At 43.7% G+C, this 72,089-nt stretch overlaps 1 pseudogene; it reads right to left on the bottom strand.

Annotated features, from left to right (window-relative positions):
* Positions 1 to 28,129: 28,129 nt before the first annotated feature.
* LOC147722631 (arf-GAP with coiled-coil, ANK repeat and PH domain-containing protein 2 pseudogene) lies at positions 28,130 to 30,724 on the bottom strand (annotated as a pseudogene).
* Between the last annotated feature and the right edge of the window lie 41,365 nt (positions 30,725 to 72,089).

Below are 72,089 nucleotides of genomic sequence, written 5' to 3'. Positions count from 1 at the left end.
TCAGTTCTGTGGGTTCGTCGGGCAGTGTGCTCAAGCGGAGAGGCTGGATTTGTGGACAATGGTGATTCCTCCTCCCAGTTGGGTGGGGTGGTTCTTTCTGGAGATCTTGTATCCTTGTGGGATGGCGATGGCGATGTCTGGTCCTGAGGTGGTGTTGGTCCAGGTTTCGGTGAAGAACTAAACGTCTGGGATGGTGCAGTCGAGGAGGTCCCAGATTTCGGTGGCATGTTCGTGGAGGGATCGGATGTTGAGGAGTATGCATTGCAGGGTCTTTGGTACCCCAGATACCTCCCATGGGCTGCAGCATGTATTATGCCACATATGAGAGGCCATTCAAAATGACACAACAGGCCTGCTAGAGAAGACTGTGCGATGGTACTTGCAACACTTACTGAAATATAGGTTCACTATATCTATCTAAATCACTACACTTAAAAAGCTATCAGTCATCCCTATGGCAGGCCTTATAAAGCCTGAAGGTAGGGTGCTGGGTTTTGCATGAGAGGGTGCCCCTGCATGAGCAGAGTCCCTCTACAGCCTTCGGAGATCATTCTCCAGGGTTGTCTGTGATGCAGCCAGACATATACGTTTAAGTGCATTCTAACCTTGAGGTAAATGCTACCTTTAAAATGGTTGCTTAGAAACATGTTGTGTTTGGTGTAAAACAGCTTGGAATCATACCTCCACAACAGTAACTGGTGTGGGAGGTATGATTCCACCCTTCCTGAATCATTACTGTGGGTCACCGGTCTACCAGGTATCAGCTTTCACGACCTGGGCAGCACAAAATGGATGCTGCCAGCCACAAACAAAATTCTACTCTCCTGCTGCTGAGCCAAGCTCGAGCAAAGCTCGAGCAAAGGTAGGCATGACAACAGGCATCCAGTCACAGGAAGGTGTGATCACCTCCCAGACAGGATTTAGTGTATTGGGGCCGGGTGCGTGCACTCTGAGACTGTCAGAAAGTGTGCATTGGGGACACATTTGGTGCCCCAGTGCATAGTCCAGCTCAAACCAGTTCTGGGAGCCATTGGATCCTGCTCTGGCGCTAAACTCGACAAAGGACATGGGTGTAGCCAACCCTCTGTCGTGCCCCTCCCCTAGGAGGATCCACAGAATCCGTTCAACCCATTCCCATGGGTATAAAGTGGGTTACCTGTCTACAGGACTTTAGATTTTACCTGGATGACATTCTGCTAAGAAGAAATTAAGTACTTCAACTGCGTGACCTACAATTGCTCGACTGAAGAATCTTCTTTGGAGTAAAGGAGTTACTCCCCTGCAGCAGCATGCACCTAAACGCATCTGACCGGTTTGCTTCTCCAGTGCTCCTGCAGACTCCGAAGATGTCAGCAACACAGGAGGTGGGTTCCCAAAGGTCCCTGAGGTAGATATGATCTCTCAGCAATTCTAAGACCAGTATCCCTCGTGGGGGTAGTACAACCCGAACCCCTGTGCACAGCGTACATTTGCAAGTGCATATGCTTTTTGGAGATACCCGAGCTTGTGCATTGGACTCCGTGTAGTCTTGAACCCAAGCAGTTTTGGCACCAAAGACATCCAACCTCTACTCACCAAGTGCTCTGTGACTGGTGCTTTATAAAGTTGCTTGAGGTCTCCTCGCAACCCCTGGTCCGTTGGCCTGTGGCTCCTAGCAAGGGTCACCTGATTTGTTCTTGAGCTTACCTGATTTCTCTAGACATGCCATGATTCTCCTTTGCTTGGAGAGTCCCCTGGACCTTGCTGGTCCACACCGTAACCTGTTTCCTCTGACCTTCTGGTTTGCATTTGCCAAGGCTAGTTGATGCTCCAGCTGGACTTCGACCCCTCAGCACTGAACATCCTTTTTGGGACAGCTTACCTCCAGATGCTGGTCATCCTCGACATCTACTGGTCCCCATGGCTGCAGAATCAAGCATCCCTTCTTCGCACCTGAAACACCCGACATTGGAGATCATTTGACTACCGAGCCCCTGGTCACTTGCCGTGGCCCAGTCCCTGTCCCCTCTGCTTTCAGGTTCCTCTCACCTCAAATCTAGGCTTGGATTCCACTGGACACTCTTCGGCTTCCTTGCAACAGTTCTTCTTTGCAGCTATCCATTGGAAACAACAAAGTTTTCCGACACCACTAGACCCTTATGCACCTAGATCTCCTGTGATAGGTAACAGGGGTACTTTGGTACTTTGGTACTCACTGGTGGGTTGGCCTTAGAACTTCCTATGTTCCAAGGGGTTTGCTTGAAGTCCACGTAGATGTGTCCTTAAATTCTAAGGGGCAGATTTATGTTGGGAATGCGCCACGTTTGTGTCACGCAACTGCGGCGTAAACGTGGCGCATCCCTACGACCCATTTACAGCGTGACGCATCTAGGCAGATGCGTCACATTGTAAAGCCCTGTGCCACTTTGGGGCGTTCCGGCGCAGGGTGGGCGTTCCGGTGCAGGTGCGCCTCGCAAAAGTGGCTGAGTGAAATCTATAAGATTGCACTCAGTCACTTTCAGGCCAATGCTGCTTCAAAACCCTGCGCCTGCTTGAAGCAGGCGTAGGTCTTGACGCAGCATTGTAAAGATGGGGCACCCCCGAGCCTTGCTGGAGCTGCTTCACGCTTGCGACGCAACTCCAGCAATGCGCAACCTTTACGGCACAGATGCGTCACGCATCTGTGCCGTTTTTGCCCCATGGTGTGCCGCATTGTAAATGCGGCACACCATGGGTGGCGGAGTAGCGGCGCAAAATAACTGGCGCATCCCTGGGGATGCACCAGTTATCATAAATCTACCCCAGACTTTCCAACTGTGACTTTCCTATAGAGTTGTACGGAGCATGCAGTCGTTTTTCCTCACTGCACCCGTCCTCTGTGGGCTCCCTGTGTCACTCCTCTGGGTGGTGCCTTGGGGTCCAAGTTATTCTACGTGCTCTAGGCACTGTGTCTATTGAAGTCGTGATTGTTATACCATTTTTTTTGTATATGGTTCGGTCACCCCCCTGGAGCCCGATGTGTATTTTGCTACTGACGAATGTTCTATCGTTACAGTATTGTGTGCTTTCTAATCTCGTGTAGAGATTAGTAGAGATAGTTATCTTAATGAATACATATTTTTATATAACTACGGTGTTGTTCTACTTTCATTTAGTCATTCAGGAGGTGATATTCTGGTAAAACAATCTGCTTTACATTCCTTCAAAATTAAGCCGGAAGGCGGCTCTCCACATCTACCACAAGGATAGCTTTCTAAAGGTTATCTTTGACCTCATACACCATAAGGGTCATGTGGCCTGCTACAAGGTGCCTACTTTAACTAGTGGACAGCATATACCAACCCACCTTCTCACATTGGTGTGCAGCGGTTGGGATTCAAGCCTGCATTGTTTTACCAGATAAGTCTCATTGATTGATTAACGGAAAACCAATAAGTATTAGGTATGTATAATAATAATATTAGAATAAGTAAGTTCTACTGAACTTGGAGTTAGGTAAGTAAAGGGTCTAGCACACCCTTTCTCCAACTCAAGAGAGCTTAGTCTCCACTAGGTTAGGTAGATGCCTATGCTAATTGGGTTTCAAGTGTTTCCACTTGGCCTCTACGCACTGTAGCCCAACCATCAACTGGTTGATAAAATGAATTCAACATATATGTTCTATTCATCACGACATAACTTTGACTTTTAATTATAAATGCAAAAAAAATCCATTATTTCCATACATCAGTTATATATGCATCATAATTCGAAAATGATTTGAAGAACTGCCCAATGCATTTCAGGCCATCGGCCCTTCGTCCGGGGCTTGATCTGTAAACAGAAATTAATAAAACATACACTCAGTTCCATGGAACCCATGTTACAATGATATATATAAAGGGGTCCCAGTTGAAACAGTATTAGAGATACACAATCATAATTCGCATGATACAAGTATATTTGAAAGAAACTTTCCGGACAAATTACTCTGAGAGATGTTATTTAATACACATCCTCAATTGCAGATCAGTTGTCAATACATTTAACAAAAACAGTAATAGACTTATTCATATGGCTCAAGAAAGGAGGGGCGTGGGAAAGGAAGGACAGGTGAGGGAAGGGACTGTGATCAGGATAGTGCAGAATTTAGGTAAATTTCAAAGCAAATTACAAGTGGTCTTTTTTACATTTAGAATTCAGTACCACACTGACATATATACATTGTCATTGCGACATTTCATACATTTTGTATTCATATCCCAATTACACAATAACACAGTCAAATAATGATCTGTTGTTGACGGGTAGGAACGAAGAAAGTGCGTGTCGACGTTTCGAACCCAGAGGCGTAGGCTGAATTCTGCCCTACTACGGGGTCTTCATCAGGACAAATGGGGGTGGGATGGCAGGGTAGTGAAGGAGGGCACCTAAAAGTACCACACCGGGTCGCGTGGCACCGTCTACAGTATATGTTGGGCCAAGAGGCTCCAGTTCAAATTTCAAATTTGCAAACAATCCTTGGTGTGGTGTACTTCAAGAGTATTTTACGGCCGCACAACGTGGCGCTGACATCCAATGCCAATTCCAGGCTTTAATCACAGGAAATGTGGCTGCCGATTCCGGGCTTCACTCATGGGAAATACGGCAGGGTTACTCATCGGATTTCTCAAGTCGAGGCGTATGAAAAACAATGTACATACAAGCTTACTGGTATGTTGCTCTGTAGAGGTATACTTGCAGAGATGACCCGATCTAAAAAACAACGCACAGTAATACTAAGTTGCATGTCATTCTGTAAAAGAAATCTCGGTCATGTTCACTAGCAAGAACTTCCTAACCACTGACCTGAACGTGTCTTAATGTCAGACCTGCTACTTGAATCGATAATCCAGACTCTTGGCTCTAACTTCACCGTGTGCCTATACCACATAACACTAGTTTGTCTTCTAGAGAAGAGCCAAGTGGTTCTTTGCCAACTAGGTCCAATAGCCTTTATTTTTTAGAATTGATTGCCAGGTGTGTATCTAGGAAGTTGAGGACAGGGAGAAGCACCAACACACAATGCCTCATAGACATATTGCTTCTAGTTGAACTCCGAAAGACCCCAGGGTCTGATGAGCTAGGTAGAGTGGGTGGGGCAGGGAATGAGGATAGGCTAGGAGGGCTTACCTTCTTTGGCCTAGAATCAAACCCTGACCAGGAGAATCAGGATGATTCCAACCTGGCAAATCCAGATCAGGAAGAGCATGGAGAAAGCCCTGAGGGCCAGCTCTTTAATCCTCCTGGTAGAATTCAGAGTTTACCTTGGAGGCATAGGTCTCCTTCTGTAGAATTTAGACCCTTAGGTACTTCTGTAGGAACGTCCATATCAAATAAGAGAGATAACTCTTATGACAGACAGTGCCAATTCCTAGAGCTTGAGAATTCAAACTTAGGCTCAGAAGAGAGCAATTGTCATTGGATAAGGAAGCATTAGAGCTCTAGAGAGCTAGTAAAAGATTGGGACAAGAGTCCCATGGTGGCAGCAACAGTGTCCCTAGATTCAAGGAGTATACTCATGAGCATAGGCAGCCTCACTGAACAGCAAGAGACGGATTGCAGGAAGGTCCTCAATCAGTACAGACATATGTTTTCACTGACTTCAAGTCAGACTACCTGGTGTACACATGAGGTGGACACATGTGAGTGTCTGTCTGCTAAAAATAAGATTTATAGGCAACCTGATCATGTCAGGGACTGTATCAGGACTGAAGTCCAGAAGATGTTGGAATGGGAGTGATTAAGCCCTCAGATAGCCCTTGGGCTAGTCCAGTAGTCTTAGTGCCAAAACCTCACACCCAGGGTGGTAAGAGAGAGATGATGTTCTGTGTTGACTACAGGTGACTCAATGCAGTCACTAGGGCTGATGCTCATCCAATTCCAAGGGCAGACGAACTTATTGACACTTTGTCCTCAGACGAATTCTTAAGTACATTTGACCTGACAGCTGGTTACTGACAAATCAGATTAGCTGAGGAAGATAAACCAAAAACAGAATTATCAACCACCAGTGGGCACTACCAATTTGTGGTGATGGCTTTTGGATTGAAGAATGCACCTGTCACATTTCAAAGGCTGGTTTCTCACAGGTCTGGAAGCCTTTAGTGCTGATTAACTAGATGATATTGCTGTCTTTAGCTCCACCTGGGAGGATCACCCGGTCCACCTTAGAAATGTTCTGGAGGCCCTACAAAAGGCAGGCCTCACTATCAAGGCCACCAAGTGCCAGAATGGGCAGAGTAACGTTGTGTACCTGGGCCGCATTGTGGGTGGAGGCCAGGTTCAACCTTTGCAGAGCAAAAGTCAAACTATAATGGAATGAGTTGCTCCAACTACCAAGCCTCAGGTTTGAACTTTCTTGGACTTGACTGGGTACTACAGGAGGTTTGTCAAAGGATATGGTTCCATAATGACCCTTTGAATGAATTAACTTCCAAAAGAATGCCTGGGAAAGTTCAGGGGACAGTTAGCTGTCAAAAGGCCTTTGATGACCTGAAGCAGGCCATGTGCACTGCTTTCATTCTGCAAAGTCCTGAATATTCCAAGCAATTCATTGTTCAAACTGATGCATCTGAGTTGGGGGTAGGGGCTGTGTTATCACAACTTAATGAAGAGGGTCAGGATCAGCCAGTAGCTTTTATAAGCAGAAGGCTGATCCCCAGAGAGAAATGTTGGTCAGCTATTAAAAGGGAAGCCATTGCTATGGTCTGGGTCATGAAAAAACTGAGGCCATCCTTGTTTGCCACTCACTTCATTGTTCAGATAGACCATAAGCGGCTATTATGGCTAAAACAGATAAAGGGTGAAACCTCCAACTTTTGAGGTGGTCCATTTCCCTACTGGGGATGGACTATACCGTGGAACATAGACCTGTGAGTAACCCTGCCAATGCAGATGGACTCTCCAAATATTTCCACTTAGAACATGAAGACTCAACTGGTCAAGGTTAGTTTAATATCCTTATGTTTGGGGAGGGGGGTTATGAAGGAAGGTTGGATCTGCTACTTATGATTAGCCCCACTTTTTGCTGATGTACCTCTGTTTTTGACTAGTCTGACTGGGATCCTGCTCTCCAGAACCACAGTCTATCTGCTTTCACCCTTAAATTGTTGCATATGTACTTAAGGTACACTCCAGATTGGATACTGATGTACCCTTATCAGTTCCTGTATATGGTACACCATGTACTCAGGGCATAGGTACCCATGGGCTGCAGCATGTATTATGCCACCCCTGTGAGGCCATTCAACATTACACGACAGGCCTGCTACAGTAGACTGTGTAAGATGGTGCTTGCGCCACTCACTGAGATATAGTCCAGCTCAAACCAGTTCTGGGAGCCACTGGCACCTGTCTGGCGCTAAACTTGACAAAGGACATGGGTGTAGCCACCCCTCTGTCGTGCCCCTCCCCTAGGAGAGTCCACAGAATCCGTTTAACCCATTCCCATGGGTATAAAGTGGGTTTCCTGTGTACAGGACTTTAGATTTTACCTTGATGAGTTTCTGCTAAGAAGAAATCAAGTACTTCAACTGCCTGACCTCCAATTGCTCGATTCTGCTCTCCTGCTGCTGAACCAAGCTCGAGCAGAGGAGGGCATGACAATAGGCATCCTGTCACAGGGAGGTGTGACCACCTTACAGACAGGATTTAGTTTAAAGGGGCTGGGGAGTACACTCTGACAGTGCCAAAAAGTCTGCACTGGGGGCACAATTGGTGCCCCTGTGCATAGTCCAGCTCAAACCAGTTCTGGGAGGCATTGGCTCATGCTCTGGTGCAAAACTGGACAAAGGACATAGGTGTAGCCACCCCTCTGTCCTGCCCCTCCCCTTCGTAGGACAGCTCACCTCCAGATCCTGGTCATCCTTGACATCTCCTCGTACCCGTGGCAGCAGAGTCAAGCATTCCTTCTTCGCACCTGAAACACCTGAAACACCCAACATCGGTAGGCATTCAACTACTGAGCCCCTGGTCATTTGCTGTGGCCCAGACTCTGTCCACTCTGCTTTCAGGTTCGTCTCGCCTGCAATCTAGGCATGGATTCCACCTGATACTCTTCACCTTCCTGGCAGAAGTACTTCTTTGCATCTCTCCGATGGAAACGACGATGGTTTCTGATACCACTTGACTCCTATGCACCCAGCTCCTCTGGGATAGGTAACAAGGGTTTAGGCCTTAGAACCTCCTATGTTCCAAATGGTATGCTTGAAGTCCGCATAGAAGTGTCCTTAAACTCTAACTTTCCAACTGCAACTTTCCCATAGAGTTGTTCGGAGCGCGCTGTTGTGTTTCCTCACTGAACACGTCCTCCGTGGGTTCCTTGTGTCACTCCTCTGGGTAGTTCTTTTGGGTCCCAGGGATTCTACGTGCTCTAGGCACAGTGTATAGTGAAGTTGTAATTGTTATACCATTTTTTTAGTATATGGTGCAGTCTCCCCGGAACCTGTTGTGTATTTTGCTACTTACGAATGTTCTATTGATACAGTATTTTTTTTTCTTTTTTCTTTCTTCTTTTTTTGTCCTCATAACCACCATGTAGACAAAGTGCCAAAAGGAAGTAACAGAGATTAGCTGTCTCAGTTTATCTGAAAAACTGGAAGGGAGACAAGTATAATGGGGCCATCCATCCCTCAGCTATCAACTGCGTTCCAAAGAAGCACAAAATCCACAATTTACCTATCTATGGCAAACCTTGGGGTAAGTGACAGCCAATTGGGGCTGGGCTTGGACCGGGTAGCAGCTGTTCCACTGGTGCAAACTTTAGAGGCACCATAGGAGATCAATCATTGGACCCGGGGGAAAAAAAAAAAAACTTTGGTTAAATCAGTGAAGCCATGATAATAAATGCCCAAAAGCCCTTTTGCTCTGATTACCAGATCTGGCCAGATCGGTACGTGAGGTCTGCAGGACTGAAGTTTGCCATTCTCTGAAAGTAGGAGGTGAAGAGTCCTTCCATTTCCTGCAGATCTCCCTTCTTGCAAGCAGCATTGCATAAAATACTAGGCTTTTGGCTGGACTCTGTACACCCTCTAAGACACCAAATATCACAAGGGACAAATCTATAGTGACTGGTCTTCCCAATGACGCATTGAGGGAGTTGCTAACCTCCTCCCAGAATGTGACTAGATGAGGGCATTCAAAAAACATATGTGAATCTGATGCAGAAACCAGCCCACATTTAGCACAAGACACTGAGTCTCCTCCTGAAAATGTGGACAGCCTAAGAGGGGAATAGTATGCCCTATGCAGGGTAAAGATGTGATTCCTGCGTAACCATGAGGGCTTGACGATGTTCCAAAGGAGTTCAAAAGAAGCCAACCAAAGATCTTGTAGATTGTGGTCCATCAGTACAGAGCCCCATAGCGTCTCCGGCAAAACGAAATTACCATCCGACTCATCCAGTATGATATTTTACCACTTGGATACTTCTTTTTTAACTGGGCCAAGGTTTCCTAAATTAGATACCAATGGACTGTGTCCTCCAAGTCTGGACTTACTCCTGTTGGCGGAAGAGGTTTTATAAGCTTGAGTCCAGCTAACAATCAGTAAATATTTAAATAGTGAGAGATTGGGGCCAACCTTAACCTGCAGATGCTCTCAGGAAAGTAGATCTCCCTCATAAAAGAGCTCTCCCCAAACTTCCAGGCCAGCCTCTCTCAAAGGAATAGCTAGACTGTCTTCAAGCCAAGTGGGATTTCCAGGCAACTCCCACAGCGGTGTTCATTCACAGAGATAATTTTGTTTTATTGATTTCATGACTGCGGACCATGTTCTTGCAAGACCTTGTAGAGTCTTCAGTTAGATTTTTTTTAAAAACTTAGGATTGCCAAATTTAAAAAGAAAGACTGAACGATTAACTCTTTCCCGATCCAACATAGCTGCAAACATTAAGCCTACCCCAGTGGGCACTTTCAGCAACATTCGGGAATGGGATAATTGGAAGGCCCATGCATAGATCTTTAGGTCTGGAGCCGCCAGGCCACCTTTGTCCCTTCGCCGTCTTAGTTTTTTCCATGCAATTCGTGGAAGATGGTTATTCCAGATAAAAGAGGAAATATTGGACTGAAACTTGGCTAATATAGTTTGATCAAAATATAAAGGAATGGTATTAAATACAAAAGAAATTTTGGGGAGGATCGACATTTTAATGAGGTTAGCCCTACCTAATAATGAGAGGGGCAGGTGCGACCATGATTGGAGAAGTATACGGCATTCTTTGACGACTGCTGATAAGTTGACTTGGATAAGTTTATTAATTTCCTTCACAATCGTCAATCCTAAATATCGCATTGACGTGCCTGCTTGAAATTCTGTTACAGAATCCTCATCATTCCATATCAGCATTTCAGTCTTGGCTGCATTGATCTCATAACCCGACACTTGTCCGAATGTATGAGCCAATCTCAAGATAGCCGGGAGTGCAGTGGTAACCTCTGATGTCAAAATAAGCACATCATTGGCATATAATGATACCTTTCTAATCCAACCTTGATACGAAAAAGGCTTGATGGTCGCCTCCTCCCTTTGATGTTGCGCAAAGGGCTCAATGTAAAAATCAAAAAGCAGGGGGGAAAGCGGGCATCCCTGCCGGGTCCCCCTAGAGATGGAAAAGGGGTTCGACAGGTCTCCATTAACAAGGAGGCACGTAGATGGATTATTATACAGCAGGCTTATCGCCCTACAGAACCCCTCGCCCACGCCGAATTTGGCCAAGGCCTCCGACAGGTACACCCAGTTGACTCTGTCGAAGGCCTTGGTTGCATCCAGCGTGAGGGCGGCCAACGGGAGATTGTTGGTTATTGCCATATCCATTGCGCCAATGAAGTCATAAGTGAGTTCATAAAGTTGTCTCCCTTTCAGGAAACCCTTCTGATCAGAATGAAGGACCAAGGGGGCAATTCAGGCCAATCTAGTTGATAGAACTGTGGTGAAGATTTTGTAATCCACATTTAGTATTGAGACCGGCCTATACGATCCACAGGCCTCCTTAGGTTTACCAGGTTTTAAAATGAGGGTAATAGAGGAATTATCCCACGATACCAGAGGTGGCAGTCCTTCTAGAAGGATTTGATTGGTAAGGATAGAGAGGAAGGGAACAATTTCTAACTCCAAGACTTTATATAACTCAGCTGGCAGCCCATCCGGTCCGGACGCCTTCCCCCTCTTACCCTTCCTGATGGCTGATCTCACCTCTTCCTCTGTAATAGTGCTGTCCAGATATTGAGACTGCTCAAAGGAAAAAGAGGGTAGAGCAATATTACTCAGCCAGCCTGCAATAGACTCGGGTGTAATAACCTTATCTTCTTGATATATATTTTGGAAGAATTCCCTAAAAGCCCTCCTGATTTCCTCATCCGATGTAAAGTTGTTATTTCCTACTTTTATAGCTGCTATAATGTTACGGACCTGATCTATTTTGGACTTCCATGCTAGTAATTTCCCAGAACCCTCGCTATATTCGAAGTGCGTTAACTTGCTGGCCTCCCATCTTTGTTGGACTCTCAGATTTAGAACCGGAGCCAGGCTACCTTTTAAGATCAACAATTGATCCTGAAGAGGATCTAAGGTGGACCCTGAAGCTGTACAATTAGTGTCAATGTCCTGTTGAATACGAGCCATTTCTGCTTCATTAGAAGAGATCTTCTCCTTGTATTGCTTCCTACGATAGGCAATTTTACCTGTAATGAGCCCCCTCAAGGTAGCTTTAAATGAGTCCCAAATAGTTCTATTTGTGTCAGTGCCGTTGTTAGATATAAAAAAATTATGGGTCTCCGACTTTAAATATAGGATATCCTCAACATTGGAAAGGAGAGAGCGATGAAAGGACCACGTAGTAGGGGGTTTCTTAATACGGAGGCCCAGTTCCATCTCAACCGCAGAGTGGTCTGAAAGGTGAGACGGGAGGTAGTCTATGGATTTAACGGAATCTACCAGTCTTTGACTGATTAAAATAAAGTCAATCCTTGACTTATGATGGTATTTGAAATTACGAAAAGAGACCCCTTGTTGCTGCCCCGACCACTGTCGCCACACATCCACGTACCCATATTGCCCCATGGCATCCAGTAGGCAGGATCTAGTTTTAGACAAAACAAGGGAACAACTATTAGGAGATTTGTCCAAGATAGGGTCCAGCACAATGTTAAAATCGCCGGCCAGTATTGTGGGGCCTGAGAAGGAAAGTAGCTGCGAGAAAACGGATTCCAGACAGGAAGGGTCATCCTGGTTCGGGCCGTAATAGCCCACAACTGTAACTTGAAACCCTGCTATAATGATTGACGCACTGGCCCATCTATCAGAAGGATCCACAGCTTGTGAGACCAACCTAGCTTTAGCACCTTTTTTAAAGATAGTCGATACACCCCTGGTATGCGATGTTTGAGTGGTAGAAACCGCAAAGTCAATCCACAGATTCTTCTTGATGAGGGCGAGCATTTCACTGTGAATCAAATGGGTCTCCTGCAACACCACAACCTGCACATCCAAGTCCCTCAGGTATTGCAAGATTCTATTAGCTTGGGCTTGGTGCGGAGGCCGTTGACATTCCAGGAGATAAACCTCACGCTACTCATCCCTCATCCAAGAAGACCTAAAATACTGTAACAAAAGCTGCAGTTGTACGTTATCGTCCATAACTTCTTTACTCAAAATATGACTGTTACCATTCCTTATATGACTATTTAGGTTATTGAGAACTTTTTTTATATTTTTGCCACCTCCCTCCACCTACCCCCCCAGAGTATCTACCCCACCCCCTGTGAAAAACCCTTACAATTTCAATTCAATTCAATTCAAAAGTGCTTTATTCGAGTATTACTCATAAAAGCAGACAAACAAACACATAATAAAAATACAATTAAATTACAAGATCGAATATGACTTAAGCACATTACACATTAAAAAGACAATTAGAATTACATTTTATCCTATTTTATACAATCCAAGGTGCAAAGTTCATATGATAAAAAAGCAATCCAGTATCACTATTAAAAATCAATGTAACTTTTAAAATTATTCATCAGATAAGACACCTCGCATGAGAACAGAGAATAGATAATCTAGCAGTCTCTGTTCAACTAAGCAGAGAGTAGTTACCCTACTAGCAATCTCTGCCTAATTACCCACGCCCACCCCAGATACTTTGCAGTCGCTATTATAATCCAGATTAAGGAGGTAGATTTTACAATGCGTAGAGCTACCATACTACTTTTAGTACCCAGGTTTCTACACATGGGAGCCAACCAAACACGTCTGGGAGCAGAATATGCATAACAGGAGAACAAAAAGTGACCCAACGCTTCCTTTCCTTTCCTTCCCCACAAACTGGGCAAATAGCTGGACCTCCATCTCTCCATTTTGATGTTAAGTTACGTAGAGGTAGAGAGCCAGCCCTCATTTGGAAAAACAGTTTCCTGTCCATGGGTTTCGTTATGAAATCCCAATACATTTCATACATGGGAAACAGCTTAGCTTCAAGGAAAGCAGTCGTCATAGACCCATTGTTATTGCTAAGGAGACTCCTGTTTTCAACCTGTTCCCAGAAAAGATTTTTTATAAATAACTTGGATGGAAAGGATGACCCGGTTGGATCGGACCACAGTTCGTTTAACCCTAGTTCACATAATGCTAATTTTAATGATCTGAACCATCTGATTTTATGAAATCGGTCTGCTTTGATGACATCAGCAAACCCTGCTGCATAATGTGACAACTCAGGGGTGGTCCAGATTCTACGCCAATATAATATCGGACGAAGTTTGCACATTGCCGAGATTTCTTTCCTGCCAAGGTCATATCTGAGAGGCAAAAGGGGGCTGCTCTGTGGGGTCCTGTTAGTTTCCGAAGGAAGTTATTCTCTGATGTCTGCAACTCCTGGAGGTTTTCTTGCCCCCACATCTCTGCCCCATACAATGCTGACCCTATTGCCTTTGCCTCATATATGATCAAAGGAGGTTTGATTGGTTTGGTCAAAGATTTACTATGCTCCTTAATGATGGTACCAGCCAATTGTTTGTGTCTTAGTACTGCAATGTTTAAATGTTGGTTCCATCTATTATCATTAGAAATGTGAATCCCCAGGTAAGTAAAAGAATTTACTACTTCGAGGAAACGCCCACTCATGGATATTTTAGATTTAAAATTACTACAAGGATTAAAAACCATGAGTTTTGTTTTAGCTGCGTTTACCTCCAAGCCGTGGTCACTACAAAACTTGTCAAAAATTACCAGTGCCTTTTGCAGACCGCTAGGGGATTTCGATAAAATTAAGGTGTCGTCTGCGAACATTAAAATAGGAACTTTTACACCTGCAAGGGAGGGAGCATCCACAGGCTTGGATTGCATGCGGGAAACAATTCCATTAATAAAAAGTGTAAACAGTGTTGGTGCCATTGAACAGCCCTGTCGAACCCCACGCTCAACAGGAAAATCGATAGTGTCGTTACCGTAGCCACCCCATTGAATTTTAGCATAAGTGCCCTCGTGGAGTCTCATGATCAAGGTCAGAATGGTCATTGGGACCCCCAGAGCTGCCAGCACCTCCCACAATTTTGCCCTCGGCACCAGGTCGAATGCAGCCCGTAGGTCAACAAATGCTGCGTAAAGACTGCATCCACCCAGAACTACGGTCCTCCACTGTATCAATTGAAAACGGAAGACCTGGTCCACAGTGCTGGTTGCTCTGCGAAACCCAGCCTGAAAAGGAGATAAAACATTCTGCTCCTCTGCCCAATCAAGCAAGTTGTTAATGATTACACACCCTACAACCTTTTGAACCGTGTCAATTAAGCTGATTGGGCGGTAATTGCAAGGTTGGGCACGGTCTCCCTTTTTATATACTGGGATAATACCAGCACCCCGCCGGGATACCGGGATTTCAGCGCCCCTAGCAATATGATTTAGTAAAAGGCAGATGTATTTACTCCACCTATCGGTGTCATTTAAAAAGACATCCGCAGGGACTCCGTCAATACCCGGGGCTCGGCCACTGTGAACAGATTTCAGGGCAGACAGTACACTCTGCACAAAGATGTCATCATCTGCGAACAGGTAAGTTGGGCTGGAGCTGTTAACAAACTGGTCCCTGGAAGAGTACTGCTCGCTGAAAAATTGAAAAAGAGTGTTTGCGATCGCTTGCACATTTCAGCTTCTGCCAGTGGTCTTCGTCCCATTCTCTTTTTGCCCTAGCAATGCAGTTTTTATAGTGCTTCCTGGCAGATCGGATCTCACCCAAGTTGTTACTTTTGATCGCAGCTCCTAGATTGAATCTTGCCGCCCTACAATCTTGATTATACCACTTTGCTGTTTTGTGTGGGCAGACCCTCTTGTTATATACAGGTTTTAAGAAGAAACTTTTAACTTCGTTAAAAAGAGTCGTGTGTGCTTTAGTGATATCTTCATGTCCCTGTGAAGACCCAGCTACACTCTCCAGTGCCGTAATGGCCTTATCTGTCGCTGCTCCTATTTTATCGAGGACCTGCTGATCTGTCTTGACACCTGACCACCTTAACCTACGCATATTATTAGATGGAATAATCGTCGGGAGCACAAGTTGGTCACAAGGGGTTGGTGCAATTTCATTAGATGTCCACCAATTATGTGAGACACATAGAGGGTCGTGGTCGCTTTCTGGCCTAGCTGTTACTACCATGTCACTGAGAGATGACCATATAGATATGCTACAGATGACATAGTCAATGCGGCTTTTATTTCGCCCGTTATTAAAGGTCATGGCAGGGACCCGATCTGATTTAGTTCGACCGTTCAGGGCTCGTAGCCCATGCTCCAGACACATTGCATTTAAGCCTAGTATGTCAGCCGTCCAGCGAGTTACCGGTGGAGTATCTAATGTGGGGATGTCCCAAAGCTTATCTTCCTCTGCTCCGAGAGGAGAGTCACCAGTGATGAGAGGTTCAAAAGTGCGATTTAAGTCGCCTGCAATTAGAATGTTTTTCCCTGCAGAATGTGTCTCAAGAAGATTAAAAAGACTCAAAAGGACCTCTGATTTACCTTTTCTTCCACCTCTAACATAGATATTGTAAATATCTATGGAGATGAGTAGATCACTAGTCAATCTGATGAGCTGAATATCTTTTTGGTCAAGCTCCACACATTTTACAACAGTTTTTAAAGACTGCCTGATCCATATATTAAGACCCCCCATCGGCCGCCCTTTAGGGCCCTTAGTAGCAGGAACATGAAAATGTATATACCCCAAAGCAAATATAGGGTCACACGCCCAGGTCTCTTGAAAGATGCAAAGGTCGTACTTATTAATAAATCCAAACCAGTCAGCACAATCCATCTTGGAACATAGTCCAGCCACATTCCAAGACAAAAGATTCCCTGAGTTAGATATCATAAGAGGACAAGGGTTTGTAATAGTCTCATGTGTCATCCTACCCCCAGTGTCCTGAGTAATAATATTTTCATTGGATGGGTCTGCTGAATCATCAAAGGGATACCCCTGAGTACAATCTATAGTTGAATTGCTGACCGCACCAATAATTCTTTCGTCACAGAGAAACAAAGGCATAGAGTTACAAATAGGTGGTTGTCAGTCACAAGCATTCAAGTTAGATAATGCAGAGAAATGATTTTCCAAACCCAAGCCCCAGTCCACTGAAGCAACATCCTTCCTCCCCCTCTAAGTCACAATGTTCCATTTAGTTCTCAAGATACTTGAATTTGGACCACTTCCCTTTCTTGGATAGAAGAAGTCCAGAGTCAATGGAACAATTGAGGTTGATCTCCGTTGTGGTGGTAAGATGTTGGGTAAGATGTTAGGCAAAACCCCTGGGTCAGAAAAGTATAGGACAACACACTCCCCCTTAAACTTTTTCACCCTGTCCCCAATCCACTGAACCCTTCTCGCATTAACGAGCTCTTCAGAGAGTTGCTGCTTTCCCCATGGAGAAATTACCATGTTGTTGGTCAACCATGATAGGGATTTATTTATTAAAGAAGATGTTGTTTCGCGCTCACCTTGGGCCAAGGGAGGAACATTAGCAAGAACAAGTACCAATGGGGAAGCTTCAACTACAAGCTCAAAAGTCCCTTTTTCAGTGATTGGGTCAACAGCAACAGGAACTGGGATCGAGGCATTAGGAGCATCACCAGGGAAAATACTCTTAGGTGCCATTTGAGGGTTTGATACAGGGGTAGGGATAAATCCACTGTTAGCTACAATGACTGATTTGCTCAGAGTAGCCTCAATCTTGGCGGAGACATTTTCCGGGAGTTTACCTATCTCACCCAAGGTTTTTTCTAGTAGACCTTCTAGTCGGTTGACCTCAGAGGTTAACTTATCTATTTTGCTGACCAGAGGTTTAACCACACCTTTAATTTTGGTATCCATCAGAGCCAATAGTTTATTAAATTGGGCATTTGAAAGTGTAACATAAGCCTCGTTAGTCAGATCAGGCTCCTCTTCCTCTGAATGTTTCCTCGGGAGGTTTGCTACTTTGTTCTTGGCTGACCTTAGACACTCCCGTTTCCCCGGGACTAAGATGGGAGCTGGAGGGGAGATAGAGGGCTCGTTACTAGTGGATATCTCTATCAAAGCTTCATTAACGCTAAGGTCTTCAGATCCAGCGACAGTACCACTAGGCTGAATGATAATAGTATCAGGAAGAGAATCGAGTATTGCACCATTTGAGCTACTATTAATCTGAAGCCCAAAGGGATCATCTGACTCAGTATCAATAAGGGGAGATTGGGTGGATGAGTCTATTCCCAAGGATGTTCTCCTATCACTATTGATTCTTTCTACAACTTGTACAAGATAGTTCTCAATTGAGTTACTGGGAGTAACTAACTTTTTCGGAGGCATATTTATCTTTGCACACAGCCACAATTGAAAACATAAAATAAGAATAGCCGGAGTGTGAAATGAACAGAAGCTACGTTTGCAACACAACAAACCAAGAGACCAGGCCCAACCCAACCTTGGCCAACCTCGGACGGCCTCAGATGGCCCGCCCTTTGTCCGGGCTTCGTCCGGGCGTCCCGCGAGACGGGGGTAACGCGCTATTTCAGCGCCTCCTGGCGCCTGATGACGCGGCGTGCGCCGCTCGGGATGCTGGGGATTGTGGTTCAGTGTCCCCCCTCACACCGCGCTCCACTCGGCAACCTGACTCGAGGATGGCAAATGAGTCGGCTGCGGGAGGCGGGAGGGCGAGCAGCAGAGGGCAAAGGTCTCCAAAGTTCCTCTCTGTGCGCAAAGCGACTGGCAGCAAGGACCGGCACAATCACAGTAAGGTTTCCCCCTCTCGACCGGGGTAACGCGCTATTTCAGCGCCTCCTGGCGCCTGATGACGCGGCGTGCGCCGCTCGGGATGCTGGGGATTGTGGTTCAGTGTCCCCCCTCACACCGCGCTCCACTCGGCAACCTGACTCGAGGATGGCAAATGAGTCGGCTGCGGGAGGCGGGAGGGCCAGCAGCAGAGGGCAAAGGTCTCCAAAGTTCCTCTCTGTGCGCAAAGCGACTGGCAGCAAGGACCGGCACAATCACAGTAAGGTTTCCCCCTCTTGACCGGGGTAACGCGCTATTTCAGCGCCTCCTGGCGCCTGATGACGCGGCGTGCGCCGCTCGGGATGCTGGGGATTGTGGTTCAGTGTCCCCCCTCACACCGCGCTCCACTCGGCAACCTGACTCGAGGATGACAAATGAGTCGGCTGCGGGAGGCGGGGGGGCGAGCAGCAGAGGGCAAAGGTCTCCAAAGTTCCTCTCTGTGCGCAAAGCGACTGGCAGCAAGGACCGGCACAATCACAGTAAGGTTTCCCCCTCTCGACCGGGGTAACGCGCTATTTCAGCGCCTCCTGGCGCCTGATGACGCGGCGTGCGCCGCTCGGGATGCTGGGGATTGTGGTTCAGTGTCCCCCCTCACACCGCGCTCCACTCGGCAACCTGACTCGAGGATGGCAAATGAGTCGGCTGCGGGAGGCGGGAGGGCGAGCAGCAGAGGGCAAAGGTCTCCAAAGTTCCTCTCTGTGCGCAAAGCGACTGGCAGCAAGGACCGGCACAATCACAGTAAGGTTTCCCTAACCGGAACAGTGTCCAGTAGATAGTGCCCCTCCATGAACTCCCGGCAAGAAAAATCTCCAGCTATATATTCAAACGAAGATATAAAGAGCAAGAAGGGCAAAGAAAAGAGAACAAATGAAGCTGTGAGCATATCTTACACAGCATATTTGCCAAATAGGCAAGTGAGGAACCTGCATCAAAATTTAGAAGATGAATGATAGGGAGAAGGTATCCTTAAGGAAGTAAGGTAGATTGTAGAAACATAAATTTATACCTTAAGTACCCCCTTGCCCAACTCCATTAATAGTTCATCGGCTGCTTGTACAGACCTGATGTTAAACATGTTGTTATTATGCATAACTTTAAGAGCTGCCGGGAACATGAGCTGAGCGGTTGCACCTAACCTCCTAAAGGCATCAAGGCGCCTCCCAAATTCCCAATGTTTTTCGAGTGTAACTCTAGAAAGGTCTGATCTTATAAGAAAAGTGAACCCCTTCCCAGCCAAAGTCTTCTGTTTCAAAGCCATATTAAGAATCAGCTCTTTCAAAACATAAGTATGAAAATTGACTAAAATTTTGCGAGGTTTGGATCTCTGGGGGTTTTGTCTAAAGGGATCCCTATGAATTCTTTCAATGTCAGCCGACAGTTCCTCAAAAGAATGTTCTAAACGTGATTCTTTAAGTAGAGCAACGATGTACTGCTTGATATCTGTCCCCTCCGATCCTTCAGGTACATTAAGGATACGGATGTTCCCCCGTCTTGCATTATTTTCAAGAGTTTTCATCCTCTCGCTAAGAGCCAAGTCTTCTTTTGTGAGTTTCTGTATGTCAACTTTTGCTTGATCCAAATAGATTGAATGTGATCCTACTGTCTCTTCAAGCACACCAGTTCCTATAGTGAGCCCATCAATTTTATTATCCAATGTTTCACAGTAGTTTCTAAACTCTACTTGATTAGCAGAAGATTCAGCGAAACCTTTCCTTATCTCCAAGGTAAGGGCAGTGAACATTCCCAAAAAAGATGCGGCCGTCATCGGGGAAGCAGGAGAAGTCAGTAGTGATTCTGAATCGACTAAAGCAGGAGCAAAAAAGATTTCTATGTCTGCCCCTCCAGATGCCCCTCCTGATTCAAGAAAGTTTATCTCATCGGCCTCTTCAGCCAACTCTGTAGTTAGGGCCAGGGGTAAGCTCTGCGTTGTCATAGATGAAGATTGAGATGAAGGTTGCGAGGGCTGTGGTTCTCTCCCAATACCCTGGAAGCCATGAGAGTCTCCAGGGGGCCCAGTAGGTACTTACAGCCTTATTCATGAAGGCTAAAGCGGCTCGCAAAGGGCCGGATTCTGAGAATCCGGCCCTTTGCGAGTGCGATTTTTGCATTTGGGATTCAGCATCCCAAATGCAAAAATCGGTAATTGCTAAATCGCTAAATTGCGAGGAATTACATTTAAGGAATCTCTATTTGAGATTCCTTAAATGCAATTCATGAAGCATTTGAAAATTGCGAAAATGCAATTTTGGGCCGCTATTTACCGAGAGGTCAGACCTCTCGGTAAATAGCAAAAACTTAGAAAAATGCTTTTAAAAGCATTTTTCTAAGTTGCATGTTGCACGCACACATGTCCTTTGGACATGTGTGTGCGCAACACCTGTTTCAATTTGCATTTAAGGGGTGCTACAGGGTGTCCTTTGGACACCCCTGGCACCCTTTAAATCGCTATCTTATTTGCGAGTAGCAAATTGCTAATCGCAAATAAGGAATACTCCCCATGCATTCCTATGGGCCTTTTGGCCCATAGGAATGCATGGGGAGTTATTCCTTATTTGCGATTAGCAATTAGCTAATCGCAAATAAGGAATCAGTGGGAATCGCTATTAATATTGCGATTCCTACATGATTACCGTTTTGCGAGTCTCAAATAGCGATTCCTTATGATTCGCTATTTGAGCCTCGCAAAACGGCCCGATCATGAATCAGGCTGTTAGTGTTCAGGACTTTGACAAAGAAGGGACCTCTTCTCAGCTGCATCACTCTCCTCCAGCGATGGTGTAGCTACTAGCTCCAAAGGTTGACTAAGAAGGGAGGAATGAGCCTCTGAAATGGACGCCATATCAGTTTCGTCTGAAAGATGCAATATCTGAGGTACGACCTTGAAGTAGGAGCGAAGTGAGGGGGTAATCCTTGACCCTATGGAGAGCACAGTTTTGGGATCTTTAGCCTTATATTTGCCCCTCGAGCTAGTAAGTTTAGACTTGACTTCTGTGCTCAAGTGAGATGAAGATTTTGTCTTAACTGGTGTATTAGGAACAGGCTTGACACCTTCTCTGACCCCCCCGGCCCCCCCAGAGACACCCGCTTTGTTAATTCCTGCTTACTTTTTTCGCCCTTGGCCGCGTTTGGCACCCCCTCTGGACGTATTAGGGAAATTAACGGTATTGGGAGTATTTATAGTAAGGGAGCTCTGTGAGATAACCTCAGTAGAAGGAGTGCAATCAGAAGGAATATGATTAATTTCCGTTTGAATCACACCCCCCACAAACGTAAGGCATGCTAAGTCCCCCTTACCAATTTCAGAAACCGCGGACCCCTCCACTGTAGCAGTCAACCCAGAACGCTGTAACTGACCTTGTACTTCTTCCTTACAGCAGGGGACTTTTTTTGTGCACTGAAAGTTCTCCGCATTTACTGAGCCCTGAAAAGGGGGGACCAAGATTCTCAACTTTCTGCCTCTCCTCAGCTCCAGCGCGGCTGAGCAAACACTCAATCCAGGCTCAGAATAGACCCCACACTCCGGGGGCAGGGGGGCGGGCAGCAGCTCCCAGCGCGGGTTGGGAAACTTTGCAACAGTGCAGAAACTCTCACAGCTGATCAAAGAGCTCTGGACTACACAGTCATAAGGAAACAGCCCACAGAGACCGCAGAGCCCCGTTTTGGATCCCCCGATACCTTCAAGCTCCAGTCGTCGTCCTCCGCCCTCATTCGAAATCCATGGAAGGAGAAAGAGGACTTCGCGAGAATGTACATCGCTGAGGGTAGAATACCTCATCTCCCTGCCGATAATCCAATTGCTACCGGAAGAAATTGAAAATCTCAGGCAAGTTCTACACAAAACAAGTGCCCCCAGAAGGCCGCTATATTTAGAGGGTCGGTTCTTTATCTACTTGCTCATTTGCACGGCGGGGAACAATCCTACCGGGAGCTCAGTCCAGAGCACCGCGGCCAGCTAGCTAGCTGCCGCCATGTTTTTCCCCACCCCTCAAGGTCTACCCACTCCACCGATACAGAATTGTGTGCTTTATGTTCTAATCTTGTGTAGAAATAATAGAGATAGTTATATTAATAAATACATCGTTTTATATAACTACTGTGTGGTTCTCCTTTCATTTAGTCATTCAGGATGTGATATTCTGATAAAACAAGCTGCTTTATATCCCTTCAAGAGTAAGCCTGAAGGCTGCTCTCCACAGCTACAACTAGGTTAACTTTCTAAAGGTTATCTTTGGACTTATACATCATAAGGGTCGTGTGGCCTGGTACAAGGTGCCCAATTTAACTAGCAGATAAACAGACAAATCTGTTGGATTGGCATCCCAGAGGTACCAGTAGCATTTTGTTGAATTGACATTTTAATCGCTGATAGTCAATTTAAGCTCCCTTCAGTGACCATAGGTTATAATGGAGAAATAATCTGTTTTGGCTTCAGAAAAAGGAACATCTTTAAAATCAGGAACTGCTAAAATGATTTGGGCTTTGACTAGACACATTCAATCTCATTCTACAGTTAATGCCAAAAATGTAAAAAAATAGTGCAAATGTTTTTTTCATCCAAGTATTGCGCTGTGGGCCCATTACTTTATGGTACCTTGTAAATATTGTACATGTGAAACTGTTTATAAGTGGTATTACAACGTAAAAGATCTTTTTCAAAAAATGTTTTTGTGCATTATTTCTCGTTATGTGCACTGAGGAGGTACCTTGGGGATATTGTATAGGAAATACTGTGCAGCATGGTTAAATCAACAGCGGGTTGGGCCCTTCCATCATTGTGCTCTCATGGCCTACATTCCTGTACCTTTGTATTTCAACTTCCCAGTTCATTCATCTTTGTGTTCTCATGGTCCTTAGTCACACAGCTCTCCCTCAAACCACACACCCCTCTTTCCCTCATTGCTCTGTGAACACACCACCACCCTGCTTGTTACTACACACGTGCAGCTTAATGTCCTACACACATATCTGACTCCACCCTGTCACATGCATACATCTCACCCTCATTGACACATACACTCACACCTTATATACTCTTTCACAGACACTGCTTCACAAACTACTCTTGCTGTCAAGTGCATGTTCTTCAGCTTCTCAATGTCCCCTTGCTTTTCAACACATGACAATTCCATGGGTACTGCCAAATGAGCACACCCCTCTCTATCGTGTGTTCTCAACACACAAACGCGAACAAATAAATACTGACATATGCAGACACCGCCTCCATAAAGGTGCATTCACATTCCTCTCCAATCAGTGACACACGCTCAGCCTATTTCAAGCACTGCCACTCACACAAATATATGTGCCTTACACACAAATACCCCTCACTATCACATATGCATGCATTCTCGTCAATATCACAAGACATACATACCTTCTCCCCCTCATTGGTGCATCAATTCACACTTTCAAGGACACTCAGGGGACATATTACCAAGAAATAGCGATAATTATCGCTATTTCTTGGTGAGAGACAAAAAATTACCGCAGAGCTGCAGCGATTTTTATCGCAGATAAACCTTGGTATTACCAAGGTTTATCGCAAATGCGATAAAAATCGGCCGCAATGCATGAATATCACTGAAAAGTCAGCGATATTCATGCATTACCGAGCTAATGCTCTTAGCCATGTTATCCACCTCCCATTAGATAACATGGCTAAGAACTGCTCAGGGCAGGTGTTAGCTTTTGGAGATATTCACGCTTAGCGCGAATATCTCCAAAAGTTGGTAATAGGAGATAGCGATGTTAGCGACTGTTTCCAGTCGCTAACATCTTGGCACGCCCACTTTGCATGTCATTAGTGATAAATATCACTGACATGCAAAGTGGGGCCAAGATGGTCGCTATCTCCAACTAGCTGTCGCTAACTGGTGTTAGCGACAGCTAGGAAAAAGGGAGATAATTTTATCTCCGCTTTCTTGGCTTTTAAAGCCAAAAAAGCGGGGATAAACCCCCTTGATAATATGCCCCTCAGTCTTTGTCATACCTCTCTTCTCCGTTTAACCCCTTTAACCCCGTAGTCTTTCTTGATTTAAACCACAGAGGCTGCAGTGCAGGGGTTTTAACCTTCTAATATTTAAGGAGAGGTGAAAAAACTCTAGGAGACAGGCACGCTAAGAACGACAGTTGGAACTCTCAGAACTCGAAAGTGGTTCAAATCCTACCAGCAGTGGCAGAACTTGCGTCCATACTACTTTCATTCATTCATCAAACACTGTGGCAAGGAAACATCAAGTCAGTCAATGCATTTTTCCACGTTATTAGGCTGGCACTACTCTGAGAGAAGAGATAACCATAAGGGTGTGAGAAGTAGAATAGGGGCCATGGTTACCCCTTGCACCACTGAATGATGTTTGTGCTTTTTATCAGTTCTAATATTGCTACATTTAGGAAGAACTGCTGAGTATTATAGCAACCCACTGGTAATGTGAATAATGATTTTTTATGTTCACAGTTCAGCATTCTTATTGTTCCCTGCCTCAGGAAGATTGTACTTTCTCCCTCTGACCAGTTCCTGCATTTTCTTTATGTTGACAGGGCCAGTGCTTTCATAAAATGGCACTATAAGAATGGAGCTTCTGGGTGGCGGAGCCAAATTACTGATAGAAGGAAGGATGCAATTTTCCGGTATAAGTGGGGGGCATTAGCTCAAAAACTTTCCTTAGGGCCTCATTTACTAAATTTTGATGCACAGCAGCATAGCAAGTATTCCTGCAGTGCTGCTATGAGTCAAAATAAAAGGGCAGAAATGCATTGTATCTACAAGATTCTGCACATTCCTGTCCCTCTCTCTGGCACTAGTGCACAAACAGCAGCCATACACCAACTTAGACACCCTGACACCATGGTGGAAGGGTGCCTGCGTTGTAGCGATGATTGTTTATGTGCAAGAAGGGACACCTCCCTGCATATAAAAAATCATTAAAGGTGAGATGGTCCTCTATGTTTGCTGCAGAATGCAAAACACATAAAAAGAGCAACAAACGAGGAGAAACAAAAGTATTTCTCCTCTTTGTGCCACTTATGCTCCACCCCTGGGGAGTCATAGGATTCTGACGCATTCCCAGGTTTAAAACATTTTGTCAATCTGTGAATGTGTCAGGTTCCATGATGTTGCTTGGGAACACCCGCAGCAGCACCCATGAAACGCCCTTTTCACTCAGAGTAATGAGTAAAATGGTCCCATATTTACGTCATGAAAAGTCATGCAGGGTGACTTTATGCAGCCTTGTAAATATGGGCAGGCACTCTGCACCACTCGTGCTTCTAAAATAGTGGTGCACTGGCACCACAATGGGCTTATAAATGAGGCCCTATGTTTCCTGGAGTGAGTGCTAAAAAATCCTTGTATCCTTCCTGCATTCAGCCTGTGATGCCCACTTAGCTTGGCCACCGTGTACACGGCGCGTAATCCTACATGTACATGTGCACAAAGGTGTTTGCGGCAGTAGGGTTTTTTGTGTGAGTGGATGCATTCTGAATACCACATTTGGCTTGATCATAGGTTCTTCAGATATAATTTTTTTTAACCCCTTCGCTGCGGCGGCTATTCCGCCGCAGCGCTAAGGGGGTGGGGCGGCCGCGCGGCGGCTCCATACTGTGACAAAACCGCTCCGTCACGGCTCGCGGGTGAGCTGTGCTTGTGACGGAACGGTTCCGTCACGAACCCGCCCGCCCATTAAAGCGTCAGCGCCGGAGCAAAATCAGCACCGCGCAGGCGCGGCGAGCGGGCGGTGACGGAACCGTTCCTTCACAAGCACAGCTCACCCGTGGCTTGTGACGGAGCGGTTCCGTCACAAGCATGGGAGGGGTTAAATAAAACTGAGATGAATATTCTTTACTTGCAAAGCTTTCTTTCCTAAAAGGGAAGACACATGATTAAGATTTCAATGTAGAATCCACAAGACACTGCAAACATAGGGCCTCCTTTACAAGGCCATTGCGCCACTGGTGCGTCACTTTTTTTAACACACCGGCGGCACAGTGTGCCTTCCCATATATACAAGCCACGTAAAGTTACCCACTGTGATTTTTCATGACCTTGTAAATATGAGTTCCTTTCACACATTACTCCGGATGAAAGGGGCATTCCATGGGTGTTGTTGTGGATGTTCCAACGCAACATCCATGCAACTTGACATATTCCTAGATTTACAATGTTTTTAAAAGCTGGGAATGCGTCAGAATCCTATGCCTCACAAGGGAAGGGGTAGGAGTGGTGCAAGAGGAGAAATACTTTTATTTCTCCTCGTTCTTTTCTCTTTCTATGCATGCTGTATTCTACAGCATGCATAGAAAGAGGACATGTCATCACTGATTGTTTTTGGGCTTCCTGCACAAAAACAATCATCCCCACTATGCAGGCATCCCTGAAAAATGACACAAGGGTGCCTGCGCTGGCACATGGCAGCCAATTGTGTGCCAGCGTAGGGGAAAGCACACGCATGCATTGCATTGTTGTCAACACAATGCATCCATATGCTTTGAAAATTATGCAGCTCTGCGCAGCAAAATGGCTTGCGGCGCGACGCTGCATCATTTTCTTCTAAATGAGGGGCATATTGACCACCCCCAAATTCATGCAGTGAATTTAACTATGCCTTAAAAGTGTAGAAATCAACAGGAAACTCGCCACTCTTTGCAAATTGTATACCACTTAAAGGCTCATAATTACCAATTTGAACTTAATAAATTAATATTATTTTCGGAAATTAATTTTTCAAAACAAAAAGTTTTTATTTATTTCGGTCTCTTCAAGAAGTAAACTATTTACATACATTTGTTTGCATAACATTTCCCTTCGAGTTGGAAGAACATTGCTATACCTTTTTAAAAATGGTAAAAATCAGTTCTAATTTATTTACATTTTTTGTGTAATACTTGACTTGCATTAATGGGCAAACAAAATGACATTGGTACGAAGAAAGGCTGTTGCTGCTAGAGATGCTTCAAGAGAAGGTGCATGGAGTGCAATGTTTTTGGAAAAATCGAGTACGTCACAATAATCCCACTGTGTGAGCACTGTACAGATGAACTAGAATGTATGTGCACCTGATAAGTGACTCAATTGAATTTGCACTATTTGGATATACATGCACCTGGCAATTTCTTGATTTGGTTCCAAGAATTACATTCATTATATCCAAGTAAGGTGCTAGCAAGGATTCTGAAAACCTCGTACTTTGCATACCGTTCACAATATTAAAGAATTAAAAAAATGGGTAAATAAATTCATAAACGAGAATGAGACATGGTGCCCATTTAACCATGTGCCAAATGTATCTTTTAAAACTGATACCTCTATTATTGAAGCTAAGAAAAAGAAATGGCAAGCTAGTCATTGTTGACTACGACATGAAAACTACAATTAGATATTCAAAAGCTGCCGCCTAGAATAACAGTATAAACAATTTTAGAACATGCACTGGTGTGTGTTTTACATGGAAAACAGACGCCAGAATTGACATATACTACATAGCATGGCATCTGCTTCACTTGGGATTTACAATGAGAAGACTTCAAATCTGTGTATCCTTCCGCTGAGGTACCACAAGGTGAAATACATGGACAGTAGGAAAATGTGGTAACTTGATACATTTAAACCAAGGAGCACTTTGCTAGACTGGCTGCTGAGGTATCCATATTTCTGGTGCCCTGTGGTGTCGTTCTGTATATAAAGGACCCTATATTCATGGTGTCAATCAAATGCTGTTGGAGGTTCCAGACTGTTCGGTTCTTAAACTAATGTTCCCAAGTCAGGCAATGAGCCAGGGACCAGGCACTTTACTCAGGAAGCACCAGGTGTGGGTGAGGACAAGGGTGCACTTTTCTCCTCTACATCTTTGAAAACTTTGGTGTATTTGACATCTGGAAACGGTTTAATTTCTCAGGATTATTGGATGCTGTAGTAAATAGAAGAGACTTCTTGATGGTTGAATCAGTTTAATCCAGGAAGACAGCTTACACAACCACCACGAACAGGTGCAGAGATGTAACTGATCTCAATAGAATATTACATTCCCAAGGGTCCCTAAGAATCCCCAGGCAATAGAATCAAAACAATTCTGAATGGAACATAGGAAAGGAAGGTACATGGTTAAAGAGAGAGTGGAGCACAGAATGGAATACTACAGATGCCATGTGTGAAAAATCACGGATTACGTCCTGGTAGGTCTCGTCACCTGGCTGTCCATATAGTCCTTCAGATTCCCGCATCTCCTCATTCATTCTTGCCACTCGCAACAGGGTTACAATATCAGCATTTGCAGCTTCAAGTGCAATAGTCAAGGGGCATTTTCCTTCTTCATCTTTGGTGTGCTGATTTGCCCCACGCTTCAGAAATAAGCAGACTTGCCCGGTGTGCCCTAAAACAGTTGCATGATGCAGGGGTCCTCTGCCATGCAGGTCCATGTGATTAACATTGGCACCATTCTGCAGCAGGAACTCACAAGTGACCAAAGAGCCCCCATGCACAGCCTGAATGAGGGGTGTTGCGTTGTTTTCCTCTGCATTCACCCAGTTAACATCTGCGCCATGTGCCAATGCTTTTGCCATATCAGGAAGGCTTTTCTCAAGCGCAGCTCGATAAAGGTGCAGCCCTGGATGAAACTTTTTCGAATCCTGAAATACTGAAGAATCTGGATTCTCGACTTCTAGGACTGGTTGATGCAAACGGTTTGAGGATACAATAGAGGCAAGAAGTTCTCGAATGCCTTCTGAACTGAAGTGGAATACACTGTCGTTGCTTTTCACTGAACTTCTGGCAGATGTTGAGAAGTGATCCTGTGATGCTAGGGACTTCTCAGAACCACTGAGGTCTTCGTTCTTGCACTGGGAATAAGGCCTTTTCTGTCCATCAGGAGGGTGTGAAGCAACGCAGTCCTGGTTCACAAACCTCTTTTCCATGTACTTTGCTCTGATATATGCCTCCTTTTCCACTCTTGGACTTTCATTGTCTGGCTTCTTTACTCCAAGGGTTTTCAATTTAGCTTCATATATTCGATTAATAACTTGATTTCCCAGTTCACACATCAGCTTTAGTACTTCAGGCTCCCATGCATCTAACGTTAATGACCTTACTTTTGAAATGTGCACACCAAGGCTACTGTGTATCCCAGAACACTCAATGCACAGGATGATTCCAAGGTTGATGCTGGCCCATTGCGGATCCGCCAGACCACAATCGCAGCAGACCGAGTTTCCAGCGGTACACTGGATCCGCTGTAAGGCACTTTCACCTTGAACTGATTTTTCTTCCGCCTTGCTGCCAGAGTCCAGACTTCCTGTGGAAGGTGGAGATTTCTTATCCAGCTTCTCCGTCTCATCACTCTTTTCTCTATATGCTGCAGCAATTCCGGTTTGGACAGCTTTAATCCATGCCTGTCGCAGCTTTTCTGAGTCAGCCTGTAGCATGCGGCTCTTTGATGGTGTGACTACTTCAAAGCAGAAACGTCTTTCTATGTCTTCAAAGTCTTTAACTGTGCAGAGCCGTAAATCTTCAACAACCACTGTGGGGTTCTCCTTCATTTTTTTCTGATATATCAGTTGGTTGTTTTGTATTGAGAACCAGCGCCTGTTCCACGTTTTAAAGGCATTAGTGGCCCTTTTAAAGAGATATCCTTCCACTACAATGCCATTAGCAGTATCAACATTGTATTGAAGTCCGAGATCATCGTTGGTGAAATCCTCCTGCTGAATAGTAGAGTGTTTTTGTTCCATGTCCCTCTTCTGCTTTGCTGCATCCACATCAAGCCGATCCAGCTGTGAACCAAGCTCTTCCATGTGCGGTTCAAGTTCACTGAAGAGATCGTAGCCCTGGTGGAAGAAGCCGAGATGTGCCTTCATGAAGGACAACATCGATTTTAAAATTTCAGTCCTCCGCCCTGACTGAAGAACACTGATTTGAAGGACGTTGTCCAAAGCTATGTGCTGGAAGCACTTTCTTTTTGCGATTAAGGTGTTTGTTGCCTCCTCCACCTCGTGCAGTTTTGTTCTTTGAACTTGGGCATGTTTAACTAGAGCATTTTCTTTTTCTTTGCTGACCTTATCAAACTGCTTCTTTGCATCTTTGAATTTTCGAAGATCGTCCTGAATAAATATCTGGAGCTGTGTTTGAATGGATCTCTGAGCTTCGTCAAACAGGATTGTGTGATAATTGATCATTTCTTGGAGGCAGTCTGAAAACTTGGTCAAGCTAGACTCAATCACCACATCCTTGCTCGAATACTGTGCCAGGTCCCGCATGCCATTCATAAATTGCTTGTTGGCAGCACAAAAGGCCTTGCCTGCATCAATCATGCCACTACATAGCTTAACAAGCTTATCAAGTTTCACTTCCAGTCCCGTCACATCACCTTCAACCTCCTTCAAAGCGGCTCTGAAACGGGGAGAGTCCTTCAAGCACTCCTCGAAATCAACAGCCCCCTTCATGCTGTCGCCTCAGCCCCTCCCGGGCGATCAAGGTGAGGGCAGGAATAAGGAGGCAGCAGCGGATAAGGGTGTCTGAGCACAGCAGTTGAAGTCTGTCACTCTTCAGCCTGCTTCACCGCTGCGCAGCTCTCAGCCCTCGGCGCTTCCTCCACTTCTGAACACGGTCCCTTCTGGCAGACACTCCAGTCTCCTAGATACACACATAGACATAGACAATGGACAACAATGCAAGAGTCTGAGCATCATAGACACAGAATATAGAATCAGATTGTTGTCCTCAGCAGGGTTCCACCAATGTATTTGCATTTTCAGCAACAAGGCAATTTATCATTGGAGGTAGTGGTCTTTAATAATTTTTCTGTACATAGGCAAACCTTTTTTTTCCATTGTCTGGTCACAAAGGTCCATTTTAAAGGAAGGTTTCTGCAAGCACAGACACTCCTGCTCCCCAGAGTCTTTGCCAATAAGGGATACCTGTGTGCTAAACTACTATACTATTGAACGTGTTACAGATTATTAGCACCTCACAGATGCCTTAATTAGGACTGTGGATTCTGTAAAACATGATGTTTATAATGTCCAAAAATCAATAGATCAATACAGCTCTTGATTGACAGTTTTTACTTTAGGGACATTTATTTTTTTCTTTCACACTGGCTCCATCCGGGGGCCTTGGAAAGAGAAACCATTAAGAGTGAGTGAGGTCTGCAGTCAGCAGGTATGGGTCCATGGCCACGTTTTGTACACGAGGAACAGCAGTATAGACTAATACATCGCCAGAGAACATCACATTAAATTCAAAGGAACACATAAGCACACATCTTAATTGTATCCAGGCCCAGCTCCAGGAATTTTTATTAGGGTGAGCCAAGTGTGCATTTGGGTGGGCCACGGCGGGCCAGATTTGTCACTTATATGTCTTTGCAGGCCTGCTTCAGGGCCCTCCTTTATCTCTCCTAAGTCTTACAAGGAAGGGCCAGTAAAGCTCATTATTTTCCTTTCAAATCTCTCTCTAAATGTTCTCACTCTCAAAAAGTTTTCTTTTTCATGTAATGTCCCCTTGATGGAAAGAGAATGTTTCTGATGTTAGAGTATCAGGCAAGTGACACTTCTCGGGCTCTCCCTCATGACCTCCTCCTTGGATCCCTTCACTGCCACCCTCCTCCAGCGCCCCTCATCTCTCCGTAGCCCCCCCTATTGATCTCTTCCTCAGATTCCCTCACTGCCACTGTCCACCAGCGCCCCTCATCTCTCCGTAGCACCCTATTGACCTCCTCCTCAGACTTCCTCACTAAAACCCTCTTCCAGTGCCCCTCATCTCTCCGTAGCCACTCTCTCTTATGCATTTCATTTGTTGTATATCTCTACTCATATTAGTGTAGGGTGTCACAGTACTTTACATCACACACACATTATACAGAGACAAACGATCAGGCAAGTATGTAAATCAGTCTACAGGGAATGTCACATAAGCCAATGAAGATTACAAGGTGTAGGAATCACATGTCATCCATACTGGTGGGCAGTATATTTTAAGAGCGTCTGGAGAAGCACAATGTAGTAATGGATCTCTTAGTTAAATGTAAGAAAATGAACTAGAGATCCAATTAGCATATTGTAAATTAAAGTTAGGGGTTTTATTTGAGAAGGAGAGAGAAAACCCACGACTACACATGTCGAGGTCTGAGGCAATATTCCACGGAACGTAACCATTCCAGAACACATCAAATGAGAATAAGAACTTAACACATAAAACATTCTTTAAAGATATAGTGTCATCAAATATGAATATTACTTACATACTACACATCCCCCATTTTATATTGGAAAATGAAAAACACTATACAAACCAATAATACAGCAAATAAAGAAAAACAAATAATCAAAATGTAAAATGCAAATCATAACAACAATCAATAGATATTGATGGAGAAAGGATTCGCATGTAATTTGACTTGCTTGTTATCAGCCCTCTCGACATAACGTTAATGTATTAATCAACATGTTTGTTTTATTAATATCGCATTTCACATAAAGATTTGGGTATCCAGAAGAAGCTTGCATATGTGTTTTACTAACAATAAACCGCCCGGACTTGCTCCAGAACGGTCGCTCCCTCCCTCACTCCCTGGTCCCACGCTTTGAAACTGCTACTGACCGCATTTGGGTATCGTTGCTAGCGCTGTGTGTGTTCTGTTATAGCGCTGTGTGTGCATTTCATCCTAGCTCGTTTTGTATAGCGCTGGGTGTGTTCATTGCTGCTCGCTCTGTATAGCGCTGCATGTTATCTGTGAGAGCGCTGTGTTTGCTTCACACTGTAACTCGTTTTGAAGAGATTTCAACTGACCTGGATCAGCCTTTGGTTTACTGTAGGCGCTTTGATTCCATTTGCTGCCCCTGCCTCACTTTCACTTTGACCCTCCATTTTGTTTGTGTTGGTGCTCCCTGGGCCGCCCCTCCTCCCTGCTACCGCCTCCCAGCTGCTGCCCCTCCCACGCTCCCCCCCCTCCACCATCCATTTATGACCATTGCCCCCACACGCAGCGTTCACGTGCAGCGGCCACGCCCCATTCGCGCCGAAGGTGCGCCAAAGGTAAGCCCGTCTACGCCCGTCCGCGCCTGGACCGCGCCCAGCGCCAGACCCCCTGGTTCCCGTATTGCCCAGCCCACTCGCATTACTTACGATGCCACCACCCTATTAGCCCTAAACCCCGGCCGTTCCCTCAACTGCTTCCAAGCCGCTCCTGGACACACCCATGGACCCTTCTCTTGCAACTCCTGCAAGTTAGACGGCACCAAAACCAACTCCTCATCCACCAACACCAAACAGAGACCGGACTCCAACCACCTAAAATGCATCCTGCTCAATACCCGCTCGGTCCACAGACACGCCATCGACCTCTGGAATCTACTAGACACCATCTCACCGGACGTCGCCTTCCTAACAGAAACTTGGATGAATGCCTCTTCAGCCCCAGACATCACCATTGCTATCCCGGAAGGATACAAGATCATCCGTAAGGACCGCATCAAGCACACAGGAGGAGGCATCGCTATCGTCCACAAGAACTCCATCCGCATCTCAACCAGCTCAGACGTCAACCTTGCCAGCGCCGAACACCTCCACTTCCAGATCCACACCGACCCCAAGACCACACTCAGGGGCACCCTCCTCTACCGGCCTCCAGGACCCCGGGCACAATTCAGTGATGACATCACTGACTTCATCACCCCACACGCCCTCCCCTCCGAGGAATACATTCTACTGGGAGACCTCAACTTTCACCTGGAAAAGAGCACTGACAGCAGCGCCACTACGCTTCTGGACAATCTCGCCAACCTCGGGCTTAAACAACTTGTCACCACCCCCACCCACATTGCAGGTCACACACTCGACCCTATCTTCACCTCCAGCAAACATGTCTCATTCAGTCACACCACAGCTCTTCATTGGACAGACCACAGCTGCGTTCACTTTACCTACAATAAGACCACCATCCACAACCATCCTCAACCCACCCTGCGAAGAAACTGGAACAAAATCACCATCGACCAGATCTCCTCATCGCTTCTTCTCAACCCCCCCGCCAACTCCTCAAACCCCGACCAAGCAGCCATTAACCTCACCCAATGGCTATCCAACAGTGCCGACATCCTAGCACCGCTGAAAAAATGACAAATGAAACTAGGCAGCAAAAACGCCTCCTGGTTCAACGATGATCTTAAGAAATCGAAGAAACTCTGTCGCACCCTCGAGAAGGCCTGGAAAAAAGACCCAAACACCAGCACCAGGGATGCCTTCAAAAACGCCACCCGCATACACCACCAACTAATCCGGTCTGCCAAGAAAGCCGCATTCAAAGACCGACTAGATACCAACGCCCACAACAGCAAGGAATTATTCAACATCGTCAAAGAATTTACCAACCCATCAGCCAACTCCAACGACATCACCCCCTCCCAAGCCCTCTGCGACTCTCTAGCTTCCTTCTTCCACAACAAAATCGCAGACATCCACAACAGTTTCGACATCCGACCCGGAGACCAACCCACCCAATCCTCTGCAGGACCTTCACCCCCCTTAAACATCCTTAACGACTGGAACCCAATCTCCACTGAGCACACCATTCGCCTGATGAACTCCATCCACTCAGGATCCCCTACAGACCCATGCCCTCATCACATCTTCAACAAAGCAAGCTCCATTATCGCACCCCATCTCCGCGACGTCATCAACTGCTCCCTCAACTCCGCCACATTCCCAGAAAGCTGGAAACACGCCGAACTCAGCGCCCTTCTGAAGAAACCCACAGCTGACCCCACCGAACTCAAAAACTACCGCCCCATCTCGCTTCTTCCATTCCCGACCAAAGTCATCGAGAAAGCTGTCAACAACCAGCTCGCCGCCTTCCTCGAAACCAACAAATCCCTCGACTCCTCACAGTCCGGATTCCGAGCCAAACACAGCACTGAGACAGCACTCATCGCAGCAACAGACGACATTCGAACTCTACTGGACAATGGAGACACAGTCGCCCTCATCCTCCTCGACCTCTCCGCAGCCTTCGACACAGTCTGTCATAGCACCCTTCTACAGCGCCTCAGAAACGTCGGAATCCAAGGAATTGCATTGGAATGGATCACCTCTTTCCTCACCGGAAGAACCCAGAGAGTCCGCCTCCCTCCATTCAAGTCAGAGGCCTCTGAAGTCATCTGCGGCGTACCCCAAGGGTCCTCACTCAGTCCCACCCTCTTCAACGTATACATGAGCCCCCTCGCGACCATCGCACGCCAACACAACCTCAACATCATCTCCTACGCTGATGACACTCAACTGATCCTCTCACTCACCAAAGACCCTAACACCGCCAAAACCAACTTACACGAAGGAATGAAAGAAGTAGCCGAGTGGATGAAGCACAGCCGGCTGAAACTTAACTCAGACAAAACAGAAGTCCTCATCCTAGGCACCTCCCCCTCCGCCTGGGATGATTCTTGGTGGCCAGAGGCCCTTGTAAAAGCACCCATCCCGACGGACCACGCACGGATCCTGGGCGTCATCCTAGACTCCTCACTCTCGATGACCAGACAAGTCAACGCCGTTTCGTCATCTTGCTTCAACATCCTTCGCATGCTCAAAAAAACTTTTCGCTGGATCCCCACCGAAACTAGAAAAATGGTCACCCACGCACTGATCACGAGCCGCCTGGACTACGGAAACACCCTATACGCCGGTACCACCGCTAAACTCCAGAAAAAACTCCAACGCATCCAGAACGCTTCAGCCAGGCTCATACTAGACATCCCGCGCAAAGAACACATCTCTGGTCACCTGAAAAACCTCCACTGGCTCCCCGTCAATAAGAGGATTACTTTCCGCCTCCTAACCCACGCACACAAAGCACTCTACGATCTGGGACCCGAATGCCTCAACACACGACTGTCCTTCTACACCCCCTCCCGTCAGCTTCGATCCTCCACCCAAGCCCTTGCCACTGTACCTCGCATCAACAAAAGCACCATGGGAGGTAGATCCTTCTCCTACCTAGCAGCTAAAGCTTCTGTCTCCGAGTGCGGGAAGACAGAAGCACTCGGAGACAGAAGCTTTACAGGCTGGACCTTGGCTGCATACGGCCTGAAATTATTTAAGAATATTTGCGCACCGAAAAAAAGTTTCCTGACGGCAAACTTAATCACCTATTGTGCCTTACAAACTACCCGACAAGGACCGGGTTGGAATTATCACCGGCTCCCCGACCACGCGTTTTTGATCATTTGATCAGCCCTGATGAGTCACAGCCACATGCTGTGATGAAACACGTGTAGGCTTAAGTGATTGATACAGTGATTTCTGAGAAGTGGACACTGTTCACAAATAAAATCCTTTTAAAAATATTCATTTGGTGTGATCTATCCTGAATGAATGAAAACTTGATGAAGAAGATACTTTGAAAAAAGAAAAATAAAGAAAAAATATAGTGTGCTCTGGTTTCTTTGCCAAATTAACACAAGAAGGGGGTGGTTTATCCACTTCTTTCTACAGAGGTTAAGGTTTTCCTCTGACCAAGAAGCACCTACCTCGGTACCACGAATAAGTCAAAACCATACCGTAAGAAGTTGAGCGCCTAAATTTCTGAATACTCCAAAAACCTACCCACCGATATAACCACACTGCAGTGAGGTCACTTACCTAGAGGAAATTAGTGCATGGTTAGGTAGAACCAGAAGCACTATTTAGGGTTTTTCTGTGTGAGTGTGTGAATAAATGATAGCAAAGAGTTCGCTAGCAAAACTTTTTTGTGTGATATCACCTAGAAAGGGTCACACGGAAGGAGTAGCAGGTTCGTCTGAGCTTGATTGAGGGCAAAGGGGTTCACTGGTGAAACTTTGGCCTTAGTATATCCCAGAGTAGATAAGTCTGAAGGAGTAGCAGGTTCTCTGCTGCTTGCATGAGGGGTAGACGGAAGGGATCTATTCGTAGTATATAAAGAGTAAGCGGAAGGGATTTACTCGTAGTGAATGAAATGTAACTTTCCTTTGAATTAATCACTCATGTACAGTGGCAAATGTTTTTACATTGTTAAACAATAAAATTCTGCAATAGAAGTAAAAGAAATTAAGTGTTAATATTACCTTGCAAAGGAGGGAGTCAGTCGCGGAGCTGCGCTGACGTCACTCAGAGCCGCAGGTATTGGTTGAGACAGAGGGTGTGTAGCTGAGGTAATAATTGTAAAGGAGGGGTGAGCACAAGAGCATGAGAACCAGTCTCATGAGAAAAGCCGCATAATCATTGGCTATTGGTATTTGAAACAACATAGTTGATTGGTTAAAGAAAAATAAGAAACGCACTGGAATTGGAAGCACTTGAGGTAAACAATTGAGTGTAACAGAAAATTTCAAAATCCGGTAAAAATATATGTCGCATATAGGTCCACTTGACAGAAACAGACCTGATAGGAAATATTTAGGGTTTGCAAGAGAACAGCAAATAAGAGGAAGACCCTTTAAAATGTACGGAGAAAAGAGAAAAATGTCATTTGTTAAAAGAATAAAGAAATATTTCAAAAAAGATAAAGTAATTATAACAAGAGAAGGGATTATTATTCCACCTGCAAATACTTCCGCATCATACATGATGTTAGAAAGGGGCTATCACACTTGTGTGTGGTTAGAAAACTGGATGGAGTACACACAAGATGATGGTGTTTTAGCATTTACAGAAAATGGTACATTTATTGGCAGGTTTTTGCATACTCTGAGAACTCGCATGAATGAATTAGATCCTAGACCAAGGTTAACACAGTACGAGGCATTGGAGGAATGCAAAACTGAGGCTTTTCAACGAGATATACCTAGAAGTAATGGTTATTGGAGTAGATTTCATCCTCAATTTCCAAAAGATACAAGAGAAAAATTAATGAAACAATGGAGAAAGTTCATGTTGGTCGCTCCCCTGCTGCTGCTGCTGAGGTATCGTTTCTGCAGCGCTTACGCCCTGACCTGGTCTGCATTTACAATTACTGCCTGCTGTGTGCCCTCATTACGCTGCTTGCTGGAACTGCCGCTTTGGCATTTTAATTATTGTATTTACCGATTTGCCGATTCTAAGTGCGTTTGTGCTAGCGTGACTCTGTTGCTCATTGTGTGTTCACCTCGCCGCCTTATCTCTTCAGCATTCGTTTGCCCCCTAGCGCTCCTGCCGCCCTGACCCCCCCACCTCCATTTTGTTGTTGTTGTCGTCGTCCTTTGCCCGCCCCGCCTCCCAGCTGAAGCGCCCTCGCCCCTCCCCCCCACCATCCATTTATGGCCAATGCCCCCACGCGCAGCGTCCACGCGCTACGTACACGCCGAAGGTGCGCCAAAGGTAAGCCCGTCTTCGCCCGTCCGCGCCTGGACCGCGCCCAGCGCCAGACCCCCTGCCCCTCGCGCTACCTACGATGCCGCCTCCCTCCTAGCCCTTAACCCCGGTCGCGCCCCCAACTGCGTCCAAGCCGCTCCTGGAAGCATTCATGGACCGTTCTCCTGCCTCTCCTGCAAATTTAGCGGCACCGACAACATCTCCGCTGCGACCACAACACAGATTACCGACCCCAACCACCTAGAATGCATCCTTCTCAACACTCGCTCGGTCCACAGGCACACCATTGACCTTTGGAACCTACTAGACACCATCTCTCCTGACGTCGCCTTCCTAACGGAAACATGGATGAACGCTTCCTCCGCCCCTGACATCGCCATCGCTATCCCTGATGAATATAAGATCACACGCAAGGACCGCACCGACCATACAGGAGGAGGAATCGCTATCGTCCATAAGAAATCAATCCGCATCTCAACCAGCTCTGACGACAACCTCGCTAACTCCGAACACCTTCACTTCCAGATCCACATCGACCCCAAAACCACACTCAGAGGCACCCTCCTCTACAGACCACCAGGACCCCGCGCAAAATTCAGTGAAGACATCACGGACTTCATCACCCCACACGCGCTCCCCTCCAAAGACTACATCCTTCTGGGAGACCTCAACTTTCACCTTGAAAAGATCAACGACCGCAACACCGCCACCCTCTTGGACAACCTCGCCAACCTCGGACTTAAACAACTAGTCACTTCACCCACCCACATCGCAGGTCACACACTCGACCCCATTTTCACCTCTAGCAACCATGTCTCCTTCAGACACACTACGAATCTCCTCTGGACTGACCACAGCTGCGTTCACTTCACCTACAACAAGCCGAAACCCACCATCCACCTCCAACCAACTCTACAAAGAAACTGGAACAAGATCACCACCGACCAAATCTCCACATCACTCCTCCAAACCTCCCCAGCCCTCTCTTCTAACGCCAACGAAGCCGCCTCCAACCTCACCCTCTGGCTATCCAACACCGCCGACACCTTAGCACCACTGAAAAAACGTCAACACAAACCTGGCATCAAGAAGGCCTCATGGTTCAACGATGACCTCAAGAATTCCAAGAAACTGTGCCGCTCCCTTGAAAAGGCCTGGAAAAAAGACCCATCCACCAACACCAAAGACGCCTTCAAAAGCGCCATCCGTACTCACCACCAACTGATCCGAAAAGCCAAGAAAACAGCATTCAAGGATCGACTTGACAACAACGCCCACAACAGCAAGGAACTTTTCAACATCGTCAAGGAATTTTCCAACGCCTCGGCCAACTCCAACGACATCACCCCCTCTCAAACCCTCTGCGATTCCCTAGCCTCTTTTTTCCACAACAAGATTGCTGACATCCACAACAGCTTTGACAACCAACCCGGAAGCCAACCCACCCTACCATCAGCCGACCATCTTCCCCTCGTTAACACCCTTAACGCCTGGAACCCAATCTCCACTGAGGACACCATCCGCCTGATGAATTCCATCCACTCTGGATCCCCCACAGACCCATGCCCTCACCACATCTTCAACAAAGCAGACTCCGTCATAGCTCCGCACCTCCGAGACGTCATCAACTGTTCCTTCAACTCCGCTACCTTCCCAGAAGACTGGAAACACGCTGAACTCACCGCCCTTCTGAAAAAACCAACAGCAGACCCCACCGAACTCAAAAACTACCGCCCCATCTCGCTTCTTCCATTCCCGGCCAAAGTCATCGAGAAAGCTGTCAACAACCAGCTCGCCGCCTTCCTCGAAGCCAACAAATCACTCGACCCCTCACAATCTGGCTTCCGAGCCAAACACAGCACTGAGACCGCCCTCATCGCAGCAACAGACGACATTCGAACCCTACTGGACAATGGAGACACAGTCGCCCTCATCCTCCTCGACCTCTCTGCAGCCTTCGACACAGTCTGCCACAGCACCCTTTTACAACGCCTCAGAAACATCGGAATCCAAGGAATGGCACTGGAATGGATCACCTCGTTCCTCACCGGAAGAACCCAGAGAGTCCGCCTCCCACCATTCAAGTCCGAAGCCTCTGAAATCATCTGCGGCGTACCACAAGGATCTTCACTCAGCCCCACCCTCTTCAACGTATACATGAGCCCCCTCGCGACCATCGCCCGCCAACACAACCTCAACATCATCTCTTACGCGGATGACACTCAACTGATCCTATCTCTCACCAAGGACCCCAGCACCGCCAAAACTAACCTACACGAAGGAATGAAAGAAGTCGCCGAATGGATGAAACAAAGCCGTCTGAAACTGAACTCAGACAAAACAGAAGTCCTCATCTTAGGTAAATCCCCCTCTGCATGGGACGACTCCTGGTGGCCGGAAGCCCTCGGAAATGCACCCATCCCGACAGACCACGCACGGAACCTTGGCGTCATCCTGGATTCTTCACTCTCTATGAACAGACAAGTCAGCGCCGTATCCTCTTCCTGCTTTAACATTCTTCGCATGCTCAGAAAAACTTTTCGCTGGATCCCCACCGAAACAAGGAAAACAGTCACCCATGCCCTGGTCACGAGCCGACTGGACTACGGAAACACCCTCTACGCAGGTACCACCGCTAAACTCCAGAAGAAACTACAACGAATCCAAAACGCCTCAGCCAGACTCATATTAGACATCCCACGCAACGAACACATCTCTGGTCACCTCAAGGACCTCCACTGGCTACCCGTCAATAAGAGGATTACTTTCCGTCTGCTTACCCACGCACACAAATCACTCTACGACATCGGACCAGATTGCCTCAACTCTCGACTGTCCTTCTACACCCCCTCCCGCCAACTTCGCTCTTCCAGCCAAGCCCTCGCCACTGTACCTCGCATCAACAGGACCACCATGGGAGGCAGATCCTTTTCATACCTGGCTGCCAGAACATGGAACTCACTCCCCGCTTACCTTCGCCTCACCCAGAATCACCTAGCGTTCAGAAAACAGCTTAAAACGTGGATTTTTGACAAATAATCATCCTCCCCTTCCCAAGCGCCTTGAAACCCTCTGGGTATGTAGTGCGCTATATAAATTTTATGACTTGACTTGACTTGAAGTACAGTAAAACCAAATGCTCCCTTTCTGAAACCGCCTTTGGTTCCGAAAGTGATACATGACACTTCATTAGAAAAGGTATTACAAGACAGGGAAAGAGAAGCATTAAATAAACAGAGAAGTGAGTTGATTCAGAAAATTTCCCAATTGAATACAAGTCCCGAAGCCCTGACAATTCCAGTAACTATTGGCCCAGTTTTTCCTTTGTACAGAGACAAACAAACTAGTCCTAAAAACTCCAGTTTTGACTACACTGGTAGTACAGCCAAGAACAGAACCCTTAATATTAGACGATCAGGCAAGTGAATGTGGGTCAGTAATATCCTTGATGGATTTGCCAATAAGAGCACCAGAGAGTAGCTCGAACAGAAAAAACACTCCTCTAAATTCGAGAGAAGTACAAATGGAGACATCCTCAGGTACGAGAAGTACCACAGTAGTAACCCCAGAAGAAATAGACAGATGGACACGAGAAATAGAGAAACCAAAGTCACAGCCAAAGCTATTGGATATATTTAAATTAAGAGTTGAATTAGAGAAAATGATGGCTGGAAATGTGGGATTGGACAGATTTAATACATTCAGTGAAGATGAATTATTATTTATATGTAAAAGCATTATTAGAAACACAAAAGTGTTTCATGCTAAATTAATGGACACAAAAGCTAGCATTGGAATTGACATTGGCAAATCTAAAGTATTACAGAAACCATATTGCGTTCAATTTTCTGACAAAGATCTAGAAAACATGAATGTATCAGGTAAAAAGGTACAAATCAAGGAGCTAATGACATTATTGCAGAAATGGGGTGAAGCAGAAAAATGGAAAACTAGATGGACAAAGAAAAAAGAATTGGTTCGATCAAAACAACTTGCTTCTGAATACGTATTAAAAGAGTAAGTAATCAAAAAAGAGGGATGAGGGATCGAGGTCTCCGTTTCGTTCCCCAAGGTTAGTTGCCAGTTATCAGAAGTGGAAACGGACACTAGTTACACCTTATGACCATTGGTATAAGGGATAAAGATCAGAGTAGCCTCAAAAAACTCTATGTTTTGTGTTGGAAGAAGGTGCGGTATATCTGGTTCGTCCGCCCCACATCAGAGTTGTGGCAGTTATCATTGGCTACTCCGAAGTGAATGTGCCAGCCTCACCCGAGGCACCTCTGGTCTAGGGTGCAGTGTCCAGAGATTTGAAGTGAAAAAAGAGTGCAAAGTAAAGTGTGCAAAAAAGGAAAAAATGGTTAAAACGGGAAAAAACAGCCCGAAAGTTCTTTAATGGGGGTTGTTTCTACCACATTAAAAATTGAGTGGTACGATGTTAGACCGAGTTACTAGGTCTGATAGTATAAATTCAAAAAATACGTCGACATGTTTCAGCTCCGTTAGGCCAGGAAGGGTCTGCGGAGCTTTCGTCAGGACTCACAAACATAGATATATAGTACTTACACTATTTGTGTAGTCTTATTTGGCGTGCAAACACTCTTATTTTGGTTACACAATTGGGGAAATTTTCCTTCTTAATCTGAAATGAGACGAAACAATAACGTCCATATATAACATGCACACACACACCTAATTTCATTTTAGGTATTGCATTATTTTCTCATAATTTGGTTTAAGTAGCATTTTTTATTGATACCAAAACACATTCAATATTTTTGGAAGGCAAAGGGGAGTGAAGATGATAAACCTGTGTTACCACTAAGGTTAAATAGGAATTCAAGGCAAGAGTCAATAAAACACGCTAGGGTTAATATTACATAGCCTGTTTCAGAGTTGCATCGTAGCGCTAATCAATATAGCAGGAACGGGGCGAGCTAGCGCTATAAGCAGTGCGTGCCTGTTTTGTTAAAACGCTGCATGGTTGTTACGTAGCGCTTGTGGGGCAGAGCGGACAAGACATTTTACAATTAGTTAAGGACGCTGTGCATTGCTGGTTTAGAAAGATGGGTTCGCCTACCTGTAGCCAAAAGAGTTTTTGCTTCTCCGGGGTCTCGCTAAACTGACACTGAGAAGATCAGAGCTGTTTAGAGAGGGGGGACTCTGTTAGTTAAAAAGAGAGTGGCTTGTCTTACCAGAGTATCTGAAGATCTTGTTTGTACCGGCGCCATTACCCGCGTGTATGGAGAATTCCGCCTTGTGCTGACTCTGCCCCGGGGTGTGGCTTGGCTTGAGAGCATTGGGATTTTTAAAGCTGCCTAGAGCGTCACGTCGGACGTTCTCAGATGCTGCATATTTTTTCTTGGGTTTCAGTATAACGCGTCTCTGATAACTTTATTGAGACACAAGGCTGTGTTTTCATTGTACGTTGTTTCAATACATCAAGATACATCAAGATACCTGCGTTTTTTATGGGTTTCAGTATATCACGTCTCTGATAACTTTATTGAGACACAAAGCTGTACTTTCATTGTAAGTCGTTTTAATACATCAAGATAACTTGAGTTCTTCAATAGGCAAAACGGTGCCAGGGAATAGCATCGTTCAACCCCTGTTCACAGGTTTTGAGGCGGTCCACCCACCTCTGTTCTTTTTCGAACAGACGGCGCTCGCAATTGGCACTTTTGTCAGTGAGCATTTCCAGTACTGTCCAGTGAAGTTCTTCACATGAGTGACCCATCTCGATGAAGTGGGCACAAAGTCTTGTGGTGTTTTTCTTTAATCGAATGTTGCTTTTATGTTCGCTGGACACTGGACAGTACTGGAAATGCTCACTGACAAAAGTGCCAATTGCGAGCGCCGTCTGTTCGAAAAAGAACAGAGGTGGGTGGACCGCCTCAAAACCTGTGAACAGGGGTTGAACGATGCTATTCCCTGGCACCGTTTTGCCTATTGAAGAACTCAAGTTATCTTGATGTATTAAAACGACTTACAATGAAAGTACAGCTTTGTGTCTCAATAAAGTTATCAGAGACGTGATATACTGAAACCCATAAAAAACGCAGGTATCTTGATGTATCTTGATGTATTGAAACAACGCACAATGAAAACACAGCCTTGTGTCTCAATAAAGTTATCAGAGACGCGTTATACTGAAACCCAAGAAAAAATATGCAGCATCTGAGAACGTCCGACGTGACGCTCTAGGCAGCTTTAAAAATCCCAATGCTCTCAAGCCAAGCCACACCCCGGGGCAGAGTCAGCACAAGGCGGAATTCTCCATACACGCGGGTAATGGCGCCGGTACAAACAAGATCTTCAGATACTCTGGTAAGACAAGCCACTCTCTTTTTAACTAACAGAGTCCCCCCTCTCTAAACAGCTCTGATCTTCTCAGTGTCAGTTTAGCGAGACCCCGGAGAAGCAAAAACTCTTTTGGCTACAGGTAGGCGAACCCATCTTTCTAAACCAGCAATGCACAGCGTCCTTAACTAATTGTAAAATGTCTTGTCCGCTCTGCCCCACAAGCGCTACGTAACAACCATGCAGCGTTTTAACAAAACAGGCACGCACTGCTTATAGCGCTAGCTCGCCCCGTTCCTGCTATATTGATTAGCGCTACGATGCAACTCTGAAACAGGCTATGTAATATTAACCCTAGCGTGTTTTATTGACTCTTGCCTTGAATTCCTATTTAACCTTAGTGGTAACACAGGTTTATCATCTTCACTCCCCTTTGCCTTCCAAAAATATTGAATGTGTTTTGGTATCAATAAAAAATGCTACTTAAACCAAATTATGAGAAAATAATGCAATACCTAAAATGAAATTAGGTGTGTGTGTGCATGTTATATATGGACGTTATTGTTTCGTCTCATTTCAGATTAAGAAGGAAAATTTCCCCAATTGTGTAACCAAAATAAGAGTGTTTGCACGCCAAATAAGACTACACAAATAGTGTAAGTACTATATATCTATGTTTGTGAGTCCTGACGAAAGCTCCGCAGACCCTTCCTGGCCTAACGGAGCTGAAACATGTCGACGTATTTTTTGAATTTATACTATCAGACCTAGTAACTCGGTCTAACATCGTACCACTCAATTTTTAATGTGGTAGAAACAACCCCCATTAAAGAACTTTCGGGCTGTTTTTTCCCGTTTTAACCATTTTTTCCTTTTTTGCACACTTTAATTTGCACTCTTTTTTCACTTCAAATCTCTGGACACTGCACCCTAGACCAGAGGTGCCTCGGGTGAGGCTGGCACATTCACTTCGGAGTAGCCAATGATAACTGCCACAACTCTGATGTGTGGCGGACGAACCAGATATACCGCACCTTCTTCCAACACAAAACATAGAGTTTTTTGAGGCTACTCTGATCTTTATCCCTTATACCAATGGTCATAAGGTGTAACTAGTGTCCGTTTCCACTTCTGATAACTGGCTACGTATTAAAAGAGACAGAAAAAGTGGGAAAATGATGTCCTATGAGAGAGGTACCAAGTGGAGGTTATGTGCATGTCCCATGGTCCCGACAGGATATTTTATTATTTACAAATGATATCCCAAAACTTCGGGAGAAACCTGTAGAATGGTACAGACAAGTCGAGAGATTTGTGAAAGTTTCAAAATGTATTTTAAAAGATTTAGATGGATTATTTGACATAGTGGTTCCTGTAGATTTGTGGACTGAATGTAAAATTGCTGTTGATTGGCCTAGTGAAGAGTACCCTAGAGACCCAAAGACAGGGGCCCCTTCCGAAGAAGTAATGAAGAAGTACAACCAGGCAATACTCTACCTAAAAGGGAAGGTGCCTGCAAAAGAGACAGATTGTCTAGAAAAGATAGAAATACTCAAACAACAAGAGAGAAAGGGAAAATCAGATTACTCTCACACCCCTTGGAATAATTTATCAAAAACAACTAGAGAGTATCTCCAACTATAATACAAATAGAACACAAAAAGGTAGAAGGAGTGAGACAACCTATCATCACCACCACCACCAGTAAGTGTACTAAACAAACATTGACTGTGTCAAAATCAAGGTTGTGTATTCACAGTGAGGAAAAAGGAAACCTCAAGCACCCACACAGGGTAGGTAGCCACTTGTCCTCATCGGAATCCAGTTTTTAGTATGTGCAATGATGCAGAACATTAAGTGCAAATTAAAATGAGTATAGACCACTCCCTCAACCAAAACTTTTAATAGAGGGGTGATTCGAACTCAGTTAAAAACAAAGCGAAAAAATCGGACACTTGAGGGTTATGTAAATTTGAACCCAATGTCTAAAAAAACGGTCGACATGTTTCAGCTTATGAGTCGTATTCGACTCGGCATTCCTCAGGACCAATAGTTTATTCTCACCTAGATGGAGGCACACCCTAAGGAACCTACTAAACTAGGATGAAAAATATTTTCTCTTGAGCGTTTACCAACTTGGAATCGCTGCACTGGAAAACTCAGGTGCACACCCTCTTATCTCTGAGGGTTAAGGAATTCGGTTTACATTCCAACTGGCTTCCTAAGCACAAGGAAAGGGAAGCCTTCACCTCAGGATTAGGTTTATCCTGTTACCCGTTTCCTGGACACGCGGTGGGGGAAAACCTTCACGTCAGCATTATATGGCTGACAACTCCCCGCCTGTCCACCTAGACTCTACTCTTCCGCGGCCGGATCAAAACAACTTGCTACTGAATATGTATTAAAAGAGACAGAAAAAGTGGAAAAATGATGTCCTATGTGAGAGGTACCAGGTGGAAGTTATGTACATGTCCCATGGTCCTGACAGGATATTTTATCATTTACAAATGTTTTCCCAAAACTTCGTGAGAAACCTGTAGAATGGTACAGACAAGTCGAGAGATTTTTGAAAGTTTCAAAATGTCTTTTAAAAGATATAGATGGATTATTTGACATTGTGGTTCATGTAGATTTGCGGACTGAATGTAAAATTGCTGTTGATGGGCCTAGTGACGAGTATCCTAGAGACCCAAAGACAGGGGCCCCTTCCGAAGAAGTTATAGAAGTACAACCAGGTAATACTCTACCTCAAAGGGAAGGTGCCTGCAAAAGAGACAGAATGGACTAGAATAGATAGAACCACGCAGAATAAAGATGAATCGGTGCATGCATACTATGAACGATTATTACAAGTGTTTAAACAGTATACTGGTTTGGACAACATTGATATGAAGGACATGACGCATTTCATTTATCCATTTGTATCAGGATTAAGGCCAGAAATTTCACAATGGATTAAGGACCATAAAATTTGTTGGCAGACCAAGCCGATTGATGAAATCCTTAAATATGCTAAATATTACGAAGATGTGCTCAATAATAAACATAAAGAGTTAAAAGAAAAAGTAATGCGGGCACACGTAAAATTAGCAGAGCAACAAGAGCTTTAGTTAAGCCAAATAAATAATGACCAGAATCAGGGTGATGGTAATGGAGGAAAGCCAAGGGGAAAATTCAATAGAGAGGAAGCAAAGAAAAAGTTCCCTTGTCATGGGTGTGGCAAGTTGGGGCACTGGAAGAACGAGTGTAAGGCTGTGCAAAATGGTAATGTGCAAAATAATGATTTGAATCCACAGACGCAGAATGAGGTGCCTTGGAAGTCACTGCAGCAGGTAATACAAAACCAGTTACCCCTTGCACCTATGCCAAATTACGGGAGCAAAGCACAACAGAGTGTGGATACCACAAATTGGGAAGGAAGTGAAAGGAGAGATACAGCACCCTCACAATTTCTTTTGAGTGATACGTTTTTCAGTGAAAACACCTATTGACAGTGCCTGAGAGGGGAGGACGAGGAGTGCATGCTTGGCACCTCCTTGCCAGTAGATCAGTCAGGTCCATACATTGAAGGAAAGGTTGAAGGAAATGATGCTGCTTTCTATTGGATACTGGTGCTACCCGTTCTACTGTGAGAACAGCAGATGTTCCAAACCTACCCCTCTTGGGAGAAGCAATCCAAGTAGTGGGCGTTTCTAATAAACATATTAGTACCCCAGTTACAGAACCAATGGAAGTTAGAATAGGCAATTTTAAAGAAATGTGCATATTTTTTGTATTTGATTTAAGCCCAGTAAACTTGTTAGGACGAGACTTGTTGTGTAAAATGAATTGCACTATTTTCTGCACCCCAAGCGGTGTTGAAATTCAAACCCCAGACGAAGACTGATGTTAGCAAAACAAGAAACAGAGACTGAAAAGTTAACTATAGAAGACTTACCAGAAGAATTTCAACAGACTGTAAATCCTAATGTATGGGATTTTACTTCTTAAGATGTAGGATTAATGGCAAATGTTGATCCAATAAAAGTGACAGTAAAGGAAGGTGTAGTTCACCCAAATACTCAACAGTACAAAATGAGCCCAGAGATAAAAGCAGGTGTTGCAGCAGAAATAAAACGTTTGGTTGAAGCAGGCATTTTACAAGAAATAATGAGTAGCCCATGTAATTCGCCCATAATTGGGATAAAGAAACCGAGTGACAAGTACAGGGTTGTACAACCCTTCGCTAGAATAATACGATTTTTGTCCCATGCTGTCCAGTCGTGCCAAATCCTGCAGTAATTCTGAATCAGATACCGTGGGAGGCTGGATGGTTTACTGTAATAGACTTATGTCACACATTTTTCTCGATTCAATTGCATCCAGATAGCAAATTTATTTTCTCATTTGAATTTGACAGTCATGTGTACGTCTGGAATCGAATTCCTCAAGGGTACACAGAGAGTCCATTGATTTTTAATCAGATTCTGAAAAAGTGCCTTGAGTCTTTGGTGCTGCCTGGACAGTCAGCACTGGTCCAGTATATAGACGACCTACTGGTGGCGTCTAAAACTCGAAAAGACTGTGTTGTTGATACCATTGCTTTACTGAATCATTTAGGTGAAGGAGGACATATAGTGTCACCTGAGAAATTACAATTCTGAACCACGTCAGTGAAATATATGGGGCACCAGATAGAAAGAGGTGTCAGAAGGGTTACTTCAGAAAGAATCAGAATAATCAAAACATGAATTTGCCTCAAACTCAGAAAGAGATCAGAATGTTTCTTGCAGTCTTAGGAAACTGAAGGCAATGGATTGTGGGATTTGCAGTTCTAGCAAAGCCATTAATACAAATGACAAAGAAAAGAGCGAAAGACCCAGTAGAATCGGATGACGAAAGCATGACTGCTTTCCTGAAATTACGAGAATGCCTGTGTACAGCTCCAGCATTAAGGATGCCTGACTATTCAAAAGATTTTGCACTTGCCAGTGACACATGAGATAATTGTGCACTTTCAGTTCTGACTCAAACTCACGGTCTGAGGAGACGTCCTGTGGCATATTTTTCTTCCACATTAGACCCTGTGGCATCTGCATTGCCCGGATGTCTGAAAGCAGTAGCTGCAACCTGCATGAGCCTAGAGCAGGGTGCATCCATTATTATGGGACATCCTGTAACTGTGTATGTTCCACATACAGTTGTGATCCTGTTAACCAGGACCAAGACCCAGTTTCTCACACCTAGTCGGCTTACTAAGTATGAGAGAATCCTTGTAGGTGCAGGAAATGTAACTATTGCTAGGTGTAATATTCTGAACCCAGCAACACTGCTACCTAATTCACACTTTGCAGAAGTGAAGGAATAAATTGAACATGATTGTGTCGTTTCAACTGAATATAGTACAAAACCATGTTCAGACATCAGAGAAGAGCCATTAATTAATCCTGAATATGAGCTGTTTGTAGATGGCTCCTGTATGAGACATGAGGAAGGAGGTCTAAGTGCTGCCTATGCTGTGTGTACATTGGGAGGTCCAATTGAAGCATCTTATTTGCCTGGAGTCAAGTCTGCACAAATAGCCAAATTGATTGCATTCACCCCCCAAAAAATTGAAAAATTCAACTGTTCAAAAAGTAATCCTCCGTCCGTAAGTCCAAAAACGACAAACCACAAAAAACCCGAAAAACTGTTTTAAAAATGAAACATTCCATGAAAACCATAAAAATTGAGAAAGTGGTAAATAATTATTGTTACTTAAACTAGTAGGGGCCGATTCACAGAAGTTATTTGAGACAAAATTCTAAACTTACTACATTTGGTATTCACAGAAGGAATTTAGTAAAAATAAATGTAGTATTTTGTCTTAATTTAGTATTTTGTCCTAGGTTAGTATTTTGTCTTAAGTTAGGATATAGTCTTAAGTTAGGATTTTGACTTGAGTTAGTATTTTGTCTTAAGTTAGGATTTTGTCTTAATTAGTATTTTGTGTTAAATTTTGTTAAGACAAAATCCTAATTTAAGACAAAATACTAACTTTACTACTACTAAATGCCTTCTGTGAATACCAAAAGTAGTACTTTTAGGATTTTGTCTCAGATTATTTCTGTGAATCGGCCCCATTTACACTTCCTTAATAAAAAAGAAACGCAATCTTCTCATAACCTCCACTTCTCATGACCAAAACCTGTAAAAAAACACAAACATTCCTACTCACAAAAATATACAGATAATAAACATTATAATAGTATTATAAACATTATACATACGATAAGTTTTCTAAACTTGGTCTAAAAAAATAACGGTACATAAATCGCTAAAAGCTAACTTACACACAAAAAAACACCACAACTCCAAAAACCTAACACACATAAAGTACAAACTAACTACCTTCAAAATAAATTAAAAATATAGTTAAAATAAAGAAAATTATTCTTACCTTCCTCGATGCGACGCAGCCCCCAACCTTGAGCTTGTCCCCTCTGAAATAACCCAAAGTAAACGTTAGCAGTTAAAAAACTACAAGCAGCAAACAAATAAAACCATTTTATTACATTGTAAATAAATTAGTAAAATGTTTAATTAAAAAACAACAATTTACAACTTGTATGTTTAAATGTATTTTCCATTGTTTCCAGCATTGTAAACTTATAATAATAAATATTATTAAACATATAGTAAGTATTATTATAATTCCAAATATGAACAAGTTATATACAACGTTGTTTACAAACACATAATTAATCTATTAACCCGTTCCAAGCGTCGAACGTTTAGCGCCCAGTGCTGAACGTTCGGAGAACGAATGCTGGCCCGTCGGCCAACGGTCGTGCGCAGCACTGGGGAGGTAGCGCTCGTGACGACCGTTGGCCGACGGCATCAATTAAAGGGTTAAATGTTTAAAACATTTCAACATTATAGAAACAATTATAAATATTAAACCATGTAAAAATGTATATTAATATTTTATATATTAATAATATTAAAGTAAATGAATTAATATTTGTTTAAAGAATGTTACAAACTATGAAAATGAAAATGTATAAAAAAACTGTGAAAACATGAAAATGTATAAAAAATTGTGAAAACAGTTTTATCATTAAGAATTAACAGTACATGTAACCAAATAACAAATGTTCAGAATACAAGACTAAAGTGAAAAACTGTTATTAATATTTTTTTGTTACTCAAATGTTTCTAAACCAATGAAAACTATATTATTTGATTTTACAAAGTTTACATAACTGTATTAAAAATGTACCAATGTTAAAAACATTTGTTTACATAATTATTACATGTCAAAATATACATAAGTACAACATATTTTGTGTCTCTCAAATAAATATGAAATTATATTTTCTCTATATGTCTTGATGTGTATCATATGCACTTAATAAAAAATACAATGTTGATTACAAAATCATTTGCAAAAAATAAACATCAATAAAAAAATAAAATGCCTACTTTTTACGTATCATTTCATTAATTTGAATTTAATGTAAAAAGTATTTTTTAATTACATTTACTGTATTACATAATATGTTATAATTAACTATATATATATATATATATATATTACCTACTGGCGATAGCCAGTAGGTTTATATAGTTAGGATTTTGTCTCTATGGAACTTTTGAAAATTCTATGTCTAATAACTTTGGCGTTTGTGGACGGAATCGGCTGAAATGTTTAGGAAAATGGCACATTTTGTTTCTGAGCAGCCCCTGAAAATTTGGGGGGGTTCCATCAAGGGGGGGCCGAGAAAAAAGGGGGGTCCCAAAACGCGTTTTTCCCATTCATTTTTCCATAGGGCCTTTGGCCTCACTTTTAGCTCGAACGGCTGAATGGATTTGCACAAAACTTGGCAAAATTGTAGGGACTGTTAGCCCAATGTGTCTTTGCTGGGTCTCAATATATGTGCTCCAGTGGATTTCGAGAAATTAACATTTAAAAAAACAGATATATCTGTGACAGCGTCCTGGGTAGTGCTCCAGATCGCGTACTTTTCGCGTAACGAAGTTTTGCAAAGCGAAGCTGATTGGCTCTCCGGTGTCTGTCAACATTCTAAACAGTCCGGTGCGGCCGCCATCTTGTCTCTCGGTAGGATCGAGAGACAAGAGGAGGAGAAAAACGAAGGGGGAATTTAATGAAAGGGGGCAAGGTAGACCCCTCTTGACCCCTTGATGTTGGGGTTATTAAAGGGTCCCGTGGGGAAAATAATTTTTTTTTAATTTTTCGCGATAGAAGCGCTTCCCGGTTTGCGAACCGGGTCGCAAACTGGTAGCGAAACGGGAATTCGCCATTTTGTGTTTCGATTTAATTAAATTACTAGATGGAGGAAAAACTATGTGAGTATTGGGTATAAGGGGGTACGGGAGACGTATCCTGACCCCCTATGTTTTCTGAGGGTGGTTGAGGAGGCTCATATATGTTGATACTTGTCTTCCAGCGGTTGCGCGTGAGGGTTTTTTTTTTTTTTGCCGCTTGACTTCTGTTAACGTTCGATTCGAAGGAAATTAGGAAGTGTTGATCGCCATTTTGACACTGCGAGTAAATATATTGTTAAAAATAATTGTTATAAATTAATCCGTATTGATAAACATTGTCTGCGCCATCTTGCTTTTTTTCCAATGCCACACTTTTGTCGTGCACGGCAGCCATTTTAGATGCCTTGACCAGACCCACTATCTGCACGACGCCGATCCTCAGCATGGCTCCCCACCCTCGCAAGCATCTCCCCCACGCACTGGTCACCCCTGCTCTCTCTCTCATGCATGGGCCATAAACTTCCCCCCATCTGCTCTGCTTTTCCCTGAGTATCACACCCTGTGCCCGCCCGACACCTCCCTTTCACCCTATTCACTACCGCACCCTCTGACACTCCTCTTCCTCTGTGTCTGATTGTCCAGGCCGGTCCCAGGCTATCACCTAGCCCTGCGGATATAGTTTATGGCCCCAACTGTAAAGAATCACCCCTGTTCAAAGGAGTTACAGTAGATCAAGGTCGCCACCTCATGAGATCCGTTACACCACACGCGTTCCTACTATCTGATAACGATCCTGTATTGTGATTGGGGAGGGGATTCTCACTGTAAGGGTGTGTGGGACCGAGCCTGAAGCAGAAGATGCCAGGGATGCCTTTTTGTACATCAAAGTCTTCACAATTATGTGTCACATTAAAAATATATAGCACTCCAACAAAGTTGTAGGATTATAACACTTTAATAACTTATAAATATATACAACGCTCCAACAAAGTAAACACGTTAAAAAAACTTTTTAAACAACTATTTATATGACATTGCTTTAACCAGGATAGACAAAGAAATGACACAGTGATGTAAAAGTTTCTGAAAGAAATGCCAAGAACGTCCCATGCGAAAGTGAATTTTATCTGGCAATTTTTTTCTTTTCCTTCTCATGAAAAGAAAGTTAATGCCAGGTTCGTTACCTGCTTCATCTGCAACAAAAAAAAACTCTTGAGAGGGACCGAAAAAAATATAGCTATGGTAATCATACCATGCATCGGCACATGGAGAGGTGGCACCCTCCTAATTATTCTAAAGCACAACTTCGAGATTTGGTGGATAACCCCCGACCGGCAAAAACATCCATCAATGACTTAGCAATAAGTGAGTCAGGCAAGGGAAACGGTCCCAAATCTGCAAAAGAACTTTGGGCAGATGAGATTGACTTGTGTAGCATGTGGAAAATTAATTTCATGCGGAGAGATTAGTATTACTTTAATAAATAGATCATATGAAAATCATCAATGTCCAAAACGTCCTAGAAAGTAATTTTTGTCATTTTTGAGGAAGAGAGATAACCTACAGTGGTACGGGGTCGTTTTCATTCGTACTAGGGGGGCCAGGTGACATTCCTTCGGGGTGGCTTAGGGGCATTTAAAACAACTTCCCTGATACAGGTAGCATATAAAGTAGAGGCTAAATACCAGGATCTTTATCGATTGCTTTATGCTGTACAAAAATGAAAAACACATACAACAAACCTGGACCATTCATATTTTCAATGTTTCTGCGTACTATACTTTTTAACCCTTAACTAATTGAGCTGCTTCATTTCACCTGCTTTTTAAAAAAAAAAAAAAAAATCGGAAACAGTGGCCATTTCTTCGAAACTTACCAATGTACGCGTTACAACTACGTTTGCTTTTTCAAAAACCTTTAATAAAAATGTTGGTGCCCAAATACGGGCCTACAACCCCGTGGGCCGGCCACGGAGCAGGCTGGAACTGTAAATGGGGGGGGTGGGGGGGGGGGATGGGGTATTTATTTGTGGAAAACATAACAGAGTCAGTGGTCGTTGATATCATAGTAAAAAGTGCGACAAGTGCAACAAAATCATATCGATAATTCATTGTGAGCAAGTACCATTAGTGTCGACAATTCCAACCTTCAATAATAAATACAGTAATCAATGATGCATTAGAACTTAATATCGATTCATTGTTCGAACGTGTAATCAGTCTTATCCCATATCAATTCATGTGGTAAAAACTGCATACATATCTCATGATATCAAGGCTGAGCAATCGGGGCACAACAAGGAGTTCAGAGTTTCATTTGTACCGGCGCCATTTTGGGTGAGATCAGGAAGGTCCAAGTATAGTCAAAATGTCTCCACCAACTTGTGGTTGGACCGGGACCTCTTTCGGTAGTCCAAAAGTTTTTGTTGAAGGGTAGCAGAGGGGACTGGGGACATGAACCATCAGTGAATGTGGGGTGGGAGGAAACAATCTCTCCTACCGGGTCATACTGGTGTCCCACCGGAACTGATCAAGTTGGTAGTCTTGCAGGATTTTGATCATTTCAAGACTGAGGCCGGCGCCGGCATGAGCGCGTCAACGTCCCTCGGCTACGTCGTGGTCGTTCCGTGGGTGATCAGGGCAGTCATTTCTCATCGTCGGTCGGGGGCCCCCGTGGCTCTTATAGAATCTTCAAAGTTGAGGAGAACGTTTCTGGACGCAGGACTCATTTTCAGGCTGAACTGAAAAGCGTTGTTGTACCGCAAAAGTAACCAAGACTGTCGGGTGAGTGCAGCGCCGCTGCATCGCAAGAGTGGAGGAACCCTTTTGTTGGGTGAGTGGAGCGTTGGGGGTGCAGCTGAGGGGCTCCCACCTGGGGGGGTGGGAGAGGCTCGTCCGCGCCGCCTCTCCCTCCCAGCGCACCCCACGCCGACACCTGGCGTTGATATCGTGATGTCCGGACTAGGCGATAAGAGGGGGGGGGGCAGAGGCAGAGGCAAGCCATCCCGCCCCCGTGGCCTGCAGGGCGCCGCTTCAGGACCGAACGGGGAGCTCATACCAAGCCGGGGCCAGACCAGGAGATACGAGGGGAGGGTCGGTGGCATTTGCAAGACATTCCTCTCCAGTGTTGTCGCAGCTAGAGTTCCCGTCGGCCTCGGCTCCTCTCCTGGTCCGGGGGGGGGGGGGTCGGTGGCATGTGCAAGACATCCCCCCCAGTGTTGTTACAGCCATAATTGAAGAAAGAAGAAGATCCCGTCGGCCTTGGCTCCTCTCCTGGTGCACCTTACGTGACGACCCTTTTGTTGGGTGAGTGGAGCGTTGGGGGAGCAGCTGAGGGGCCTCCAACTGGGAGGGTGGGGGAGGCTCGTTCGTGCCGCCTCTCCCTCCCAGCGCACCCCACGCCGACACCTGGCGTTGATATCCGTGATGTCCGGACCAGGCGATAAGAGGGGGGGGGTCGGAGGCAGAGGCAAGACATCCCCCCTGTGGCCTGCAGGGTGCCAGAAGAGAAAGGGAGGACTAGCACATTCCGGGCCGACCATCCCACGACTTCTCCGGCTGATGGCGGCTAGTCGGGCCCCGCCCTGCACGTGTCGAGGCCTCATCTTCCGGATGGGCGTAACCGTGGACCTGTTGCACTTCGGGAGTTTCCGGAATGGGGGTAGGTATCTGCTGATTTGTATCTATTTCATGTTACCGTTATTGGGCGTGGCGGGCGGTGGGACAGACATGCTTGGAGCAGTGGGGGGTGGCGGAGGTTAGCTACCTCGTGGCTGCCGTAACGTCAAGCTTGGCTTCTCTCACCACTTCTATGTTTCTTTTTCTAGCGAAGTCAAAAACTCATCAGTGGCCTACTGATTTTGTTTGATTTCTTTCCCTTCTTTTTCAAGTGTGTTTCATTGTAAAGTTTCTGTTTAACAGGATACAGTTTTTACTTCGTATTTTACATATGTCTTCTTTATTAGGGGTACTCTCCGGTTGAGCCAGATGATGTACCTCTAATAAATGGTCCGGGTGGAACTAGTTTCTCAATCAGTGGGGAGTAGATGGGCATGACAGATTACAACGGGGGACAAAAGTCCGCATTACCCACCCTTCACTACTTGCAAAGACTAGACAGAATATTTCTATTCCACGTTATTTGCAAACAGAGAATACCTCGTTAGAACTATTCCTTGAACAATAAATGTCCAGCCAATCAATCAATCAGTGGGGAGAAAAACAGGCATGACGGATTACAACGGGGGACAAAAGTCTGCATTACCTATCCTTCACTATCTGCAAAGGGAGACAGAATATTCCTATTCTTCTCTGTTTGTAGACAGGGAATATCTCAAATAGCAATAATCAATAAAAAATTAACAACTTTAAGGTAAATACTCGCAATATGACTACTCAACGAAGTTAAAAAGTAACGGATATAGGTACTTGAGAGGTTTTCGGTGGCAGATAATCTACAATATACACTTGTACATATGAGTCTGATACAGGGCGGATCTCTGTATAACTATGGATAATTAGATATTAGGATGGCATACTTTGACTTGTGATGTTTGATCTCATTTAGTCACTTCAATCTAATTTTAAACACTAATTTTTCTTTTTGTTTTGCAGATTAACTACAATACTTATTTTGGCCTCCATATTATTTGTTGTTTATTAAATTGTTTTGTTACTTATAGTTCTAGTTATTTATTGTAGTGTTATCTTTTAGTTATAGTTCCGGTTATTGTTTTAATAAAAGTTAATTAAAAAAGTACATACGTCTGTTTTTTTGTGGGGGTAGCAGTCATCAATAGAAATGATATTTATAATTTTAAGTATAATGCTGAAGCTCACTCATTAGCAACATATTGTGGTGAAATTTTAACCTATGTGCTGACGTAAGTGTTCCATAAACTACTACTATTGTAACAGGCAAAATACTGTTTGGGGGTAGGGTATAATACGCAGGAATGCTGTAAAAATAAATGGGCAAGGGCTGTTTTGTTTTCCACTGTTGCAACATAAAGTGATCGATAAAAATCCGATAATCAGGCCTATCAGCGACTAAGACAGCAGGCCGAGTCTCTTTTTCTCAACGACTCCCTCATGGGACGAAGAAACGCCCTTTTTCACGAAATAGGAATATTTTACTTGCAGGACAGTTGTTCATTTCCCGTGAAAATACATTAGCCTGGAACATTGTTAGTGATAAACTGTAAATGCATCTGGGTCCTTTGCTTAAAAAAAAATATATAAAATATATTTGTGAATTAGAATAAGAATATATGTTACAGCTATAGATATTTGCTATTAAAAAACCATTGAAATTCACTGAAAAAACCATAGGTTTTAGGCCATATATAGTTAGGGATTAGCATTTACAAAACCTTAATTTACTCGCACAAAACCATAGAAATTCGCATATATAGTTAGTTGCAATAACTATATATCGCTCACCCGCAATCCACTGCTGATGTTGTCACATATTACATCATTCATGAAATGGTCAGTGACATCACTGATGACATCACTGATGACAACTCAAATGACATCACTGATGACAACTCAAATGACATCACTGACAACATCACTGATGACATCAATCATGTGATAATACGATCAACCTCTTCAGACTCTAATATAACCTTAGATACACTCAGAGTAAACAGACACTCACAGACTGTCACTCATCCATGGAGTTACTCACACACCTAGTCAGTCATGCACTGAATCAATCACACCTCCATTTCATCAACTATACAGTTATACACACCTTACTTATTCAAACATATACTAACACATATTTACTCTCTTATACAATTCCTGATACAAGTTTCCAATGATCCATTCAGCCACTCACACATTCACTGGCTCTTATACACAGTAATTTATATATGTGAACTCTCACATGTACTGTGTTTTACATATGCACTTACTTTGACATGTAGCACTGAGATATCCATTCACTCACCAATACACTCGTACACAGTCAACCACCCATACAGCTGTTTCCACATGCAGTTTTGAACCCATAGATCTAGTGAATCAACTGTTCACACATGTATGCACAGAGTCACACACCTCCCAGCCACCCCCACACACACACTCACTCTCCCATACAAATACTTGGGCAACCAATCAATAACCTATATAGTTACTCATATAGCTACTGATCAACACATGCAGCAGTTCATAGAACAACAGATATAATGATGCACAAATTAAGACAGTTTAGTCACTAACCCATGCACTCAGTGAGACACATTTAATCACTCTCTCATACAGTCAGTCATGCACCTACTAAATCGTTCATCCAGACACTTATACATCCACTCATTCTTCAATATGTAAGACATAATTTAACTTTACAGAAACATACAGTCACTGGATGATGTCATCAGTGATGTCATCAGTGATGCCACTGACCATGTCATGAATGATGTAATATGTGACATCATCAGCAGTGGATTGCGGGTGCGCGATATATAGTTATTGCATGTAACTATATATGCGAATTTCTATGGTTTTGTGCGAGTCAATTAAGGTTTTGTAAATGCTAATCCCTAACTATATATGGCCTAAAACCTATGGTTTTTTCAGTGAATATATATATATATACACATATATATATATACACATATATATATATATATATATATATATATATATATATATATATATATATATATATATATATAAATATATATATATATATACACATATATATATATATATATATATATATATATATATATATATATATATATATATATATATATATATATATATATATATATATATATATATATATATATATATATATTCACTGAAAAAACCATAGGTTATAGACCATATATAGTTAGGGATTAGCATTTAAAAAACCTTATTTTATTTGCACAAAACCATTGAAATTCCATATATAGTTAGTTGCACTAACTATATATCGCGGACCCGCAATCCACTGCTAATGATGTCACATATTACATCATTCATGACATGGTCAGTGACATCACTGATGACATCACTGATGACATCTCAAATGACATCACTGATGACATCACTGATGACAACACCCAGTGACTGTATGTTTCTGTAAAGTTAAAATATGTCTTACATATTGAAGAATGAGTGGATGTATAAGTGTCTGGATGAAGGATTTAGTAGGTGCATGACTGACTGTATGAGAGAATGATTAAATGTGTCTCACTGAGTGTATGGGTTAGTGATTAAAGTGTCTTAATTTGGCAATCATTATTTATGTTGTTCTGTAAACTGCTGCATGTTTAAATCAGTAGCTATATCAGTAACTATATGGGTTATTGAATGGTTGCCCAAGTGTTTGTATGGGAGACTGAGTATGTGTGTGGGTGGCTGGGAGGTGTATAACTCTGTGCATAGATGTGTGAGCAGTTGATTCCCTAGGTGTATGGGTTCAAAAGTGCATGTAGAAACAGCTGTATGGACAGTTGACTGTGTGCATGAGTATATTGGTGAGTGAATGGATATCTCAGTGCTACATGTCAAAGTAAGTACATATGTAAAACACACTCCATGTGAGAGTTGACATATATAAATAACTGAACATAAGAGCCAGTGAATGTGTGAGTGGCTGTATGAATCATTGTGAACTTGTATCAAGGATTGTATAAGAGAGTAAATATGTGTTACTATATGTTTGAATAAGTAAGGTGTGTATAACTGTATAGTTGAGGAAATGGAGATGTGATTGATTCTTTGCATGACTGACTAGGTGTGTGAGTAACTCCATGGATGTGTGACAGTCTGTGAGTGCCTGTTTACACTGAGTGTATCTAAGGTTATATTAGAGTCTGAAGATGTATTATCACATAAATGATATCATCAGTGATGTAATCAGTAATGTCAAATGAGATGTCAGTGATGTCATCAGTGATGTCATTTGAGATGTCATCAGTGATGTCATTTGAGATGTCATCAGTGATGTCACTGACCATGTCATGAATGATGTAATATGTGACATCATTAGCAGTGGATTGCGGGTCCGCGATATATAGTTAGTGCAACTAACTATATATGGAATTTCAATGGTTTTGTGCAAATAAAATAAGGTTTTTTAAATGCTAATCCCTAACTATATATGGTCTATAACCTATGTTTTTTTCAGTGAATTTTCAAGGTTTTGTAAATGCAAATTCCTAACTATATATGGTCTATAACCTATGGTTTTTTCTGTGAATTTCATTGGTTTTTTAAAAGCTAATATCTATAGCTGTAAAATATATTCTTTATTAAGTGACGTATCACGTAGCCCGTGAGACGCCTCATGATGCATCGCATACCCGTGACGTATCGTCTCTGCAGCGCAAACCAAACCCAAAACGTAAGCGCGCCAGAACACGCTTAAAGATATATATATATATTTTTAACCTTAATTAGACAAAATCCACACGTGCACATATCACAAACGTTCAAAAAACACAATATGTCGGACTCCCGTTACGCTGCCGGTTAGCTGCCCGGTTAACGTACCAGGAAACACCTTTACCGCGAAAAATCGCAATTTTTTTTCTTTTGCCCCGCAGGGAACTTTAATAGCCCCCTCATCAATCCTAGGGGTTCAGGAGGGGTCTGCCTTACCCCTTTCATTCATTCACACCTTTTTTTTTTCCACCTCTTGTCTCTCGATCCTACCGAGAGACAAGATGGCGGCCGCTCTGGACTGTTTACAATGTTGACAGCCAATCAGCTACTCCTCAGGATTTTTTTTTTTTTTTTGGGCCCCGCGTGGTTTTATAATATCCCCCTCATCAATCCTATTGGGTCAGAAGGGGTCTACCTTGCCCTCTTTCCTTCATTTCCCCCTTTGTTTTGGTCTCCTCTTGTCTCTTGATCCTACCGAGAGACAAGATGGCGGCCGCTCCGGACTGTTTACAATGTTGACAGCCAATCAGCTTCTCCTCAGACTCCCGTTACACTGCCGGTTAGCTTCCCAGTTAGCTGCCCGGTTAGCTGCCCGGTTCGCTTACCAAGACGCGTCTCTACGGCGAAAAAATCGGATTTTTTTTTTTTTTTTTGGGGGCCCCGCGTGGCTCTATAATATTCCCCTCATCAATCCTAGGGGGTCAGAAGGGGTCTACCTTGCCCCCTTTCCTTCATTTCCCCCTTTGTTTTGGCCTCCTCTTGTCTCTCGATCCTACCGAGAGACAAGATGGCGGCCGCACCGGACTGTTTAGAATGTTGACAGACACCGGAGGGCCAATCAGCTTCGCATCGCAAAGTTCCGATACACGAAAAGTTCGCTAACCGGATCGCTGCCCGGAGCGCTGTTACAGATATATATCTTGATTTAAACGTTAATTTCTCAGAATCCACTGAAGCACATATATTGAGACCTAGCAAAGGCACATCGGGCTAACAGTCCCTACAATTTTGCCAAGTTTCGTGGAAATCCATTCAGCCGTTCGGGCTAAAAGTGAGTCCAACCGCCCTATGGAAATTAACATGGGAAAAACGCGTTTTGGGACCCCCCTTTTTTCTCGGCCCCCCCTTGAGGAAACCCCCCCAAATTTTCAGGGGCTGCTCAGAAACAAAATGTGCCATTTTCCTGAAAATTTCAGCCGATTCCGTCCACAAACGCCAAAGTTATTAGACATAGAATTTTCAAAAATGCCATAGGGAAAAAATCCTAACTATATATACCTACTGGCGACCGCCAGTAGGTAATATAAATATATATAGTTATTTATTATAATTTATAACTATGTTATAATTAAAAGACATTACTAATGAAAACTTTATTATATGTTTAAGTAGACAAATTAATACATATATATACGTATATATCTATATACGTATATACTATATACGTCTAAACTATATATAACTACCTACAGGCGGTCGCCAGTAGGTAGTTATAGTTCGGATTGTTTTCCATAGGAAATCCGCAACATTCTATCGGGAATAACTTTGGCGCCGGTTGAGGAATCTGCCTGTAATTTTCCTTAAATTTGCCTCGCCGCACTCCGCTCCTTCCCTGAAAGTTTGGGGGGGATTCGTCAAGCAGGGGCCGAGATAAAAGGGGGCCCCAAAACGTGTTTTCCCCATGTTAATTTCCATAGGGAAGTTGGACTCACTTTTAGCCCGAACGGCTGAATGGATTTCAACCAAACTTGGCAAAATTGTAGCAACTGGTAGCCCGATGTGCCTTTGCTATCTCTCAAGATATGTGCTCCAGTGGATTTTGAGTAATTTAGGTTCAAAAAAAGTATATATATCTATAAGCGCGCCCGGTACGCGCACCGGGGCGTGTACCAGCGCGCTACGCGAGTTCGCGAGTGGAAAGCTGATTAGCTCTCGGGTGTCTGTCAACATTCCAAACAGTCCGGAGCGGCCGCCATCTTGTGTCTCAGCAGGATCGATACACAAGAGGTGGCAAAAACAAAGGGGGAAATGACCAAAAGGGGGCATGGTAGACCCCCCTGACCCCCTAGGTTTCATGTGGGGGCCATAAACCCACGTGGCAAAAAAAAAAAAAAAAAAATCGATTTGTGCGGGGGGAGCGCCCGGTACGCGCACCGGGGAGCGTACCAGGGAGCGTACCATGGGGAAAAAAGAATGACAGATTTTCTAAAATATTTAGATTTTTTTATAAACTGGAGGTAGTTCTAAAAAGAACTGTTTTTTTTTTCTTTTTGTTGTTTTATATTTTTTTAATTTTTTTGGGGAACATTTCATGAGTTATGTAATATGTGACGTCATCAGCAGTGCATTGCAGGTGCGCAAGTTATAGTAGGTCCAACTAACTATAACGTGAGAATTTCAATGGTTTTATGTCAGTAAAATTTCCAGCTAACTATAACTGGTGTGAAACCTATGGTTTTTTCAGTGAATATATATATATATATATATATATCCGTTCCAACTCCTACTCATCGGCATGAGATACCGACACCACGACGTAGGTACAGACCACAAAACTGTGCTTTTTTTTCTCAAATTAAAGGTGGTTTATTGATCTTCTGTCCCCAGCATGACGCGTTTCGGCTGCAACACGGCAGCCTTGATCACATGACCAAAAGAACCAATAAGTGCAATTTATATACTGTGAGTGTCCCCAATGAGACTTAAGCAAAAACATAGACATAGAAAAAATACTGCATGATCGGAGATATTGCTTAAAACCCAATTAACAACTTACATAGGTCCATATACACAAGGCAAAGTAAATTCATATTAATATATATATGTATACACATGTAAAGGTAAATTGATATATTTACACATTATTTACAAAATATATCATTTCATACTGTTACCCATGTGTTAAAGTGCATTGCCTATTGAATCCTTGACTCACTCCATATTTTGAATATACAGTCTTAAATTGCTACTAAAGTCTCATTTCACAGGGAACGTGCAAAATATGCTATTTCAAAAGGTGCAAAATAGTGCTAATGTGCAAAATTGTGCATGATAAAACCAAGTATCCTTCTCATATATATGAGGGGAGTGCAATGGTGATGGCACGTTAATCAATTCTCTATTTATGAAGAGTTACATGCCACCCACTAACAGAAGTAAATGCATTTGACAATATTAACAGTGCCGAAAACCAATTTAGACACAGCTTGTGATACGGCATAAAGTAAACATTTTGGCAAAGTGCCCTTTTCATGATTTAGTGACAGCTTGGAGAGATACGGGGTCAAACAGGGGTATAACATGCAGTAATTATTATGGCATAGTGCCCATTCCAGAATTTATTGACAGCTTGAAGGGATACGGGGTCAAACAGGGGTACCCAATGCTTATAGACAGGATATCCATTCATGTCCACTCGGTCTTAAACTTTGTAAGTTGTTCTGCCCCTGCCCCTGCCCAAACAGATTAATAAAAGATGGTAATATGGCAGGTAGGATTTTAGTATACCCAATACTGCACCCTACTAAAGGAAGCAATAAAGGTCTTCCCCCGTGTTTAATCCGTTCGGGATTCTGGTATCCAACAGCAAGATATATTTACTTTCAAGCTGTCTCAACGCTTTCTCCCTGTTCCCCCCTCTAATGTTCTTGGGCACCGCATCAATGATGAAATACCTCAGTTCGTTTAGATTTTTATTGTGGACCAATTCAAAATGCCGGGCTACCGGGTAATTACCATCCGAATTGACCACAGCTCGTAGATGCTGCAAAATGCGGTTAAAAGCCTGCAGTTTTGTACTACCAACGTACCTGAGTCCACAGGTACATTGGAGCACGTACACCGCAAAGTCCGTGCGGCAAGTGAAATGATCCCTGATCTTAATGGGGTTAGGGTCAAAAGCAGAGCAATACTCGCTGGTATTAACCCCAAACTTGCACGCTCTGCAAGATATACATTTGAAAAACCCGCATTTGTTGGAGATCCGATGAGGTTTTATTACTACCTCAGGACTAGATTTGACCAACATGTCCCTCATGGACGGAGCTCTTCTAAACACCACCCCTGGTTCAGCTGGTATGAGTGGGGCTAAACTAATGTCTGTCTTCAAAAGGGGCCAATGTTTTTTCAAGATTCCTCTTACTTTTTTGTGTTCTTCATTAAATGTTGTTATTAAACTGATGTTATTGCTCTCTGTCTCATCCTCTCTCTCAACTGGTCTAGATGTAACATCAATGTTTATAGAGGCCAGATAATTATCCCTGTCCAGTTGGTTAGCCCTGTCTTTTGCCTCTAATAACAGGGCGACATCATACCCACGAGCACGAAATCTTTCCAGAGCCTCATTCTGACATTTTTCCAGGTCTATTGAGGTGCTGCAGATCCTCCTCATCCTTAGAAACTCCCCATAGGGGATGCTTCTAATCAGATGGTTAGGATGGGAGCTACTAGCGTGCAATATAGCGTTGCCCGCTGTGGCTTTCCTGTGCAAACGGGTATGTAACCCACCATCCTTAATGTAAATTTCTACATCAAGAAATTGGATAAGATGTGTGCTGATCTGCGAGGTGAAACGTAAATTCAGATCATTGACATTAATCCTATTGACAAATTCTTTTGCTGACTTCAACGACCCTCTCCAAATCATACAAATGTCATCAATGAATCGCCAAAAATGTATCAAGCAATTGGGGAAAAAAACAGCGAGTGTTTTTTTGAGGACATGCTCCTCCCACCACCCCACATGTAAACATGCGTAGGTGGGAGAGAAGCATGCCCCCATAGCCACTCCTCTGAGCTGCTGGTAAACCTCCCGATTATAAAGGAAGTAATTGTTGTTAAGACATAATTCTAGCATACTCAATAACATATTACTATTTTGACTGTAAGATATACTGCGTTTGTTCAAATAATATCTCACTGCATTCAACCCATCCTCATGTGAGATGCTGGTGTAAAGTGAATTAATGTCTAAAGCAATAAGAATAAAGTCATTCTCCCACTTGATACTGTTGATCTTTGATAGAAAATGGCCAGTATCTTTAATGAAGGATGGTAAATTTTCCACAAATTCGTGCAGAAATTGGTCCACATATCTTGAGATAGACTCCAGTAAACTTCCTTGGGCGGAGATGATGGGACACCCAGGGACTGGAAATGATTGTTTATGTATTTTGGGAATTAAATAAAAGAAAGGTGTGATTGGAAAATCATTCTTCAAAAAGGCATGTTCCTGTTTGCTTAATAACCCAAGATGCCTCCACTGATTCAATTCCTTGTGGGTCTTTTCTTTCAGGCTCTTGATATCATTAAAGCTACCCTTTTTGTAGCAGGTGGTGTCGCTTAAATGTTTTTCTGCTTCTGCCATGTACAAGTCGCGAGGCCAGATGACTGTGTTGCCTCCCTTGTCAGACTTGTTGATTATAAGGTTAGAATCACTCCTTAATTTTTTCATCAATTTATGGTATTGCCTTTCCATATATTTAACTCTTCTCTTTCTGCGCGTGGTGCTTATTTGTAATCCTTTCAGATCTTCCACAACTATGTCACAAAAAGCATCGATGTTGTCTTTTGGCATAATTGGACAGAAAGTGGAAGGAGGCTTAAAGGATGTCACACAAGGATGATTCATGGGAATCCCTGCCCTGGATAGATTCTCCTGAGTGGTGCCAGGTTCAAATTCTACATCCTGCGCCAGTTCATTCGCCACTCTCAGAGCCTTCACATCTGAAATCTGAAACACTTTCGATGGTTGGGTCTGATTAGAAATGTTCGTAGCCCGAACCTGAGCGTTGTTCAGTTTAAAATGTTTCCTTAACTTGAGTTTGCGAATAAATTTGAACACATCTATGCGTGTCTGCACATAATTGAAAGAGTTTTTTGGGCAGTAAGACAACCCTAATGAGAGGAGTTGCATTTCCGCTTTGGATAAGGTGGTATCGGACAGATTGATGACAGTGTTGTCCTGTGCAATTTGTGCTTCCGTTATGTTTGGGGTTGCAATTGATCCCAAGTTTTGGGCGCCCACTGAATTTTCTGGGGTTAGGTTAGCTGCTGCCATTACCATTTCTTCCCTTTCCCTCTGCCTCTCTTTACAAAGCCTCTGCCTTTTGAGTTTTCTCCTTGCGCTGCGCTTTTTATTTGCTTTTCTTCGTTTAGTTTCCGCTGTTGGCGAGTTAGCGGTCGCAGCGTTTTGTGTCTGTCCTCCACGAGAAAACCCAATTCCTCAGATGGCGTGTATTTAGTAGGTACTGCTCCTCGACTGGTACCTCCTGCTGCCCCTTCATCTGAATCATAACTACTTGTTGTTGAGCTCATTTCTGGTTCTGATGCTTCTGATCTCTGTTCATTACCACCTGTTATATCAACATTTTTGGCTGCCAGGGCTTGTCTTTTTGCGTTATCGAATTTGCGCGCAAACGTGAAAATCCTACCAGTTTCGTAGTCATTTTTATCTCGTGCGAACTTATATTGTTTGCGCAAACTAATTGTTTCCTGGTGTTTTGCCAGTCTGGCATCTATCTCCTCTCTTTGCTTTTTGATGAATTCTTTGTCTTCTTCTGTTTCTAATTCCTTATTTAATTCCTCTATTTCCTTGAGAATCTCTGTGCGGTCAATCTCAGCATATTTTATAAGCAGGCAAACCATGTTCATTGAGGCGTCTAAGTTCATGGTGGCCCACTCTTTCAACAGTAGGGGATTGGGGTTTTCAAAAGATGGCGCTATGAGTATCCGCAATCCCCTTGGCACTCGCCCCACATCCTTGTATTTCTGCAGTGATCGGTGCTCCCACCATTTGGTGGTTTCAGTTCGTAATAATTTCTCCAAGCGTTTCATTTTACTTTTTAAGTCCGTTACTTTTTCATTTGCCTTAGTGGTGTCATTTTTGGTTCTCAGCGCCGGTAAATTTACAAACATTTCTTCTGCCAATGCCTCCCGGTTCCTTAAGGCCTCTGCTGGCGTGGACATTATGCTAGAACAATAAACCAAATGCTCTTTACCGGGGAACGGAAATACGATCCCCAGCAGTCTTACATTAGTAATAGCGCAAAACTCCTTTCTCCCGCAAAATGGTATGCCTGTGAATCGGCACTCACGGACTAGTCGGCTTACCCGTCTGGGATCAACACGATGCTTCGTCGATGTCCTCCGACTCCTCCAAAGCTCCAATGTAGAAACCTCCAGGCTATCCGACACTCCGCTCCGTATCTCACCAATGCGGGGGGCTGTATGCTCCGCTACTCCTTCCGGGTTAATTGATGCTTCGCTTCCGCGTTCGGCCGCATAACACAGCAGCCCAGAAAACGAAAGGAGGGTCTGTAAAGGCGGCAACGGCCGTTAACCGCCAAATAGTTATCCGTTCCAACTCCTACTCATCAGCATGAGATACCGACACCACGACGTAGGTACAGACCACAAAACTGCGCTTTTTTTCTCAAATTAAAGGTGGTTTATTGATCTTCTGTCCCCAGCATGACGCGTTTCGGCTGCAACACGGCAGCCTTGATCACATGACCAAAAGAACCAATAAGTGCAATTTATATACTGTGAGTGTCCCCAATGAGACTTAAGCAAAAACATAGACATAGAAAAAATACTGCATGATCGGAGATATTGCTTAAAACCCAATTAACAACTTACATAGGTCCATATACACAAGGCAAAGTAAATTCATATTAATATATATATATATACACATGTAAAGGTAAATTGATATATTTACACATTATTTACAAAATATATAATTTCATACTGTTACCCATGGATTAAAGTGCATTGCCTATTGAATCCTTGACTCACTCCATATTTTGAATATACAGTCTTAAATTGCTACTAAAGTCTCATTTCACAGGGAACGTGCAAAATATGCTATTTCAAAAGGTGCAAAATAGTGCTAATGTGCAAAATTGTGCATGATAAAACCAAGTATCCTACTCATATATATGAGGGGAGTGCAATGGTGATGGCGCGTTAATCAATTCTCTATTTATGAAGAGTTACATGCCACCCACTAACAGAAGTAAATGCATTTGACAATATTAACAGTGCCGAAAACCAATTTAGACACAGCTTGTGATACGGCATAAAGTAAACATTTTGGCAAAGTGCCCTTTTCATGATTTAGTGACAGCTTGGAGAGATACGGGGTCAAACAGGGGTATAACATGCATATATATATATTGGCTGGTGGGAGGAGCGGGTTCCCATGGTCCTTCAGACTGAGGGACAGGGAACAGAGAGAGTGATACGGTGGTTCAGGTATATTGATGACCTCTTCATCGTGTGGCAAGGGACGATGGAGGGGGCACAGCAATATATAGGAATTCTGAATGATAACAACTGTAACCTACACTTCTCAGGAACAATAAGTTCGACAACAGCTGACTACCTGGACCTGAGGGTGGAAGTAGATAACAACAGGTTACACACATCACTGTATCGCAAACCGACGGCAGGCAATTCCATTCTGCGAGCCGACAGCAACCATCCAAAGAGGCTGATACAAAGCATCCCGTATGGTGAACTGCTCAGGATGAAAAGAAACAGCAGCAGAGAGCAGGACTTTGAAACAGCTGCAGCAGGTTGCATAGAAAGGTTCAGCAGAAGAGGATATGATCCAGTGTCTCTGAATAAAACCTTGAAGAAAGTGAGGCAAATCAAAAGGGAAGATCTCTTAAAGCCAAAACCCCCCAATGAACAATTTAAAAATGAAGGGAAATTTCACCTAATCACACCATACACCAGTGACTCTATGGGATTAAGGAAGATTTTGCAAAAAAACTGGCATATTCTAGGAACTGATCCCATATTGAAAGACGATATCCCAACCAAGCCCTTGATCACATACCGTAAAGCAAGGTCATTGAAAGACTCTTTGGTAAGAAGCCATTTCAAGAATGTAACTCCGAAAACAGGCAAAATCGCAGAGATGGGAGGGTTTTTCCCCTGTGGGAAATGCAAGGCCTGCACGGGATGCAAGAGAGTGCGGAAATACGACATCCCGGGAGCAGGCATCTCCAAATCAATCAATAAATTCCTAACCTGCAGTACGAACTTTGCAGTCTATTGCCTAATTTGTCCATGTGGGTTAAAGTATATCGGAAGTACGATCCACCAACTTAAAATCAGGGTACTTGAACATCAAAGGGCAATAGAGAAAGCTGACCCAGTATACCCAGTTGCGAGACATTTTGACCTGGTGCACCAACGGGACAGGACCAAATTACAGTACTTTGGCTTAGACTTTGTACCTGAAAACCCAAGAGGAGGTGACAGGTTAAAAACACTAAACCGCTTGGAATCAAGGTACATAATAGACCTTATGACCAAAGCACCAAGGGGATTGAACTATGGGGAAGAACTGGCGGTACATCTGGGAAAGTAACTAAATGAGAGAGCCATTACTAAACCTGGCACAATTTTTCCCTGAACCTAGGTATAAGAGACACTAATATTGCTGAGATTGAAGTCCTTGTTAAGTTTCATATATTTATTTCATTTGGATTGCTGATCCTATGATGGGTGAAGGGTGAGCTGGGACACTGTATATATTTTGCACTGGAGTAGACTGTAGTATAGTACTTGCCAATACATGGCGGGATGGACTCTGGAAACTTTGGCTAGCGGGGCTTTAGTTTAGAGCACCCCACATTTTCCCCGGATGTGTATACACGGGGAACCATGCCGATCCGCGGCAAGATCTAATCCGTTTCCAACATGGGGTAATATGCACCTAACTGTGAAGTGTATTGACATGTTCCAAGATGGCGCAACCCTAATATCTTGTAGTCCATCTACCATGTCTATGATTGTTTTGCCGCTATATCCCAGGCTAGTCTCCACAATGTAATTGACACTGAGGAAGGCGTAATGCTGAAATGCGTCTGTTAACATCTGTGAAATAAACTTATGGTGTGAGCACTGCTAAATCTTTGGTTCCACGAGTGCGGTTCTTTGGAAGATACGATTTCTGAAGCCAAGCAGAATATATATATATATATATATATATATATATATATATATATATATATATATATATATATATATATATATATATATATATATATATATATATATATATATATATATATATATATATATATATATATATATATATATACATATATATATATATATATATATATATATATATATATAGCCACAGATTTCTTCTTCCCACGTTTAGGTAGAATAAAGACCACGGCACAGCAACAGATGGATTTCAGCGCTTTATTTACACACCAGTGCAAAAGATAATGTGCATCAAATGGACGGTCTACGCGTTTCGGCTCCTGCCTTCCACTGGACCATAGAGTCCCTGGGTCTAGACCTTACTTATATAGTGCAAATAGTGTAAGTACCCTCTACCATTTCCATGGTCATCTAGACCAACCCAACCCAGCAAGGTGTATATACATGGCCAGTACATGTTAAAAGGTATATACACAAATATGTACAATCAACGTAAAGTACATTAGTCAAAATCTATGACCATATATAATAAAGTATTATAGAGTTTCATGGTCTGTTTTACATATCATTGCGCAAATAATTGTAAAGGTATATACATAATTAT

The sequence above is a fragment of the Lissotriton vulgaris genome, chromosome 4_1, assembly GCF_964263255.1.
Source record: "Lissotriton vulgaris chromosome 4_1, aLisVul1.2, whole genome shotgun sequence".
Taxonomy (NCBI): domain Eukaryota; kingdom Metazoa; phylum Chordata; class Amphibia; order Caudata; family Salamandridae; genus Lissotriton; species Lissotriton vulgaris.
The sequence above is the reverse complement of the archived record's forward strand: the minus strand, read 5'-3'. Positions and strand labels throughout refer to the sequence as shown.